The 72089-nt window shown below is 36.5% G+C and overlaps 1 pseudogene; it reads right to left on the minus strand.

Moving 5' to 3' along the window:
- Positions 1–19528: 19528 nt before the first annotated feature.
- LOC149221592 (phenylalanine aminomutase (L-beta-phenylalanine forming) pseudogene) lies at positions 19529–21685 on the minus strand (annotated as a pseudogene).
- Positions 21686–72089: the final 50404 nt, after the last annotated feature.

Here is a 72089-nt window from a genome sequence, read left to right on the forward strand (position 1 = left end):
TGTGAGGATAGTTCTTTTACTATGTCAACCTCATTAAAAAATTAAATAGGTGTTTGGAGCAACGTTCCTTGTCTTGTGTTAAGCTCCTTAAAAAAAATGAAACAAGGAATATGAGGATAGTTATTCTATTATGTCAACCTCATTAAAAAATGAAATAGATCCCTATGAGGATAGTTCTTTTACTATGTAAAACTCATTAAAAAATGAAATAGGTCTCCATGAGTAGAGTTCTTTTACTTCTGTCAAGCTCGTTAAAAAATGAAACAAGGTGTCATGATCATGGTTCTTTTCCTGTGTCAAGCTCGTTAAAAAGTGAAACAAATCCCTTTCCAATTCGAGTCTTTGATTAGATCTCATAAAATCCCAATCAAGTATTTCACTTGATCTCGTACATGAACCTTCATTCCATCCACATGTTAGTAACCAGTCATCTACTTAGGTGAATGAAATGAAGATTGGGGGACATTACCTCGAATTGAGTCATTATGCTAGGGGCATGCAAACTTATCTCAAGCATAGTTTGCTTCCGTTTCAAGCTTGTGTAAAAATGAAACCAAATCCAAGCATAGTTTGTTTCTATTTCAAGCTTGTGAAAAAATGAAACCGTCCTCAAGTATACTCAAGCATAGTTTCTCATGTTTCAAGCTTGCATAAAAATGAAACCATTCCCATTTTACATCTCGTGATTGTTGTTTTTATCAGCCAGTTTTTTCCAGATGAGCCTTGGTTCTTTCATTCCATCGTCACCATCTCTTTGGCCAATCATATGCTTTCACTTGGTTGTTTCACCCTTGCCTGAGGAAAATCTGCGATGGGTGGTCATATTAGCCAGCCTCTTTACCATTACATATTTTGACTAGTTCCATCATGACTAGAACTAGTTTTTATCCTTCATACCATTTGTTCCTCCAGGTCAAGTCCTCTTTTAGCTCTTTTCAGACTCCAAAAATATGAAAAGATTGCCGAGTACTTGTCCTTTTGAACTCGTTAAATTAAATGAATTGACATCGTCTCAGTATATGTTTACCCCTTTTTTGGGATGGGATTGACTATTTATGAAAAAGGTACACCTTGGTCGCCATGGTTAAGAGGTTCTCTCGAATATTTTTTCTACCTTTTTGGATTCAAGAGACAAATTACAAAAAGGGACCTGATGGAGTTTTATTTTTCGTCTCTTTTTCAAACTCTCTAAATATGAAAAAGGTACTGAGTTATTCTTCTGTCAGACTCGTTAATTTTTTTACAATGAAAGACTCGTCACCATGATGAGCCCGAGTTTCTCCTCCTTATGTCTCGTAAAACTTACTAGGATGGATTCATCCAAACGGTGAACTTATACGACAAGCATATGGTATCCTCTTCAAGCTTGTGTAAAAATAAAGAGGTACTCACTATAAATAGCGGGGCGAAAGAGAAAATGAAGCATCTCTTGTATAGGCAACATTTCGCTCTTGAACATGACACTCATCTGTATCTCGTGTCAGGTTTGGGATATCCTCTCTCAATCAATTGTCTTTCTAGATATGGGTGATCCATTTTTCCTCTCATTTGATTATTCCACTTCATCATTATGACCCTTAGTCCTATGTTGATTCAAATGCTAGCACACTCTAGAGTGATGTCGCTAGTATGTTCAAGATGAGTCCTACCTGTAGTTTACTACCTATACATTGTCTGACCTTTTGTCACAATCGTAGATCATACTCATTTATCCCACTTTATTCCTTGTTTCATGTCGATGATGAGGAATTCATTATGACCCTCCTTCGACGGGTCACTTCCTATCGTCTCCAGTTCATTATCTAGGAAGATGGCTTAGAAACTCTCTTTTAGTACCTGAGAGCTTGCATGCCTTAATGGCAAGTTATTCACATCTGACGACAGGTTTTCACCATTGGCCTTTGATTGGGTGATTCCATGAATGTTAGAATTCAGCTTCATTATCACATTCACGGATTTGTATTGCCTTAACTTGAGAGCCATTGTCAGTATTGGTGGTTTCTCTCGTGCCTGTTAATGGTCCACATCATTGATCAGTAATCAAGTGGTTTTCTAGCATGTTCGACTTCAACACATTCATTCGCATGTTAGAATTTTTACTTTGATCGGGTTGGGATGGACCATAAGACCTTGAGTTTCGTTTGATATGACTCAAGCTGCATGGAGTTATTTATTATTCATGATTGTACACATGTTTCTGCTAAACGGATGGTTGTGACCATACCGTGCGACTTTACATTTATGATGATCCTTCTATATAGGGTGGTTGCATCTATACCTTGGATCTTAGATTTATAGATGATCCTTCTCATTCAGATGTCTACGCCCATACCGTAGATATTTTTTATAGTCCTTTATCCAGGTGGTTGCATCTATGTCATGGATTCATGTTTTGCTATCAAATATGTATATGTATATGTGTCCTTGATTTGCAAGTCTCCTGATAGTGGTTGTTCTCGTCCTTGCAAAAGCTTGTAAAGCATCTCAACCATCACTCCCCATTTTGCCTTCATGTTTTAGGGGGCATCTGTTACACAGTATTTTGCCACACCTCCTGCACTTCCCTGTGACATACCCCAAAGTGCCCGAAACATCACCATCATGCAGTGTGTTAGTGTCAGTCTTATTTTCCTATCACCAGTGATCAAATGTGCTTTTACTAAGCTTGTCAGGAGTCTCAAAATCAAATTTTACCATGTCACTAGATTTACAGAGTAAAATTTGGTTATTGGTTAGTTGGTCTAGGAATGAGTTCATCCTTTTGGGAAAGTCACTTATGCTGGTCACCTATATCATTCACATGAAGCTATCATAATAAAAGCAAGTTCTCCTCATAACAATCATCATCATCATTCCATTCAGTTTCATTTTTTTCATTAGGTCACTAGGGTTTCCAAGGTCCATCATTACCATGTGTAAATCCAACAGTGAATAAAGCATGACAAGCAGCTCTTTGACATTAACTTGTTGAGTTTTTACAAGTTCTTCATGATTTCAGTTTGAAAGGCTCTAGAAGAAGAAGTTCTAGTGTTCAAAAATTGAAAATATAGCCCAGGTTTTAGCCTTCTAAGATGTCTCTGTTTTAAAAAGTGAAAAATCAGTTTTTCAAAGGTTTGTGGGTCCCATTTATTTTCAAAAAGAAAATTAATTTTCCTATATAAACCAAAAAGCCCCAAACTCATCTTATTTTCCTCTCATTCCTCATTGTGCATCGAGCTCCCCCTTCCATTAGTGAGAAAAACTTGATTTCCTAGGAAAAATCAGCAAAACATCTCTGGCGTTGCCCTCCAAGACACCACTATTCATGGATTACATGCTAAGTTTTTCCTCCACCAACAATGGTAATGAATGTGTGTTTGTGATAATAGATCAATTCTTTAAGATGGTTATTTTAGCACCATGCAAGAAGAGTAACACAATTGGAATAACTGCTAAGCGCTTCTTTGAGCATGTTTTGGTTCATTTTTGGATTCCTCATACCCTTATTTTAGATAGGGAAATAGGTTCCTTAGTACCTTCTAGTGTAGCTTGTATATTATGATGGATATAAAGTTGACTAGATCGACTGCATTTCATCCCCGAAAATATTGACAAACATAAGTGACCGTCAATATAATGATTGTGCTTACCTTGCACATAAGCAAACCCAAGGATCCATGTAGATGGTGAAAGATCCTTCCATATGTTCATCATAGATATAACAAATTCCTCCACAACTCTCTTGGACACAATTGTTTTTAGGTGTGCTTTGGGATCAAACCGTTGGCCCCAATTGCATCTTAACTAGCAAAGTCTTCCATGCTCAAGTCAAGGAATATGGAGTACCAAAATTTATTGAATAGTTCCAACACCTCTAACAACAAGCTCATGATATCTTACAAAATGACAATGCCAAGTACAAGTAACAACATGACTAGCACATGGTTCCACATAAGTTTTAGGTTGGTGATAAGTTGTAGTAGCATTTACAGAAAGAGTTCCTCATTGGTTCCAAAAATAAGCTCATGCCACTCTAATATGGGCTTTACACAAACAAAAATGTTTTGGGTGAAAATGCTTTGGAATTGACTATTTTACCTTTCCTTGACTTGCACCAAGCCTTTAATGTGGAGCTTCTTTGATTATATTTTCCACTTCTATTGGACGCTTCAAAGGTTACAACCAAGAAATTTCCCCCACAAAAATCAATTCTAATTTCATTAAATAGGATATAATATATTGTATCATGGAAACCAAGACAAAGGATACCCATGAGTAACACATACAACTCTACTAGGTTTTCAAAGCAAGGCAGTTATTTCACCGAGGCAAGTGGCTCATGAGGAGCCAAATTTAGTAGATTTGATGAGGGGACTTGATGTAATGGAGACCATTGATTCCTAAGGGGGTGAAAACTAATCCAGATGGACATCATTAGCCACCCACCTTTTCTACTGATGCAATAGTTCTTTATCTTCTTGGTAGTTTTTTTTAAGTTTTTTTGGGTCCCAAACTTCTAGGTCATTTTAATGCCCTAAATGATGATTTTTTGGAAATTTGTGAGGCCATGGGTTTCCATGGAATGCCCTATCCCTATTAAAGGTTGTAATCATCAGATATTTCTTTCAACTAGATACTTAGTATGTGCCCAAAAAGAATATTGTATGAAATAGTTGCACCACCAGGATGTTGATGCACCAACTAACCACATTAGGGCTTGCAAACATTTTAGTGTTTCATCTTCTAGGGTTGGAGTTTTGGAACTAAATATATATTTAATTATGTTAATAGATAATTCTCCAATTCTCTTGTAATAAATTTTACCAATGCATGTAGTCATGATCTCTCTTCAAAGATAGCTACAACCATTCTAGCTAGTTCTGTGTTCTACAATATTCTACTAGTTTGTTTATTAATAGTTGAGTTTTCACTATACTACTATGCTCTATGTTAAATTTCTCTATTTTTTTGTTTCCTTTCTTTCCCACATTTCATTTGATTCATTATACAACCCAATAGAATAGGTGAGAAACTTATGCATATAAAAGTAAGGATCTTGATGCTAATGTATGAATAGTGAATAATTATTATATAAGTTATTTTCATAAACTATGATGAAAGTAGCACAAATTAATCACTTAGATGAATTAGTAAAGGGTTATCATATGAAATGATTATCATGGCATAAAAGAGGAAGGCCTATGACATGACAAGTTACAAGGGGGGAATAAGAAAGAGAGAAATTCCATGTAACCAATCCCATTTCTCAGAAAATGGGTTAATAAATTAAATTTTGGTTTAGGATGGTGCATGTGTGTCCCTTCCCCACTCAAAATAAAGGTGATCTATTAGGATATATAATTTATTATAAGGATATTTGTATGAAAAAAAATTATTCTAAGATTATGTGAAGGGTTGAATGATTTACAAGTATTATAAAAACAAGATGTTAATGTAACTAGGTCTTCACTTGAAATTATTTTGGCCATATAGATAACTTATTCCTTTTCTCCATAACAAAGGAAAGGGAGGTGTAACAATTGTTTAGATAGTAATTTTTTTCTATGACAAATAGGAAGGAGATGTACCAAAGCTTTTCTCTTCTGTACATGTTACCTAGGACTTTAGTGCATTGACAAGGTTAATGAAATGGGAAATTTAACTCTCACATATTGTTATCACATTTGATGTAGTTTTCTAATCATATTGGCCTACTTTTATGGTCATTTTCTGAACACTAATAAAATTATCATATCTCATATAGACTATAAATAGGATGTAAAATAGTGTTGCATTAGACATGCTTTTTATTTACTTTCTAGAATTGGACTTATTGGACTTTACTTCCTAGACCAAACATGTTTTTCAATGTCATTGAGGATTCCACTTGATGAAGAAAAAGGCTACTTCAAAAAATGAAATGAAGTTAAATGTTGATGGAAAATAATAAATAAAACAATATGTTGTGTCATGACTCACCACTGTAATAAAATAAAATTGAAGTCACTTTATTTAATACATTCTATAAAGGGTTTTCAAAAAAATCATTCTATTTGAGGTAGAAGTAGCGGAGGTCAAACGTAATATATGCAATTTATGCAAATTAATGGAAATTTGATATGACTAGTTCAATACAAATGTCCACAAATTCCCAATAATTATGTCTAACTTAATGCCACACAAAGCTATATGTTTCACTTTTGGAATATCCCAACAATACTTTTGGGTATGTAGGTCTCGTATCAAAAATATTTACACACGCAAATATGCCAAAAACCACACAAAATCAACTAGGATTCTACTATGGGTTCTCTAGTCAACTAGGGCTCATTCTATCATACTATAATTTTTTTTTTTTGACAAATGCAAATGAAAATTTATAGGTATAGACTCACTAGTTTAGGTGACATTCATCACTATTCTAGTGATCTTCAACCTTTTCATCAATCTCTATATCCACTATGTGCTCATGCAAGGGCCTCTATCCCCTTGTTAGGACCCCATATTGTCTATTTTTGACCTTATATTTTGTCATAATATTACCCTCTTCAACCCATAGTTGAAAGCCTTTGCTAGTGTTTTGACTTAATCATTCCAAAGGTATACAATAACTCTTCTCATTTCTATATGTTTAATTATTCAACACATAATCATGCTATCTTTATAATTGATCCTTGAAGTTGACTAAGTTGCTAAACAATTGTTGAAACTGCCTAAAGCTGGCAGGACCATATTTTGCAGTTGTTGAAACAACGGAAACAGCACGAACCTCAAAGCTGAAAAAATAAGGACAACATGTGAACCTCAAGGAGACAGTTGAGATTTGCATATCAGATCTGCAATAGCAAAGGAATCCGATCGATTATTGAATAAACAGTTACATTGGTCGTAACATTCATGATCCACATTACTGTAACAACATTCTGTTAACGAGAACTGATTTCCCTATTTTTGTACAAAGGGTTGAACTAGAATGTATAATGAAAATATTTTGTAATAGATGTCTCCTCTATAAAGAGGAGACATCTACATTAGAGGGGGAGAGAGAGAGGATGAACAAGCTGTAACACAGGAATTGTAGTGGAAGGACGAGATTGAATCTTTCTTGTAATATGGTATATTGACAGATGAATAAAGTTCTGTTTTGAGTATTTCGTCTTAGTTTCCATGTCCTGGGGAATATTGTGAGAAGGACAGGGCCCACCTTCATCACAAGATTCACCCATCTTCTTTCTGTTGTGTGTTGTGTGTGATTTCTGTTCATACCTTATTCACGAGTATTGCTTCTGATGATATTTTACTTTTGCTAAGACTCTGTTTTTCTTTTAATCGATTGATGTTGTATATGAGTGCCTCACCGGTGACTAGGATTTACAAAGTGTATTGGCGAACTGGATAACAGAGGCAGGTGCTGAATGTTCCTACTCTGGGGATAGGGTCCTGATCCTTTGTTACAGGATAACCATCGCTTCCTTTTGCAGATTTATTCTCTTTAATTAATTATCTGTTCTTATTCCATTCCTACAATAGACTATAACTGCTGTAACACAGAGTAAGGGTTTAACAGAGTATGAATTGTTTATACTACAAATTTTAATGCTATTAAAATCGAGTACACACAGTACGTAGTCACCTTTGAAATAATCAGACTTTCCCGGGTTGACAATTTATGTGGCACTCGACTGTTTAATTAATAAATAATTAAAGTGACCAACATTTTGGCGTTGTTGCCAGGGAAGGCGACCGAAGATTTTAAAAGTATTAACGATTTTCTTTTAGAGATACATGATGCATGAAAGGACGCAGGAAGGCTAACCTTACAGGCGGCAGGGGCAAAGGCAGAGGAGGAAAAAAAACTTTCATTGGCGACATTATTTCAAAAGTTGAAACGTCTCAAAAGGTAAGCTTTCAGAGGCCACAAACTCAGCACTCTCTCAAGATGGACTACGAAACGGAGGAAGTATTGGGACCAGAAAGGGTCGAAGAAACAGTCGAGGAGTCAGTGGAAGATATTGAGGAACCAATAGAAGACATTGAAGTCGAGGAACCAGTTAAGGACATTGGAAGCCCTACAGAAAGCGTTGAAGACCGAGCAAGTGAGAGAGGGGAACAACCAATGGACGGAAACAACGAAGGACTCTTTGGTGGGGGGCGAAGAGAAGGAAGAGGGGAAAATTACCTCTCCACCTTGGAATTCCCTATTGAAGATCTTCCTAGAGGAGCAACTCCTATGAAGAACATTCCACTTTCAGCCCTACCTAATTTCCATGGTTTATCATCTGAAGACCCTGATGAACTTCTGTTCGAGTTTGATATATTGTGTAGGAGTTATGATTATGTTACTAATCCTCAAAAATTGAAGTTATTTCTAGAAACATTAAAAGGAAATGCATTGAGGTGGTTCATGAGCCTGGGAAGACATGTGATCACAACATGGGATCAAATGAAAGAAAAGTTCTTGGCCAAATACCAAGATTATTGTCGAACAAGAGAAAGGAAGGAGGAATTATTTAAGATGGTTCAGAAGGAGGACGAAAATCTGGAGGACTTCGTGGAAAGACTACAGTATAATTTGCAGCGATATGATCATCCGGATATGAGTAAGGATATTCTTAAGTCAATACTGCTAAAAGGGGTACGAGATGATTGTTTAGATATGTTGAATATGCTTGGAAAAGGGGATATATCTAAGGAATCATATGATGATATTGTCAACCTCTGTAAGAGATGTTCAAGGGGAGCAGCAAGCAGACCAAAAAGCAAGGATAGTACATACTCAAGAGTCCAGAAATCAGCAAGTGGAGGAGCAACACAGGCCGAAATAGGTAACTTACTTGAAGAATTTAAAACTGCTATGTTAAGCTCTTTTGCTTCACAAATTGATACCTTGCAGGTTAAAAAGAAGCAGGCAAAAGCAGAAGCTGCTCTGGCTATTTTCTGCTCTAAATGTAGAGAAAAACACCCACTAAGGGAATGCCCACTGGACAAGGTACCAATTTGCACTATTTGTGAAAAGGACCATGAGACTCAACAATGCCCTTCTTTGCCAGGAATAAAAGCAGCGCTGCAGCCAACTGAAGAGGAAGCTGAAGCAGTGTACCTACTGACACAGAGGAGGCAATGGCAACCACGAGGACAAGGTACGAATTCTAACATGCCATTTAATCATTGGAATAATCATCCTCCTTTTCAAGCAAATTACCCGCCCTTGAATCAAATGCAATACCCACCCTTTAATCAAATGAATTTCTCACCCATGCAGCAACCAAATCCTCCTTTTATTGATCCTACGATATGGAATCCCTGGGCTCTACAACAATCCTATTTTAATTAATGGAACCCAAATTGGACAGCTCAACAGATCCCATTTCCAAACCAATTTCCTCAGTATCAGCAATCTCTCTCCTTACCATCAAATGCTCCACCGAATAATCAGACAATGAGACCCCAGCTGCCTGTACAACCTAACCCCAACCTAAATAACAATAAACCTCTACAGGTAATTGATATTCAAAACCAACCTGTTTCCCCTATGCAATGTAATGATATTCATTTACGCTCTGGGAGAATAGTTGAACCCATTATTGATGACATTACTTCTTCTGACTCTGATAAAGAAGAAACTGGAAAAGAAAAGTCATCTAATAACAATGTTGAAATAGTTGAATCATCCTCTAATAAGACTGCTGAAGTAGTAGAGCCACCATTCCCTGAACGTCTGGCTCTTACCAAAACACTTGAGCCACCTGCTTTTAATCTTTTAGGAGAACTGTTGAATTTATATGTTAAAATTCCACTCTTACAAGCATTGAGAGATGTACCTATTTATGCTAGAACTATTAGAGATATTTGTATTAAGAAACCTGGAAGAAAAGCTAAATATCCCCTCACAGTTCATGTGATGGGTGATCTAGCTGCTCTAATGTCAGAAAAAAAACCCCCCTGTGAAATATGGTGACCCTGGTCATCCTACGGTCATAGTGCAGGTTGGAAAAAAAAAAATTGTAGAGTTCTAGTAGATCTGGGTACTGCAATAAACATCATGACACTTGAAACTGCACAGTTACTACAGTTAAAGAATGTAATTAGGGAAACCCCAACCATTCTAGAGCTAGCTGACCGCTCCACAATCAAACCTGAAGGAGTCATTGAAGACCTGATAATTTCAGTCGAATCTTGGAACTACCCAGCTGATTTTGTTGTATTATAGACTAAAACAAAGTTGGGGGGTCATCCATTGATTTTAGAGAGACCTTGGCTGGCTACAACAGATGCCTTCATCAGCTGTAGATCAGGTTCAATGACAATTTATAATGGATGTGAAACCAAGTAGCTTACTCTTTACCCTCATGCTACACCTATGATTAATAATGATAACTCTGTATGGTTAGATTATGAGGATGATGGGACCCAACCCATCTTGACTGTCGGACAAGCTTTAACTTTTAAAGATTCAACCGAAGATGAATTAATTAACAACTTTGTTTCTGAACCTTCTTCGGTTAACTCTGAAATACATGATCACTTGGCTACAATCTTGGAATCTAAATCTCAGCAAAACCTTAGAGCTGAAAATTTATCTCAGACATCAACTGGTATCTCCTCCAAAGGTATAACAGTAGAAATCGAGCCTGGCAAAACATTAAATATAAACCCTAACCTAACACATGCTGAAACACAACAGTTAATGAAGCTACTCCGTGAGAATAAAGAAGCATTTGCATGGGATTACACAGATATGAAGGGAATCTCTCCTGAATTATGTACTCATCGTATTTATATTAAAGAAGGATCTCGCCCAGTCTGTCAACCCCAACGACGAATGAATCCCAATTTAAGGGAAATTGTGAAGGAAGAACTTCAAAAATTGCTGAATGCAGGATTTATATATGCTATATCTAATAGTGAATGGGTTTCTCCATTAGTAATTGTACCTAAGAAAAATGGGAAATGGAGAGTGTGTGTAGATTATAGAGCTCTAAATAAGGCCACTCGGAAAGACCATTTCCCCTTACCATTTATTGATCAAGTACTAGACAATTTGGCAGGTAAGAGATTCTTTTCCTTTTTGTATGGATTTAGTGGATATAATCATATCAAGATTGCACCCCAAGATCAGGACAAGACCACTTTTACTAGTCCATGGGGGACTTTTGCCTATAGAGTTCTTCCATTTGGACTATGTAATGCCCCAACAAAATTTCAAAGAGCAGTGATAGGGATTTTTTCTAATATGCTTAATGATTCCTTAGAGATATTTATGGATGACTTTACTCCTTATGGTGTGACTTTTGAAGATGCATTACAAAACCTTGAAAAAGTACTTAAACGATGTATAGAAGCACATCTTGCCTTAAGTACTGAAAAATTCCATATGATGATGAATCAAGGTATTGTATTGGGACACTTCATCTCATTCCTAGGAATTCAAGTTGATCCGGCTAAAGTACAAGTAATTCAGACTCTTCCTATCCCTAAAACACAAACTGATGTAAGAAGTTTTTTAGGACATGTTGGATATTATAGAAGATTTATCAAGGATTTTTCTAAAATAGCTTCTCCTTTGTTTGTGTTACTTATGAAAAATGTTGAATTTAAGTGGACTGATGGTTGTCAAAAAGCATTTAATGAACTTAAACATCAATTGTCTACAACTCCCATTTTAAGAGGACCTGACTGGGAACTCCCCTTTCATATATTCTCTGATGCTTCAGATACTGCAATTGGAGTTGTCTTGGGTCAAGAAGAAAACAATCTTCCCTATGCTATCTATTTTATTAGTAAAAATATGACCCCTGCTGAACTTAATTATACAGTTACCGATAAAGAATTCTTAGCAGTCATTTATGCTATTAACAAGTTTCGACATTATATTACTGGTTACACTACTTTTGTTCATACTGATCACTCGGCCATTAAATATTTAATGAAAAATTCAGTTACAAATGCTCGAGTTACCACATGGTTATTATTATTACAAGAATTTGATATCACAATTGTAGATCGACCAGGTAAAGAAAATGTAGTTGTTGTTTTCCTTTCTCGGTTAAAAACTAATGAAAATATTCTAGTAGATGATTCTTTTCCTGACGAATATTTATTTGCAGTATCTACTCACTCACCTTGGTATGCAGACATTGCCAATTACTTAGTTGCAGGGAAACTACCATCACACCTATCGCACAGAGAGAAAAGAAAGATCGTTCAGCAAAGTGCTAGGTACAGCTGGATAAGCAGGTGTCTTTTTCACAGAGGACTCGATCGGGAAATTCAGAGATGCATGAGAGAAGATGAAGTTTATGATATATTGAAGGCTTGTCACGATGGCCCTTGTGGGGGTCATTTTGCGGATAAAAGAACAACACACAAAGTTCTTAGAATGGGTTATTATTGGCCCTCACTTTTCAAGGATGCAAAGAAATATGTTAGGGCATGTGATAACTGTCAGAGAATGGGCCAGCCTAATCACAGGGATGAAATGCCACTCAACCCCCAAGTAATACTTGAATCTTTTGAAAGATGGGCACTAGATTTTATAGGTCCCATCAATCCTCCATCCAATCAAAGAGTTTATATACTGGTTTGCACAGATTATATGACTAAATGGGTAGAAGATAAGGCACTCCTCAGAGCTAATGAAGAATCAGTGTTAACCTTTTTATTTGAAGAAATCTTTGTTAGGTTTGGTTTGCCTAGAGAGCTAGTCACAGATGGAGGACCTCCTTTTAACTCTCATGGCTTCAAAGATACACTCCAGAAATATCACATTAAGCATAAAATGACTACACCTTATCACCCCCAGGCAAATGGGCAGGTGGAAAGTACAAATAAAGTCATAGAAGCCATTTTAACAAAAACAGTAAAGGAAAATAGAAGGGAATGGTTTCAAAGGTTGCCTGAAGCATTATGGGCTTACAGAACTACTTGGAGGAACACTACGGGTTTTTCACCTTATGAATTAGTTTATGGTAAAAATGTTGTTTTTCCTGTGGAATTTGAAATCAAAACCTTAAGGACTGCTTTAGCTGTTAACCTTGACTTGACTGATGCACAGACAACTAGGTTGCAGCAGCTTCAGGAATTGGATGAAAAGAGGTTGGATGCCATCCATCAAACAACCATGATACAACAACAAAGAACCAGGTGGCATGACAAAACTATTAAGCATAAGCAGTTCCAAAAAGGTAATTGGGCTCTACTGTATGACTTCTGTTTTGAAAAATTTCAAGGTAAATTAAGAACAAGGTGGCTAGGACCTTATGAAGTAGATACTGCTTTTCCAAATGGAACAGTCAGACTCCTAACGATTATTGATTCTAGAACACCATTATTAGTGAATGGGTATCGACTCCATTTGTATCAACAGCCTATTTCTAAAGAAGATTTCAAAGCTACTTGCATGATAGACATACACTATGCCTTTTTGGGGGGACTTGCTATCCCTCAATGCACTTAATTTCCTGTTTATGTATTTATTTTTAGATTAGATTTCTTAACTAATAATCCTTTTCAAGGGTTGCCATGTTACAATTAATTATTTTGCAAATCTTAGCTTCGGAGGGTGGCTGAGAAGAAAAATTCCAATATAGGAAGAACTAATTTGGGGCTTGGGAAGCATTGCCATGTCACTTCAGATCATAATTCATTCCCTCTTACATTTTTCTCCACCATTTCCCGTTGCTGAAACACCATTTCCCGTTGCTGAAACACCAAATCCCAGTGCTTAAACACCAATCTTTTCCATTTTTACTAAGAAGCACCAATTTCCCCATTTTTGTTCCCGAGAGTCAACTATTACTTCGATAGAAACATATCATTCTTCATTAAAGGAATCAGCCATTCATCCTGATAATTATGTTCCTTCACTACTACTTCTTGTAAATAATGAAAACCTTGTGTATAAAAACCCTCATACTTTACAGACCCTTTTTATAATTATCATCGACCTATTAAGGATGAGATAATACTTTTTGGCGCAACAACCAAAGGTAAATATAAAGGTATGTGGGTTTAAGTGTGAATATTAAATTGTAGTTAATGAGGAGATATTGATATGACTGCCGAAATCGTCGTACCACCAACCATATCATTCAGCCGCAGTTGGGGGGGATTACTGAAATATTGTAATCATTACATGACACACCAATAACCGCCATCTCTATTTCTCGCGGTAGTATCTAAGTCACCTCGTCTGTACCTTATCATGCCATAACTTCATTTGTAATGTTATACTCTTTTTCGACCTCGGCAACTCGGCTCTGCACTTTGTATTTTGTCTGAACCAGTAACTATGGGAGGAAATGTTGTTAGACATGAACCTGGCTCGACAGCATTACTGGAACTCTACCGAGAGGCATACCAAATCTTTCTACAAGCACGATGGGTGGATTACTTCAGAAGACTTCCGGATTTCGATTCACAACAGGTTCTGGAATTTGCATGCAATTTGAGGGAAGGATACTCCACTGTCCAAGGGGTGCGAATTCCAGCAACAGAGGAGGACATAGCGCAAGTTTCGGGACTACCAACCAATGGTACTCGCTGGTTCAGTAGGAAACACCTCATTCTCAATGCACAACAAGATTTTCTGTTACCAGGGGAGCACGTTGAAACCAGAGGCAGGGTTGTTGCACTTCGATCACTACCACCACCATGGCCAAAGGTTGCAGAATTTGTTAAGCAGTATTTCACCTGCGAGGGTCGTTATCAGGTAGTCTACCAACATGACTTTGTTTTATTAAATCATTTGAGGCATGGTCATTTAATAAATATGCCCTATTATCTGCTTGGCTGTCTAAAAAATATGGCACACTATACCGTGAACGCAAGGCACCAACTCCTCTCCCTCACGCACCATCGTTTGGTCCAACTCTTAATAAATAGAGGCTTTTCCCTGCACAATCCACCTCCCCTAAATAACCCTCCTCAGCAAGCTGAGGAAAATCCTCAACAAGACGAAGAAAATTTCCAGCAATCCGAGGAAAACTCCCAGCAAGTTGCCAAAAATCAGCAACCAGCAACAGAAACACCCCAATTGAGCACTAAAAATCTACAGCGGACCCCACCCCTTAATAAAGCTGAACCATCCACTCCCATAGTCCATATCCCCACTGATGATTCGGATGACAGTACCCCCATCATTTTCCTTAAGGGGAAAAAGCAACAGAAAGTTGCAACCCCACTAAAAAGAAGAACCATGGCCTCAGTTAAGGAAGCCACCATTTTTTATAATCCCCCTACCCTGAGGAAAAGTGCTCGTAAGAGAAAAACTATTGTTTTTCCTGCTTCCTTACCATGGCAACAAACAAGGTTGTCTGCAGCAACTGAGGCCATTATCCCAAATTCCCCACCTATCATTCTAAATTCCTGTATTCCGCCTAGCCCTGAACCTTCACCTTCCTCACCCTCGGGTGCCGAAATGCAGAGCGTTCATGATTTTGTGACATCATTTTTTTCAAAAGAGGCAGCTGCTCCACAAGAACCAGCTTCCGATACATCTAAAGTAGACACCCAAGACGATATAGGGTATGTGGCTGTTACACAAGAACCAGCCACTGACCCAACAGGTGCCACACAAGAACCACCTGTTGGAGAACAAAAAGAAGATGACCTAGATGTGGCTGATGCACAAGAACCAGCCATTGACCCAACAGGTGATACACAAGAACCACCTGTTGTGGACGCAAATGATGAAGTTGATGCCGAACAACAATTCTCTCCTCCACTGGAACCTGCAACTACAGAAGCCCCGGTTACTTTAGCCTCCCTACAGGAAGAAAATGAGTTTTCGAAATTAGAAATTAAGGCTTATCCAAAAGAGTTAACAATGGCTTAGGAAACCATTAAAAAGGAACTCAATCTATACGTGTTAGCTCAGCTAGCATCTGCAGCTGAAAAGAGTGCAGAAAAGGATCAATACAGTGAATACATGTGTAGTGAATGTGGTGATCTCTATACTCGAGCAGGTTATAAGATAGTTGGAGTTCCGTTGTCTGGATCCAGTCCAGTACCTTCTCCTGTTATAGTAAAAAAGGAACACCATGCTGTTACATAAGAACCAGCAGGGTCTTCAAGAATTTTAGAGAAAGAAACAAAACCACCCCGGCCTACCCAAGTTGTTACAGAACAGAAACCAGTGCCAAAGTATTTTACAACTATGTATACACAGACTGAACCTTCCCGTGTCAGCAACGCTTACACACAGACTTCCAGTCTTCAAAAACTAAGTGACACATGGAAGACAGAGTATGAGCTCTCAAAAGGAAAGGCATTTCAGCAACAGAAGTCATTATGGCTCAACTATGCATACAGAAATTGGGAAGTGCTTGAATAGTCTCATGCACAACATAAGGAGAATAAGAAATTAAAAACCAGACTGTCCCTCATCGTTGACTTGGTCCAGTGGTTACTCGCTACAAGGAAACCCTCTTTTAACTATTCTGTATTTTTGAGAGAACGCTTAGCGTTCCTCCAAATAAAAGCAATCAAGGATGGAAGACCCCACCAGGTCTCTACACTGCAACAATTTATTGAGACTTTTGCAGAAGCACCAAATAGTGACCAGAACTTGTTGTGTGAACTCTATCTTCACAATGAGGCTATGCCTGAAGATAGAAAGATTAGTTTACTTCCTCTTGTTGGCGATATCCAAATAAGAGCCTTTATTGCCTTCTTGGCCAATCAACTTACTTGGCAGAATGCTTTTATGTCGGCAGCACACAATGAGGAGAATTGTCTTATCTGGATTCGTGCTAAACCACAGAATGCAGCTATCTTCATTGCAGAACATCAATGAATTCTACAAGAACCAGGGATGACTGATCATATCAGGAAACTACAAGCAACAGTCTTGGAAGACTGCCAATATTATGTGAAAACTAAAGGAGCTCTGGCTATAAAAGCAAATATCTATTCTGGGAACATTGTCCTAAAGAAAGACGGGAATATCATCCTTATAATCCTCTCAATCTTCAGGCGGAAATCTCACACATACTTAATTATGTTAAATGCATTAGACAATGTGCTGAACGATGGATTGGTTACCACTTTCATTTCTCTCTCCTATGGCTACCTGGACAGTAATATAAGGCTCAATTTAAATTGACCAAATAGGAGGAGTTGGCAGCATGGCAGAAACTTCAGAGTGTCCATGGGTTTAGAGACATGGTTGACAGCACCTTCTACAGTTACTGCATAAGCAATTTGCACTGTTCATCCCAGTATTCCGACTCAGATTCAGAGTAGACGTTGCATGCGGACATGCAACCTTTTCAGTTGGGGGGGATGTTAGGACCCCATATTGTCTATTTTTGACCTTATATTTTGTCATAATATTACCCTCTTCAACCCATAGTTGAAAGCCTTTGCTAGTGTTTTGACTTAATCATTCCAAAGGTATACAGTAACTCTTCTCATTACTAATTATTCAACACATAATCATGCTATCTTTACAATTGATCCTTGAAGTTGACTAAGTTGCTAAAAAATTGTTGAAACTGCCTAAAGCTGGCAGGACCATATTTTGCAGTTGCTGAAACAACGAAAATAGCACGAACCTCGAAGCTGAAACAGCAAGGACAGCATGTGAACCTCGAGGAGACAGTTGAGTTTTTGTATCAGATCTGCAACAGCAAAGGAATCCGATCGATTATTGAATAAACGGTTACATTGGTCGTAACGTTCATGATCCACATTACTGTAACAACATTTTGTTAACGGGAACCGATTTCCCTATTTTTGTACAAAGGGTTGAACTAGAATGTATAATGAAAATCTTTTGTAATAGAGGTCTCCTCTATAAAGAGGAGACATCTACATTAGAGGGGGAGAGAGAGAGGATGAACAAGCTGTAACACAGGAATTGTAGTGGAAGGACGAGATTGAATCTTTCTTGTAATATGGTATATTGACAGATGAATAAAGTTCTGTTCTGAGTATTTCGTCTTAGTTTATGTGTCCTGGGGAATCTTGCGAGAAGGACAGGGCCCACCTTCATCACAAGATTCACCCATCTTCTTTCTGTTGTGTGTTGTGTGTGATTTTTGTTCATACCTTATTCACGAGTATTGCTTCTGATGATATTTTACTTTTGCTAAGACTCTATTTTTCTTTTAATCGATTGATGTTGTATATGAGTGCCTCACAGGTAACTAGGATTTACAGAGTGTATTGGCGAACTGGATAACAGAGGCAGGTGCTGAATGTTCCTACTCTGGGGATAGGGTCCTGATCCTTTGTTACAGACAGCCATCGCTTCCTTTTGCAGATTTATTCTCTTTAATTAATTATCTGTTCTTATTCCATTCCTGCAATAGACTATAACTGTTGTAATACAGAGTAAGGGTTTAACAGAGTATGAATTGTTTATACTACAACTTTTAATGTTATTAAAATCGAGTACACACAGTACATAGTCACCTTTGAAATAATCTGACTTTCCCGGGTTGACAGTTTATGTGACACTCGACTGTTTAATTAATAAGCAATTAAAGTGACCAACACCCCTCTTTTGTTTAGTATTCAAGGGGTATATATCTCCTAGCTCCCTCCATCTTTATATGTGAAATCCTTCTTTCGTTCTAGGGCTTGTGAGGTATGTCAAATGTTGGAGGAAAGGGCTATTTGTTCTTAACATGAGTCAATGTATGTGTGTGTGTGTGTGTGTGCTTAATGATGATGATGATAATGGGCTTGACAACAATAGTTACAATGATTTCATCGAGGATGATAGTCAAAGATGAATTCAAGAAGTGGAACATTTAGACCAAATGCAATGTCAAGGTGGAGGAAACAATGTTTTTATAATAATATATTCCAAGTAAGGGTATCCTTTCCTAAGACATACTTTAGGAGAATAATATTGGGGTTTTGCGCCGAAAGGAACTACTACATATTGTATGATAATCCTACATATTGAAACTTTGGATTAGGAGTTTCTTACAAGTCAAATAAAAATATTTGGCAGACCAAGAAAAGGCATCCTCTCTAAAAACTTACTTTGAGACCAAAATCCTAAGGCCTAGACCTTAGATGCTTCTTCAAGTCAATAGGTCCTAAAGATGGCTTCAAACCAGGAGAGAACCCTTGATTTACAAGGGACTAGAGAAGGGTTTCTTCATCCAATACATTCCTTAGGGATGAAATTTGATGTCTTGGGCATTAGTCAACTAGCTAATTCTAGGTGACATGGTCATGACATATGTATAAACTAAAGTCACATTTTTAAGGAGGAAAATTTATCCACATAAAGTAATAATAAATATGAACAAGCATGGGACCACATCCTAAACATAATTACGCCGTAAGGCGTTCCCTCTGAGACGAACTCCCCTCCATGCCACCGTGTCTCAACGTGGGCCGTTAAATGGATTGTTAGACGATTAAATCATCTCCAGCCATTAGATCATCGGTGAAAAACGTTCTGGTCAGTGAAGAGTCACTCGCCCTGAGGTCTGAAGCGACACAGGTTAGTTTTGCATATCCTGCGTCAAGTGTACAAGTTTCGTGTTTCTCAGGTTCACATTTTTAAAGAGTCGTGGACGGAATTCATTCATACTTTTGGTGTTTTATAGCTCGTTGTTGAAAGCTCCGACTGCCTTTTACAGTTGAAATTGCGGCAATGATTGATCGTTCGACTGGTAGAAACCTCGGCATGCGCGAGGGACTGAGACGGTATTTCGTGCGATGCAGTGATTCGGCCATCAACAATTGCATCAAATACCTTCTGGGTGCCCTCTTGGGGCGTGTGGTCTGTCCTCGGAATCATCATTATCGCGTTGAGTTCCTCTCGGATAAATGCATACAGAGGAAAGAATTTAGAGCCATGGATTAACGTTCTGCAACAGGAGCCTTCCAGCATGTGACTGTTGGTGCGCTCCTCGGATGAAAGCACGATTGCTGTTATCTCCTCTTCAAGGCGCTGCTTGAGGTGGGATTCGAACTCTGTTATCTGCTCTACAATTTTAATATCGTGGAATGTAACAATGGTGTCAAGAATTGTTTGTTTGAGGGCAGAGACAAGTGGGAGGGAAGGGTTGCAGGGGGATTCTAAATGTGTACACTGGAATACCCCTGGCAACGCTAATAAGCTGTTCTTTAATGGATTCCGGGAGATGGAATTCGTCTGAAACGCTTGAGATGATTCCTAACACAATATTTAGAAGAATTTGTTCCAGTTGTCGCAGATCTATTGCCTGGCAGAGAGCGTATAAGTGCGATGCCAGCATAAGTTTTAAGATATCCAGAGCTTCTTCAGTCTTCCTGGCAGATATGAGGACCAGAGAATTGATGTCCTGGTTGTGCTGCTCGGCGCTGTGAACGTGGGTAGTGACTGGGTTAGCCAGGAATTGAAGCTCCGAACTGTAAGCAGCCATGGCTATGTTGATTCCCTTGAAGCCATAGTCCAAGCTCAAGTCGGGACCCAGGGAAAGGTTTCCCGAGAGCCCATTGCTGTAGAATTCGATCATGAGCTCTGTGAATTGTGCAAAGATGAGTTTCCCCAGTCCAGCCAGAGCTACACGAACATAATCCATGTAGAATCCCACTGCGCTGCCCTGGAAATTGGCGCTATGGAGGGCCTTTCCGTTGACAGGGTCGATGATGGGATTGTCGTTGGCAGAGTTGATCTCTGTCTCAATTGTGGCCGTGGCTTCTCTTATGGTCTGCACCAGAGGGGCCAGCCACTGGGGACTCGAACGCAGAGCATAGCGGTCCTGTCTGGGCTTTTTCAGAGAATTGATGCTGTAATACTCTCTTGAAAGCTCCTGGAAGGGGCTGTCTCTGAGAAGCCATTCAAGAAGTTCCGCAGATTCTCTCTGGCCGGGGTGCGGCTTCATCTCGTGGATTAGTGAATGCGCGAATTCTTCCCGCCCAAAGATGACTTCGCAGAACATTCCACAGAGCATTTCCACGAGCAAGAGCAGAACATTGGCATCATACATGACGGTGGCAGCGAGGGCAGTGGCAAACGAAGTGCCATTGACAAGAGACAAGCCCTCTTTGGCCTGGAGCTTGAAGGTCTGCAGACCTGCTTTCACCAGAGCCTCTGGTGCAGGCACTTCTTGTTCTTCACCATGAGCCCCAATTCGAGCCCTGACTTGGGGATTCCCAATTAGCAGACCTGCTATGTAGGCCAAGGGAATTAGGTCACCTAAAGCGCTTACAAAGCCTCGCAAGGGGCATTTGGGTGTGATATGAGAATTGATAAGTTGCTGTAGCGCTTCCATGATCGCCCATCGAATCCCAGAGCAGCCATAGATGAAGCTACTCATTCTCAGAAACATGGCGCATCGAGTGGTGATGGGGGAGAGCTCCCCCGCTGACGAAGAAGGGCCGGTGAATACTCCAGCTAGCAGACATCGAATTAGGGCTTCTTGCAACTCGCTCAGTTGGTTGGTCCTCTTGCTTGAACAGGCGCCGAATCGGAGGTCACGCCATAGATATCAGCTCCTCCTTTCGCTGTCTCTTGCACCCACAATGAACACCTCTCAGCCCATTCTCTGCAATTCCCGACATGATTATCCTGTGTCACTTTCACTTGGGGCCTCCGGCCCAGGGCTGTGACATGGGAAACGCTGATGCGGGAGCCATCGACATTGATGCAGTTGGTTTCGTTGAACGTCTTGATAAGAAGGATGTTGTCCTCCACGTGACAAGAATGAGAATGGGCAGTTATACAATTGTTACTATTTAATTGGAAGTACTCCATTGCAGACTAGCTCAAAGATTACAGACTAACGCAAAATTCAGAATCCTGAAAGCATACCATGGAATTCTCACAGACAGCACCATGGCTTTATAACCATCATGGTGTTGTTAATTGCACCAAGATACACAAAATTCAAATTGTATCCCATGGATTAGGGAACCCAACCATGGTTGGAAAATCGAATTAATTTTATTATTCAAAATATTATTATTATTTTTAATATTAGTATTACGTTTTCATTTTCGACTTATATCAACTATATTTACATTTATTAATATAATCATTTTAATAAATCAATATAAATTTATTTAAATTTAGAGTTACTCAGTTTTTTAAATCTACATTTTTTACTATGCAAATTTTTATTGAATGTGAAACTTGAAGAAATGTTTCTATCTCTAGGTATTTGATTTCTCTTAACAAATAGTAAATTAAAAATTAAAATGAATTTATGTTGGTTGATAATAATATTTACGCCGTAAGGCATTCCCTCTGAGAAAGACATCCCTAAAATGTGATGTGTGCAATCCTGAGCCATTGATTCTGTGTGTTAGATGATTGGGGTGTTTTCTGTCGTTCGTTTAATCTGTTTTTTCATAGAAAAATGGTTTTTTTCCCATGGTAATGGGCCATGAAAGGCCAGGCCTGGCCTGCTGGCGATGAGACTCTTCTGCTGGCCATGAGACTCTTCGCAGAGACTGCCTGCTGGCGATGAGACTCTTCGCAGAGACTGCCTGCTGGCGATGAGACTCTTCGCAGAGACTGCCTGCTGGCGATGAGACTCTTCGCAAAGACTGCCTGCTGGCGATGAGACTTTCTGCTGGCCATGAGACTATTCGCAGAGACTCTTCATGTCTTTCTTCCCTGCATGCGTAGCCTTGTGCTGTTATATCTTTGCAGAGACTCGTTTGCTTCACACATGGGATTTCTTCCCAGGAATACTTCAAGGCTGCCCACCTTGCATTTTCAACTACTTTCCCAGGGAAATCACTGTAAGTCAATTACTCTTTGTACCTATATTGTTAATGTTGTGGCTGCGTTATGTTTTGTATTTGAAGGGTTTGTGGAAAATCTGATGCATTGTTTTTTCTTATTCCCACCTGCCTCGCGAATCGCACGCTCCTTCGGCCTATCCATGTCCATAGCAACCCTGTGCGCATGGAAAGAAATGACATGACTTGAGTTTGACAGAAACTTGGCCCGCTGTTCGAATCTTTCAAATCACGTTGTCGATTTTTCACGCTGTAAAGCTCGTGGGCTATTTGTGTATTTTCCTGCGCTGTGCTTGTCAATAGAAAACATCTCTGTGTTTTTTGCTAGCCGTGACACTTTGATCTGCTTTCAACAATACCCACAGAGAGTGCATACACCATCGCTTATGCTAAAGACAAATGGATTGAAATGAAATACAAAACAAGGAAGCTTGATCGTCCTTCTCATAGCTTCATGGCAGATGAGAAGCTGATTGTTAATCAGACTCTGATAGAATCTTAGACAAGTAATGTCTAGCTTTACCACTATGACCGTTGTGAGTATTTAACCCCTATTTTAGGACTTTTATTAATAAGGTCAATATAATTCTTGGCTACAGTTTATATGCAGTTTTGCTTAGACAATTAGACAATTATTATTGACTAATTTTAGGCTTTTCTAAGCCATATGAGGTCAGAAGAGATCGCCTATTTCACTTCAAATGCCTAAGTACGCATAGTAAATTTGCACAAAATCTGGGACCTGTACAAATTTAAAACATACCTGGGGCTGATATTGGCACCTGGGAAACCGTGTCTGAAACCCTATGACAGACTATAAAACACTAACCCTTTACAAATCTGGTTCCTCTACAATGGCTAGGCTAGGGTTGCATTACAATTGAGAAACCCATATTTTTTGAGCTTTTGATTTTGATTTTGTGCTGCAAAGATCAGGGCTCAAAAATAACTTTGTGAATATTAGGCACTGGCGTTCTGAGCATGCCTTGTGAGGTTTGCAATGGCCACCCACTGTGGTTCATAATTACGAGGTTTTGTTGGACTTGGCTCAAGTCTGGCTGGACCTGAACCTTTGGACCAGCTCAACCGGTATGGACCAAATTCTTTCCTAAAAGTAACGCAAGAAAGGAAAAAACCTTAAAAAGGTCAAGAAAGAACTTTAGAGCCTTCTAGGGTCGTCACTTCATGGCATGAACTTTGAAGCAGGTTTAACCTTACAGATGTTTAAATTTTCATTTTAAGTGTGGGATCTAAGCTATGGATAGCGTAATTTGTTGTTGATACTTATCCATGTATCCTTTTTGAATTACCATTTTGTTTTTTTTTTTTTTTTTTTTTTTTTTCAGAAAGAAAAAGCTTCATGATTTATATTAAGAGCATATAAAAGTCCAGATACAAGCGAAGGCATAAGGCCTTTGATGCATAATATGCAGAGACCTGTTACTGTCATGGAATCAGCACCGCAAGAATCTCTGAGATAGAACAAAATATTGAGTGCATGGCACTACAGAATCTTCAGAAGGAAGGAACCATCAAGATCAAGATAATAAGAGTCTGAATTTAAACAAAAATGCCCCGAAGGATAAAGACATAAAATGCCAAGACGGAAATTAATCCATAGAAGGCATATATCCCGAGATTTTTATCAAAATGAAGTCAAGAGGCAGACAGGAATTCTGGAAAATATGATCGTTCCTCCACTTCCAAAGGAACCAACAGGTGATGATAAAAAGAGAACGCCAAGAGGGATGTTGCGCACTCCACCAGAGGAAGGCATCCTGAACAGAAGAAAAAGCTCTATGAGAAAATCCATAGTTTAAAGACAGCACGTACCAGATTGAGGAGGAAGCGCCACATTGGAAGAACATATGTAGATTGGATTCAGCATTGATGCGGCACATCTGACATTGGCTCGGCCCCTACCAGCCTTTCCTTTGCAAGACCTCCCAAGAGAGATTTTTGTTTGAGAAAAGGAGCCAGGAGAAAAGAATCATCTTAAGCGGGCAGGAGGCTTTCCAAAAAATGGGAGGAAAGAAGGGCGAGGGAGGCGGTCGATCAATAGAGAGGGCTTCATATAAGTCTTTAACAGAAGTTAGAAGGGCAGGCTTCTCTAGGGACTAGATGAGTTCATTAGCAGAGCCCGATTGCAATCTTCCTTTGCTAGAGAAACTGTTGACAGCCGAAACCCATAAGGGATGAAGAGAAGGGGGGATGGATAGTTCATCTGCGCTCTTCCAAACTGGGGCTTGAGAAATCCAAGACTGAATTAGCTTATTCCATGTAAAGAGACCTTTTGAAAGGAAGAAGAGGACCAAATCTGGAGAGATCAACGATTCCAAATTATGCAGCGTTGGGTCGAGGCCAATGAAGACACAAGAATCGGAAGAGAGAGTCCATTTTAGATTCCCTAAGAAGAAGGTTTGAAGCTTTCTGAAACTTTTCCAAATGATGGAGCCGGACCTGATTCCCAATGACTTCCTTCTGAACCAGAAGACCATATTCCGCCCCTTGAGATATTTTTGATTTATGATGCTGCTCCACTGGCTTTTACCATAGATACCTCTAATGAGCGATTTGTAGAGAAGAGCTTTCCCAAAAGAGGTCATATTCAGAAGGCCCCAGCCGCCCTTCTTCTTCGGCTTTGATATTAAATCCATCTTTGCTAAGTGAATCTTGGACTGGATAGAACGACCGCCCCATAAGAAGTTTGCTGCCAGAGAAGTCATCTTTTTTGAAATAGATGAAGGAAGAAGGAAAAGGTGCGCCCAATATACCGCCATTTGAGAGAGAACAGCTTGAACCAAAAGTAGCCTGCCAACTAAGGAAAGGAAGCGCATCTCCCATCTAGAGATTTTGTTGTAAAAACGATCAATCAACCACTGCCAATCCCTGATGCGATATCCATTCGATTTTAGATGGAAGCCCAGATATGAGAGCCTGTCTCCCATCAGTGCGATTTTTGTGCCAAACAGCTCAGCAACCCATTGAGCTAGGATTTATGTGTACGTATTTTCCAGGTTTTTTTATTAGGCAAAATGTTTGTTTTTTTAAAGTAGAAATATCATTTGTTTTTCATTTTTTTAAAGTAGAATTCAACTATATTGACTCTCCAAATTAGAATTTGGATTTTCTCCAAGAATAGGAGCTTGGTTGTCTATGTGAATCAACCTCGACTTTGCACCCCTTTTTCTTTTACAATTCCGTCTACGTGCAACCTTCATACTACTGTCCAGATTTCTTCTGAAGGCATCAGTTTGAAGGGCAAGGCTAATTGGTGGAAATATGATACTGTGTGCTTAGACCGGCTTAGAATTTACATTCTTTATATGATGTTGTCCTCATAGTATTCAATTACGGGTCCAAGAGAGCCACAGTGAAGGGTACCTATGAACATATTTACTACTTCCATCAAATCATATATCAAACCATATTGGTTCTTGGTCCCTCATGTCAAACTCATATATGGTGTTTTCAGCACCTCTTGTCACAATCACGTTTGAGATTCAATCCCTCTTATCATCACTAAAAACTGAGTTAGCGATGAATTTTTTTCTTCAAAATGGAATTCAATCATCATAAGCATAGTTGGGTAAGCCTTGGTAAATCGAAGTCATCAACTTCAGCTATGAATATCTCGCCCTATGATCCAAATTGGCTAGGAACCTAAATAGGCGCTGCTTAAGCCCCTGCATAGTCTAAACTTTATAGTAAAGATCAGGCCGTTTGAATGTGGACTGAACCAGGGATGATTTACCTAGCCAAATGTGTTGCAGTTAAGGAATGCCCCCTATTATCCCATTTGAATTAACTAGTAGAGAGAAAACTCATCAACTTCAGCTGTGAATATTTCACCGTAGGATCCAAATTGGCTAAGCACCAAAATAGGCCCTGCTTAAACCCTTGCACAGTCTAAAACTTCATACTAAAGATCAGACCTTTTGAATTTGGACTGAATCAGGGATGGTTTATCTTGCCAAATGTCCCTGTTATCCCATTTCAATGAACTAGCTAGAGAGAAAGGTTGCCTCTTCCGTGGTGATGTCCACAATGTTGCAAGTCTTACTACTACAGTGGTATCTCCCAATTGGGATTTGGTTCCCCATTAATATTCTCCTTAATTCTATCAGAGGAGAATGCATCCAGGTTCCATGAGGGGGATATGATGCCAATGCAAGATTCTTTTGTCCGCCTCTAGAGGCCTATTTTTTCACCTCAATCCAAATCCACATTTTTTTGTACCTTGACTGATCAGACCTATGAAGAAAAAACTTCCATATGAAGGAGAGGGAAAGGAATCCTTTCATTGATTTGCAAGTTTTTTGAATGAATATTTTGTATTTAAGGAAATGATATTAATCTGGGTAACTCACCTTTTAGATGGCAGATTTCAGAATATTTTGGACTCAACCCTAATTTCTATTTATCTTATTCCTAGAATATTTCAGGTTTATCTGATTTCCAGAATATTTTAGAATCTATAATCAAATTAAATTAAATTTGTGAATAATCTTGTCAGTCAACGAGGTAAAGTCAGAACAATGGCTTATGATGTCATAGTCACAAGATTCAGCTATGTTGACCCTTGCTGTTTTGAAATTCAGTGGCAATGCAAAATTCTGCAAAAATTCCCTATTATAATTCTGTACATAATCTCAAGATCAGTGTCTAGATTTCTTCTTAAAGCATCATTTTGAAGAAGAGGAAGACTAATTGGTGGAAAGGTGTTGCTTTCTGCTTGGACCTGCTTAGCTTTCACATTCTTTATATGATGTTGGTGTGCATTCATGAGCAAGACAACATTATTCTGGGCATATCCAACATGCTTTTTATTTTTGACTCCATTCTCCAATGTATTAGGCAGATTTTCTCCAAGAACAGTGAATTGTTTGTCTACGAGAGCCTGGCTAGCCTCTTTACTCGCTTTTCTTTGTATTAGTGGCATAAGATGAATTTTCATGAGGTGGAGGCTTTGGTTTTACTCTTTTCTGCAAGAAATTACTTTCTCCCATCATTTTTGAATAAAATGAGAAAAATGAAAGTCCTCATAGTATTCAATTACAAGTCCATGAGAGCCATAGTGAAGCGTACCTATGAACATATTTACTACTGCCATCAAATCATATATCAAACCGAATTGGTTCTCGGTCCCTCCTGTCAAAATCGTATATGGCTTTCTCAGCACCTCTTGTCACAGTCACGTTTGAGGTTCAATCCCTCTTATCACCCAACGATGAATTTTTTTCTTCAAAATGGAATTCAATCATCATAAGCATCGTTGGGTAAGCCTTGGCAAATCAAAGTCATCAACTTCAGTTGTGAATATCTTGCCCTATGATCCAAATTGGCCAGGCACTAAACCCCTGCATAGTCTAAACTTTATAGTAAAGGTCAGGCTGTTTGAATGTGGACTGAACCAAGGATGATTTACCTAGCCAAATGTGTTGTAGTTAAGGAATACCTCCTGTTATCCCATTTGAATTACGAGTAGAGAGCAAACCCATCAACTTCAGCTGTGAATATTTCACTGTAGGATCCAAATTGGCTAATCACCAAAATAGGCCCTGCTTAAACTCCTGCAAAGTCTAAAACTTCATACTAAAGATCAGACCTTTTGAATTTGGACTGAATTAAGGATGGTTTATCTTGCCAAATATGTTGCTGTTAAGGAATGTCCCTGTTATCCCATTTCAATGAACTAGGTAGAGAAAAAGGCTGCCTCTTCCGTGATGATGTCCATAATGTTGCAAGTATTATTACTACAGTGGTATCTCCCAATTGGGATTTGGTTCCCCAGTAATATTCTCCTTAATTCTATCAGAGGAGAATGCATCCAGGTTCCATGAGGGGGATATGATGGCAATGCAAGATTCTTTTGTCAGCCTCCAGAGGCCTATTTTTTCACCTCAATCCAAATCCACGTTTTTCTGTACCTTGATTGATCAGACCTGTGAAGAACAAATCTTCCATCTAAAGGAGAGGGAAAGGAATCGTTTCATTGATTTGCAAGTTTCTTGAACGAAGATTTTGTATTTAAGGAAATGATATTAATCTGGGTAACTCATTTTTTTAGAGGGTAGATTTCTGAATGTTTTGGACACAACCATAATTTCTATTTATCTTATTCCTAGAATATTTCAAGATTTATCTGATTTCCAGAATATTTTAGAATCTATAATCAAATTAAATTAAATTTGTGAATAATCTTGTTAGTCAACGAGGTAAAGTCAGAACAATGGCTTGTGATATCATAGTCACAAGATTCAGCTATATTGACCCTTGTTGTTCTGAAATTCGGTGGCAATGCAAATTTCCGCAAAAATTCCCTATTATAATTCTGTACATTTGCAATCTCCAAATCAGTGTCCAAATTTCTTCTTAAAGCATCATTTTGAAGAAGGGGAAGAATAATTGGTGGAAAGGTGTTGCTTTCTACTTGGACCTGCTTAGCTTTCACATTCTTTATATGATATTGGTGTGCATTCATGAGCAAGACAACATTATTCTGGGCATATCTGACGTTCTTTTAAATTTTAACTCCATTCTCTAATGTAGTAGGCAGATTTTCTCCAAGAACAGTGACTTGGCTATCTGCAAGAGCCTCGCTAACCTTTGTACCCGCTTTTCTTTTATGATTCTGTCCATCTGCGATCTCTAGACCAATGTTCAGATTTTGGCTCAAACCATCAGTTTCAATAAGAGTGTGAGTAATTGGCAGAAAGATGTTGTTGCCTTTCTGGACCTCCTTAGCTTCCATATTCTTCATCTGATGTTGAACTGTGTTTACTGGCAAGACATCATTATTCTGGTCATATTCAACTTGCTTTTCGTTTGTAACCCTACTTTCCAAAGTAGCATGCAAATTTTCACCAAGAACAGTAACTTGGTTGTTTGTGGGAGGCTGGCTAGCCTCTGTATCCTGTTTCCTTTTACAAATATGTCCATCTGCATACTCCAGACCAGTTTTCATATTTTGGCTCAAACCATCAGTTTGTTTAGCATTCATAAAAAAGATAGCATTATTTTGGCCATATCTGACTTGATTTTTGTTTCTAACACAGTTTTTAGAGTCCATAACATCAACTAGGTTCTGATGTGCTGACTAGGACTCTTTAATCTCAGAGTCTTTCACTGCCTCATTAGTTGAACTTTTAGAAGCTGGTTGGGATAATTAATTTTAATTCTTCTCTGAATGTATGACATAATGTAATAAGGATAACCACAAAAACCTGTGTTTTATTATTATATCTTATAAGCCTTGGAAAATCAAAGTCATCAACTTCAGTTGTGAATATCTTGCCCTATGATCCAAATTGGCCAGGCACCTAAATAGGCACTACTTAAACCCCTGCATAGTCTAAACTTTATAGTAAAGATTAGGTCGTTTGAATGTGGACTGAACTAGGGATGATTTACCTAGCCAAATGTGTCGCAGTTAAGGAATGCCCCCTGTTGTCCCATTTGAATTAACTAGTAGAGAGAAAACCCATCAACTTCAGCTATGAATATTTTGTCGTAGGATCCAAATTGGCTAAGAACCACAATAGGCCCTACTTAAACCCCTGCATAGTCTAAAACTTCATACTAAAGATCAAACCTTTTGAATTTGGACTGAATCAGGGATGGTTTATCTTGCCAAATATGTTGTTGTTAAGGAATTTCCATGTTATCCCATTTCAATGAACTAGGTAGAGAGAAAGGTTGCCTCTTCCGTGGTGATGTCCACAATGTTGCAAGTCTTACTAGTACAGTGGTATCTCCCAATTGGGATTTGGTTCCCCATTAATATTCTCCTTAATTCTATCAGAGGAGAATGCATCCAAGTTCCATGAGGGGGATATGATGGCAGTGCAAGATTCTTCTGTTAGCCTCTAGAGGCCTATTTTTTCACCTCAGTCCAAATCCACATTTTTTTGTACCTTCATTGATCATACCTATGAAGAACAAATCTTCCATCTGAAGGAGAGGAAAATGAATTGTTTCATTGATTTGAGATGATATTAATCTGTGTAACTCATTTTTTTAGATGGCAGATTTCAGAATATTTTGGACTCAACCATAATTTCTATTTATCTTATTCCGAGAATATTTCAGGATTTATCTGATTTCCAGAATATTTTAGAATCTATAATCAAATTAAATTTAATTTAATTTGTGAATAATCTTGTTAGTCAACGAGGTAAAGTGAGAACAATGGCTTGTGATATCATAGTCACAAGATTCAGCTATATTAACACTTGTTGTACTTAAATTCGGTGGCAATGCAAAATTCCGCAAAAATTCCCTATTATAATTTTGTACATCTGCGATCTCTAGATCAATGTCCAGATTTCTTCTTAAAGCATCATTTGGAAGAAGGGGAAGATTAATTGGTGGAAAGGTGTTTCTTTCTACTTGGACCTGCTTAGATTTCACATTCTTTATATGATGTTGGTGTGCATTCATGAGCAAGACAACATTATTCTGGGCATATCTGACATGCTGTTTATTTTTGACTCCGTTATCCAATGTAGTACGCAGATTTTCTCCAAGAATATTGACTTGGTTGTCTGAGAGAGCTTGGCTAGCCTCTGTACCTGCTTTTCTTTTATGATTCTGTCCATCTGCGATTTCCGACTTGATTTCCGTTTGTAACCCTACTTTCTAAAGTGGCATGCAAATTTTCACCAAGAATAGTAACTTGGTTGTCTGTGGGAGACTGGCTAGCCTTTGTACCTTGTTTTGTTTACAACTCTTACCATCTGCATACTCCAGACCAATGACACCCTAAATAGCTCAGATGCTTTATTATCAAAGCCCAATATATTCATCATGTCAAAAAAATTGCCATCATCATCAACAGTATGAGGAAACACAAAAAAACGTTAACCATCTCTGCATCTTATTTAGATTTTCCCATTTTTCCCATTCCCGTGTCATGATTGTTCCTCAATTTATGCCTTACGGCGTTTCCTTTGCAACATCTGGTGCAAATGCTAGTATACCATTTACTAGGAACTCAATACTCTTAATCTAACTACGTCATAGAAGCTTATGAGGCTCTAGTAATGGTGAAATACGTAAACAATTATTGTTTTAATTGTAATGGTTGGTGTTATAAACATATGATAAGCAAGAACAAACTACATCTTGAGAACACTAAGAACACACATGACTGTACAAAAATAATAATAGAATATTGGGAAAGAATTCCCTTTGTGTATCCATTAAACTTAGTGTATATTTATACATGAAAGAAATGGTTGGAGTGGTTGTACCCACACTCAACCAACTTTAATTTACTTTACCTTACACATTTACGAAGGATCACTGACATTTACATAGTACATTATGCATGATGACAACATAGGCCTAAGAGACCCCTACAACATTTCCCCCACCCTTAATGCCTTGCTCATCCCGAGCAAGGATGCAACATGTCTAGGATCACTACTTGTGGTAGAAGTACCGGACTGTACATCAACCATGTGTACCAATATAACTCAGCCTCAACAACCACCAACGAGATAGGAAGATGCACATATATGAGGCTTACTGTGACTTCTTCATATACAATGGCCACTTCTTGCAGATCTCAAATGTTCACATTCTTTGCAATCTTCTCAACCATATGGACTGCTCACTCAACCAGCGATTCCTCTTCAATCTAGGGTTTCCTTTACGCTCTCTATGAGTCGAGCTCGTGACTGTCATGGGAGTCCTTCACCAAAACATAAAATAAGCTAATCATCAACATAAAAATCATCCCGCTTTTTCTTTTGTCACAATCCAAGAACAATTCTGCAATCTTCAACTGTCTGCTAGTATGCAATACTGAAAGAGTTGAACTATAGAAAAGCGCATCAATTTATTCACGTGAACTCTCATCGGTGGCCTTTAATATGGACTAGTGTCGACTTATTTGACTGGTCGACTTCTCTGAATTGCTTTCAATATATTGTTGTCTATTTGACTTGAACTGTTTAGAAATAATTGTGCCTCCACAAAAAGTTAATGTGTAAGAGCGGATTTAGGGTTGATATGGTAGCTATGACTCGAATGCCAAGCCATCATAAATATGCACAAAAACTAAATAATAGATTTGCAAAAAATATCTCGACACCAATGTCCCAATGGGCCATGTGAGAATGTCCAATATGAAATAACAGACCTTGCAGCAACGTCCAATTTGGTAAACCGACCTTTCAACCACGCAGTTGGAAAATACATGTGATTGTAATTTGTACTTTGTTGGGCCACCAACTTTCATATTATTCGCATACATATTGCATTTAAGAAACGATAAACCCATCGTTTTCCAAGTCCACGTAATGAATATCCTCTACCAACTACTATCAAAAAATCTTCTCGCTTGCAGGTTTAAGGAGCTGTAACAATGGACAAGCAGATCTTCCAGCGTTTGAGAGCAGTCTTCCTTAGAAAATTTAGATCTTCAAGTGTTCGACTTGTAGATAAAATGACAAATTCTCATTCTCAATCTTCTTTCATAAGTATTTCTCGCAAAATTTAGACTTGCTGCTTCTTTATACTTGCACACTTCTCCATTGATCTTATCCTCTTCACCTTTTCCTTTGCACGTTCGAACTAACCTCCATTCGTTGTTGTTGCTACCCAGCCAAATGGAGAGGTAACGGAGTCAGGTGTTATAAACATATGATACGCAAGAATATGCTACATCTTGAGAACAACATGAACACACACGAACTTACACAAAGAAAAATAGAATATCGGGAAGGAACTCCACCCGTGTTTCAGTTAAACTTAGTGTATAATTATACATAGAAATATGTGGTGGGAGCCTAACCAATTTTCATTGGATTACTAACATTTACCTATTAGATTTAATTTTCATTGGATCTAACATTTACATAGTACATTATAAATGATGACAAGATAAGTCTAAGAGGCTCTTGCAAAGTTAGACATTTTTTTAAGACAAAAAATCTTTTGTCTTGAAAGGTCATTTTTTATTTTAGTTATTTTACATTAAAATTTAATATCAATTGAATTGTCTTAATTAAGACAAAAATATTTTAAGACAAAATTTTATACTTAAAAAAAAAAAACCAACTTGAGACAAAAATATTTTAAGACACAACTTTATGTTTAAGACAAAACTTTATATTTAAGACAAAAGACAAAAACAATTCGAGACAAAAATATTTTAAGACAAAAACAGTTTAAGACAAGATATTTTAAGACAACTTTATATTTTAGACAAAAACAATTTAAGATAAAAATATTTTAAGACAAAACTTTATATTTAAGACAATGGCCACTTAAGAGAATGACAATTAAGACGAAACTCATTTAATACAATTAACAATTAAGAAAAAATCATATCAGTTTAAGACAATATTATCTAACACCTACAAAATTGATTCTAATAGTGCACCCTAAGTCTGTCAGGTTGTAGGCTACTACTGTCTCATACCTATACCGACGTTGTTATTTCACTTACCATTCATGTTATCTTATATAAAGACAATGATTTGTTGGGCTCTTCGTTTTGGTGGGGTAGCCAACTCTGAAGAACGTGATAGTTTTTCTTGGCAATATTTGTCGGACATCAATTCTTCTTTTATCCCTTCGATCTTTACTGATATGATTAGAGTCAACTTGTATATCGTTACATTTGACACTACTACATGGAGGCGACTTTCAAGGCAATTTTTTAAGACAAAAAAAATCTTGTCTTAGAATTTCGATATGAGACGCTACTAAAAAGGGTAAAAGTAAAGGATTAGGGGTTTGTTTTTACATTGTTAATGGGTTCTTCAAGAAGTGGAGCGATGAAGATCGATGGCAACTAATGGGATTTAGGATGACAAAGGTCGTCAACAAAGGTGCTTTGTGATAGGAGCGATGGAGGCACTTTTGTTGAACGTGGATAGGCAGTATCATAGTTGGATTACTTTTCAAGGTCTCCATTGATTGTGTTTAATATGTGTTTTTCGACTGTCTCATTTATTTTGAACGCTACTTCTATTCGTTGGCTGTTGTTATCAACACATTGTTATGCCAAAACTCCTTATTGTCATCGAAAACATAGATTCACATGAAGGATGGTGCAAGAAAATTACATAATATTCGTTGGCAGACAATATGCCTACTTCAAAATCTCTACGACAAATTTTGCGAGAAGCAGACGCTAAGGATAAAAGATTGGATTGCGGAAGCATTAGTCGCAAAATTCACAAGGGTGATAGTTTTGGCTGCAAGTGTGGAGGTAGATAGATGAAATGTAGCCTTCACTGGTGCAGTTGTTGGTATTGTTAAGTGCAATACATCTAAGCATAGTTATTTGAGCTATATTCAGTTTTTATCCTGATTCTGGATGATATCAGGGATCTCTACTGGTTTTTTTGTTTCAAGGTACACTAATAACAACTTATTTTCCACTCTATTTCTTGGTCTACCCCGTGGTCTATCTGAGACGCACTAACCAGTTGTTTATGTGGTCTTTCTTTTGAACCTTTTTAATGTGGATCTTCTTGGTCCTTCTCTAGTTTGGGACTGTTCAATCGCGGGATTTTTGAGGATCTTAGCTACTACCTGTTGGTCTTCTTTGTGGTCTATTTGAGACACACTAGTTGTTTGTTTTACGTGGTCTTTCTTCTGAACCTTTGCTACTATGGATCTTCCTGTTCCTCTCTAGCTTGGGATTAGTTGATAAAGGGGTTCTTGAGGATATTTACTACTACGTAAGTTCTTTCATTTTAGTTGGCGGAGTTGGTAACATATTTGAATTTTGAATTTGATCATGAAGGAGTCTCTTGGGGTCATTAATTTGTCTAGGGTGATATTTATTTGCCAAGTTTTCCATTGATTATATCAGGGACAATCTATCAAAAGTTTGTGTTGTCATTGATGATTTTTGTTGATTGTATGTTTGATGAGATTTTCTGAAGGACATTGGTCGGCGGTGATTGGCTAGCCTATTGTATTTGAAGGGGTGTCTTAGTGGATTGATCTGGTGACGACCTACATCGAGTGGGGTCAATAATTGATAAGTGAAATTAATTTAGCTTGTCTACATATTTTATCGAGTTTTTCTTAGACAATACTACATAAGGTATTTTTTGGTAATGCTCTCTAATTTGGTGTACATATAGGCAGGATTGTAAAGTGTTGGTGGTGTTTGTTGTATGATTGGCCTTTACATCTATCAGTAGGATGTCACTTGATACTGAAGGAAACTGTGGCGATGGCGTGTCATTACTCGATGCATTGGTACATGCGACTATTGAGGTAGAGAGTCGTGGATACCCCAAGTCAGGAGTCTAGCCCTTTGGGACATCTCTTGTACATGAAACTATACACGTGGATTTGAATGTTTTAGTATCCATGCTGATTATTGTACTTGAATGTGGTAATCCACATAAAATGTTTTTCCATCGTGCATGAAAAGAAAATGTAGTTAACATTGATTCAGATTATCAGAAACTCATTTTTGGTTTTGATGTTTTTTGGTACCGGGTGGTAGGATTACACCAATGGGATTTGGGGGGTAAGTGGTTTTATCCTTGAATGGATGGCTCTCAGATGGCATCCTCAGTTAAAGAATAATGGTACCTTATTCTTAAGTACTCTCCTCTTTTCAACATTTTATAGAATCAATGGTTTTGCTTCCACTTTATTAGTGATGAGGACGCTGCAAAGATTTAGGGATCATATTGGGTTCATGGCTGTGGTCTCCTCTCTTTACATCACTGGCATGTGGGGTTTGATTCATACTTGGAATTTCCATGAAATAAATTGATTTCGAGTTAAAACCCTTGGTTCACCCCTCGTATTCTTGTCACGTGAATCACTAATGATGATTGAAAAATCCATTGGTAAATTTGCTTTCCTAGAGGAAACAAGACCATTACCAAGAGATAAACGTATCACATGGCCTTTGGTGGAGGTGGACTTCAGTGTTGGCCTCCGTGCATAGGTGGATCTCAATTGGGGTGGCTTCTCTACTAGGCATCAAATTGACTATTGGGCAATTCCTTTACGTTGCCTCGGTTGTCATAATGTTGGACATCTTATTGCTCAGTACCTGCATGGATTTGGAAATCGGTGACATGGAATATCAGAGGTTGTCTACAATGGGGATCATCCATTGACATATTTACACTCTCTGGTGGCTTAGGAGATTGGTCAACACTCTCTCTCAAGTAAGATTAAAATCATACCACCTATGACATGTCCTAAGCAACATATTCATAATTATTTGGTATCAGGTGTTGTTTCTCTTAGAAATTCTACTTTTATTCCTTTATGTATTGTTTCTCCACATATTCAACTACCACATTTTGATCATATTAAATATTCTTCATTGTTATTTGTACTGGAAATTTCTCCTTGTTAAGACAATTTGGAATCTACCCACACTCTATATTTTTCTGCGAATGGGACGACCTCCACTATTGATGACTCATTGATTGATAGCCTTGACCCTACTCACATTCAATTTGGGATTTTTTATGGAGACCTTATTCCTACTAATTCGATGGGGCGTGATATCGAGTTTCTCCGCCTTCACCCTGATATCCATCTAGAGACCCTACTGATTCTTTCATCCTCCTCTCCTAAGATCTATATCAATCCTAATTCTCATGGTAATGTGACCATTAGGAAGGAACGATGTTCGAAACCTTTGAATCATTCGAATGGGGCGGATAATGATCTTCACAATCTTTCTGCAACATTGGATCTTGGTCCATCATCTTTTGTTTCTTCTTTCTCTCATATTCAAAACCTTAGAGATTATTTGCCCGATTATGAGGGCTTACCATGATAATCATGTCCTTAAACATTAGGGGCTTGGGGAATGCCCAAAAAATCCTTGTACGCTGACACTTGATTGGGGTTAATCACCCCTCTATTATCATTTTACAAGAGACGATGATGATTGGAGACAAAATTTGGCCCATTCTCCTCTGCATTTGTCTCGGGTGGTGAGTATGTGTTGTCGATGCTTTGGGTTTATCTAGTGGTCTTGTGGCATTTTGGGATCCTAAGGTCATGAATTTTCTTTCCTATAAATCCTTTGCAGGTATCCTTCTATCTACTTTCATCAGGGGTTCGAAGCACAGAGCACCATATTCTTCCAAAAGATACTTCTAGGATAAATTTGAATCACGACTTGTTAAATATGGGATCCCTTATTTTGGTGGGGGATTTGAACCTCACTATTTAAGATAATGAGATCTGGGGGGATCATTGCAGATTACACCCATTTTTGGGGTACTTCAATAATATTTCTGGCAGGAACCACTTGGTGGATATTTTGTCGACTCCCTTTATTTTGACCTAGAGAAATGGTTGGGTTGGGTCTGTAGGCATCGCTAAGAGACTTTATTGTTTCATGCTTCACAAAAATTTGGTGGAGTGCTTAGGGTCTATGAAATCTTGGGTTATTCCATCCCAAATTTTGAAGCATTCCCTATCATACTCCAGTGGTAGGAAGATGGGGATTGGGGTGGTCTCTCATTCAAATTTAATCACCACTACTTAAAATTTCCTGAATTTCATTCATTAGTGCGTACTTTTTGGGCACTAGGATCAAACTCCTTGATCACATCTTCTTTGGAAATGATTAGGATTAATTTGAGTGCTCTTAAAAAGTCTTCTAGTAACTATATTCATACTAGACAAAGGAAACCTATTCATGAATTTTTTTCCATTGATAAAAAACTTGGTATATCAGATGATCCTTCACATGCAGATTATTTCTTGGAAGAATGAGATTTTGAAATTATCGGGGGAGGAGTGGAGACTGGAAATTTGTGCTCTCTAGGTATCAAAAGTGTTGGGTGTGTGTTATATTCTTTCCACGATTATCCCTAGGCGCGAGGCTGGGGGGTCATAGGGGGGTGCCCAGTGCCCCCTTCATTGCACGAGGCGTAGCAGGGGGGTCACAAGGGGGGTGGAAACCCCCCTTGTTAGAGGGTTTATAGAGTTTTCGGACCCTATATTAGGTGAGCGGACCTACTTATGGTTTTGTCAATGGATTTCGCACATGATTTTGGGCATGATGGTTTTCTGCCCATGGTGTTTTGTAGATCCGGTCAAGGGAACTACAGTTCTGTTCAAATTCATGGTTAATGGACTGAATTTTATGGATGCTTCGGTATGTATATATATGTATTGTAACATTGAAAGGAAAATAATGAAAAATCAATCTGGTAGTACCAGTTTTTGGATTCAGGGGAAAACATCTCTCTATATATGTTTTATGTTTTATGTTCTCGCCATTGTTTATTTTCTATTTTAAATAATTCATTTGCAGATAATTTATGTACACGATTAAAATATACATTTGGTATCAAAGTTGTTTCAGCTTCAGGGGGACACCTTTGTTGCTGAGGGGTTTTGCTCGGGCCTATGGTAGACCCTGTTCAATGGGAGATCTACAGGATCAATTCTTGTGGCGAAAGAAGATGACGAGTAGTGGAAAGACAGAGATCAATAAATTTAATGGTTAGAGTTTTGAGTTGTGGAAACTCAAGATGGAGGATCTGCTAGTCGATAAAGACTAGTGGATCATGGTAGATCTAGGTACTAAAACAACGGTAATGTTCAATGAAGACTGGAAGAAGTTGGATCAGAAAGAAAAGAGCATAATACAGTTGTGTATCTTAAATTTAATATTTTTGAATGTATTAGGGGAAGCTTCAATGAAGGATTTGTGGGACAAGTTAGGGAACCTGTACCAATATAAGTCTTTGGTGAATAAATTGTTCCTACAAAAAAGTTGTATAACCTTAGGATGAAGGATGGAGACTCGGTGACAGACCATCTAAATGTTTTTAATACTATGGTAAGCTAGTTGTTATCTATTGATATTAAAATTTCAGATGAAGATAAATGCATCAGTTTGATGTGTTCTCTACTAGATTCGTGGGATAGTCTGGTTGTTGCAATAGGTAGCAATACGACTACTTTGAAGTTTGATGAAATAGTCTCATCCTTACTGTCAGAGGAGATGAGACAGAAAAATATGGAGGGCAAAAACGGTGATGCTTTGTCTTTACGAGGATGGTCCCAGAACAAAAATAAAAATATGTCATTGAGTGGGAGATCTAAATCTAGAGGGAGATCTAAATCTCCAAGAAAACCTGTAAAGGTGTGCTGGAAATGCAGAAATGAAGGGCACTTAAAAAGGGACTGTATATATAAAGCTCCTAAGAAAGGAAAGGGATCTGATGATGCTCCTTCTGCAGAGGCGAAAACCATCTCAAATGAAGGTGGGGGTGTGTACTTGGCTTCTTCTTCAAGTACACAGGTTGAACATGAGGCGTGGTTGATTGACTCAGGTGCATCCTTTCACTTCACTCCCCATAGGGAGTGGTTCTGCGAGTATGAGAAATATGATGGTGGTGATGTCTTCTTAAGGCATGACAAGAAGGCTAGAATTTTTGGACGTGAAAAATTCAAGATGAAGTTGCAAAGTGGAAGGATTAGAACACTTACCGGTGTTCTGCATATTCCTACATTGGCCAAAAATATGATTTATGTAAGCAAGATGGATGATGCAGGTGTAAAAACAATGTTTGAGAAAGATACTTGCAAGATGGTTCGAGGAGCACTGGTATTGATGTAGGGAGTTCAGATTGGAAATTTGTACAAGCTTCTGGGTAGCACTATTATTGATGGGTGTAACAGTTATGTGGTTCCTGAAAGTGGAGCAGAAAATATAGTGATCTCTAGAGAAAAGACCATGCTATGGCATCAAAGGCTTGGACATATTGGAGAGAAGGGCCTTTGAATACTTCATGGTAATGGTATGCTAGAAGGTATGTCTAATTTCTCTTTGGATTTCTATTTCTATGAACATTATGTATATGGGAAGGAGAATCGGGTGAGCTTCTGCACTGGTGCCAAGAGGGTGAAAGGGATATTAGAGCTTGTGCACAGTGATGTGTTTAGACCTATGTTAGTTCCATCACAGGGTAATTCTGTGTACTATGTATCATTTATAGATGACTTCTCAAGGAATACATGGATATATTTCCTCAAGAAGAAATGTTAAATCTTTGACAGGTTTAAATAATTTAAGGCTTTGGTGGAAAACCAAACAGAGAATAAGATAAAGATGTTGAGGATAGATAATGGTGGAGAAATCTGCAAGAAGGAATTTGAAGAGTTCTATAAGAAGTGTGGTATATCACAACAGAAGACTACCCCATATAGACCTAAGAAAAATGGAGTTGCAAAAACAATGAATAGGACATTGATGGAAAAGGAAAGAAGCATGCTTAGTGGTGTCGGGTTAGGACAGGAATTCTAGGCAGAGGCATGGAGACTGCATTACATTGTCAACAAATCACCTTCATTAGCATTGGATGATAATAATCCATGAGAGGTATGGACTAGTAAGAAACCCTCTCTTTCACATCTGAAGGCATTTGGATGTGATGCGTCTGTACATGTTCCATAGGAGAAAAGAGCCAAGTTGGATAGTAAATATGAAAGGTGCATCTTTATTGGGTATAAGGATGGTTTAAAAGGTTATAAGCTTGCGAACCTAGAAACAAGGAAGGTTGTGTACAACCGCAATGTGGTGTTTAGAGAGGTGAAAGATATTATTAAACATGAAGTACTAACAAAGGAACCTGAGAAGATAGAGTTTGAGCTAAAGGAGAAAGAATCAGACTCTAAAGCAAAAGATGAAGAGCCATAAACTCCAGCTGTGAGAAGATCAATTCGAGAAAGAAGGCAACTAGAAAGGTATAGTCAATTTTCTTTCTATTCATATTTTTCTTTATCTATTACTGATGATGATCCCAGATCTGTCAGGGAAGCAGTAGATTTAGAGGATGGGCAACTCTAGAAAGAGGCTATGGTTGATGAAATGGCATATTTACACAAAAGTGAGGCTTGGGATTTGGTGGAGTTGTCAAATGGAAAGAAACCCATTGGCAGCAAATGGGTGTTTAAGAAGAAGATGAATGCAAAAGGCAAGGTGGATAAATACAAAGCTTGATTGGTAGCAAAAGGTTATTCCCAGGTGTCAGGAATTGGTTTTGGTGATATTTTTCCTTCTGTTGTGAAGGTAGCTTCTATTAGATTACTTTTATCTATTGCTGCTGCTTTTGATTTTGAGGTATAACGTATGGATGTGAAGACAATATTTCTTCACAAGGATCTGGAAGAAGAGATCTACATGAAGCAACCTAAAGGCTTTGCAGTGAAGGGTAAGAAAGAAATGGTATGTAGGTTAAAAAATTCTTTGTATGGGTTAAAACAATCACTAAGGATGTGGTATCAGAAAATTGATACATATAACGAGGAGTTAGCTTCACCAGAAGCAAAGAAGATCATTGTGTGTATTTTAAATTAATTGGTGACGGTGTTATTTATTTGGTCTTGAATGTGGATGATATGTTGGTGATTGGAATTAACAAAGAAATTATCTAGGAACTGAAGACCCAATTGTCCTCCAAATTTGACATGAAAGATCTTGGTGTTGCAAACTATATTTTTGGCATGGAAATTAAACGAGATAGGGAAAGAAGGAATCTCTGGTTAAACCAGAGGAAGTATGTAAAGATAATATTGCAAAGATTTAATATGTAGGATAGTAAAATGATGAAGGTTTATATTCTTGTCAATGTAAAGTTATCTGCTGAATAGTGTCCCAAGACACAAGAAGAGAAAGATGACATATCCCATGTTCGATATGCAAGTGCAGTCGGTAGCCTAATGTATGCAATGGTCTGTACTAGACTAGACATTACACATGTAGTGGGCAGATTGAGCAGGTTTATGTTAAAAACAAGGAAGGATCATTGGATAGAAGTGAAGTGGATTTTCATATATTTGTGTGGCATTAGTGGTTATGGTCTGTGCTACCAAGGAAGACCAGGATTGGACAGAGTTTTAGACATCCGTGGCTTTGTTGATACAGACTGGGCTAGAGATCTAGATCAGAGAAGATATACAAGTGGGTATTTGTTTAACCTATTTCGAGGTGCAATCAGTTGGATAAGCACGAGATAGTCTATAGTGGCACTTTCAACTATAGAGGCAAAATACATGGCAGCCACTCAAGCAAGGAAGGAAGTAGTTTGGTTGCAGAGATTGTGTTCAAGTAGGGGGTTGGTAAAATGAGCTGTAAGGATAGACAATGACAACCAAAGTGCAATTTTATTAGCAAAGAACCCTGCTTATCATTCAAATAAAAAGCACATTGATGTTTAGTATCACTTTGTGAGGGATATGATTGAGGACAAAAAGGTGTTGCTGGTAAAGGTGGACACTTTGAAGAATATTGCAGATGCATTGACAAAGTCTATGAGCACTTAGAAGTTCTCTTGTTGTATAGAAACAATGGGCGTTGCACGACTAGACCAATGACTGAGCTCTCCTATGGCCCCTTGTGGAAAGGAAACAATAAGTAGGAGAATGTTGGGTTTGTGTTATATTCTTTCCATGACTAGCCGCACGCATGGAGGGAGGGGGGGGTGTCACAGGCCGGTGAAAACCCCTATGTTCATTACACTGAGCGCAGCAAGGGGGACACGAGGGGGGCCAGAAGCCCCCCCTGCTGGGGGGTTTGAGGGGGCGCTAGCCCCCCTCTACGGGGTCCAGGGCAATGCCCTAGGGAAATATTTTTTGGACGCTATATTAGGTGGGCGAACCTACCTATGGTTTCGTGCATGGTTTTCGCATGTGGTTTTGGGCATGATGGTTTTTTGCCCATGGTATTTTGTAGATCTGATCAAGGGAACTATGGTTATGTTCTAATCCATGGTTAATGGATTGGCGTTTATGGATGATTCGACATGTATATATATGTATTGTAACATTGAAAGGAATATAATGAAAAATCAATCTGGTAGTCCCGGTTTTTGGGATCGAGGGGAAAATCTTTGTGTATATATGTTTTATGTTTTGTGCTCTCACCATTGTTTATTTTCTATTTTTAGAATTCGCATGCAAGTAATTTATGTATGGGGTTAAAACCTACATGTCATACCTCTTGATTTGATTTTTTTATTTAATAGAATGTGAAGTTTGTGACTAGAAAACTGAAGCATGCCAACTCGTTCAACATATATATTATTAATAAAACAAGGAACTTATGCCATGTTTTAAGGGTTCAACTGTAGTGTGCAGATGATTAGTTTCAATAGCTTCTCCAACTAGTTCAGGAGTACCTATTATATGTGGAACAAAGTTATTCCAAAACAAACTAGAGAGAAGAAAAATTGCATAAACCACATTGTTTCATTCATATACCTCACACATAATCAACTTCTACAGGGTATGCACAAAGACCCCTAACCCAGATATGTTAGTCATTTTGGCTATATTTTTTGCACTATAATTAACCTAACTTTGGTTAACTGGTATCAAAGGATCTACACGCCTAAAATATTGGCTATGAACACTCTTAATATACTGTAATATTTTGACCCCCATGAACCACTAGTTGCATATATTTATGTCCAACATAGAATAGGGATTACAAGAAGATTGAATATTGAAGGGTGCATACTTGGCCACATGACACGATACTCCAAATTCTAATAACATGCAAGGTATCAAGAGAATGAAGTAGTTTTCCCATACGCTATACATATATTCTTACTTAACCACCTGAATATATGATATACACTTGAAGGAATAGATTGCAATGATGTTACTAGAATGATGAAGGACAAAACTAGATTGCTACTATGAATAGTTCCATTGATTTGTATTGAGCTCATAATTCTACGTTTTGAGTGAGGCACAATATCATTAAGCTACTGTTTTGACTTGTGACAGGGCATGACAGTATCAATAGTTTCCAACCAGAAAAATAGGGGACACTCAAAAATGAATGAGAGACATCAGAGTCCAAGCCACAATTATCCAAGTCAAAATTATTAACAGTGCATAGAAGCATTCAGTGGGGACCTTAAGGTTCTTGAATTATGTTAAATGTGGAACAAGAAGCACAAGATTACACATAAATTGCAGAGAAACATTCATTTATGTTTTCACCATCTTAAGCACACTTTATGTATGGAAGAAAAACCCCTTAGGCTACAAAATAGTAAACATCTTGTCATCGAAACAACACAGATTCTGTGAACACCAATGATAATATATCAATCAATGGAGTGATTATTTTAGTTATGCTTAGCACTACAAACAATTTATCACCCCCCCACATGCACATATCATATTTAAGCACAAGCATAAGATGGAGGAGAATCACAGTTACTAAAAATTCTCTATTTATCTGGAGGTAGGAATGACTACAAAATTATGATTCAAAGCATGAACATAAATCTACCTAAGAAGCCCAAATTTTTGAAGATTTAAAAGTGATTGTGCATGTTTAGTCACATATGAAGCCAGAATTCACTTGAAGATTTTAAGAATGAAAGGGGAATTTTGAGGTCTAAAATGGGTCTCCTAAGAAAAATGTACAACCAAAATAAAAATTTTAAGAACTAATCAGATTCAAAATGATGATGTCAACCATGGGGGATGATTCACCATTTTTAGAGACAAAAAGTAAAAATATTAAAAAATAATAAAATAATAAAACTACTTTTTCAACTCGTATTTTCAACTTATCTCGCTAATGTTTTACTCAAATTTTGAGCGGGAGTACTCATGGGATGAAAAATTTAATTCCTCATCCAATGAGTACCCATGTTGCATACTTTCGATGGACCCTGCTACATGAAAAATGAGAAATACATGAAAAAACGTGATTGCAATCACATTTTCCATGTATTTCTCATTTTTCATGTAGTAGAGTCCATCAAAAGTATGAAACATGGGTACTCCTTGGATGAGGAATTAAATTCTACATCCAATGAGTGTTTTCACTCGAAATTTGACTAAACCCATAGGGATATAAGTTGAAAATAAAATAGTTTTTTTCCCCTCTAAAATTTGATTTGTAATCTAATCTTATTTTCTTATTTCCACTATTATTTTATAATTTCCTTGGGAGGTCCATTGTAGACCTCAAAACTCCGTTAATGCATGTGTTTAGTCTAGCAAGGGAACCTTATCGATAAATAAGACACATACCTTTTCAGTAGATATATATATTTCCTATCTCTCAAACTTTTGTTCCTAGATGGGATGGGAAACCGAGTGAGGTGAATGATATTATGTACAAATAAGTATATCCACCATTTGCATATCTTCCACAGTTTAATTTAATCATGCTAGAGTACTAGAGAAAAACAAAAAAATCCTAGGTAAGTACTTTAACATTCCCTTTCTAGAATCAGTAGCATAAGTGAACCTCCTACATATTGTCCATATGTTTTGATTTTCTTGCACCACTTGTAATTCTCTTATGCTTGGCCACATTAATATCATGCAGATTAATTGTTATTGCCTTGAGAAAGAAGCTATGATAGCAACCTCGTCTCCTTACTTGGCTAGGACCTAATAACCTAACTTAAAATTCCATTTTGGCTATCAATAACTCTTTTAATAGATTTTTCTTTGGAATAGTAGGGGAATTTTGAAGCTATAAAAAGAGTGCTTGATGCACAATGAAATCCTCCATATAGATATGTCCAAAAGAAATATAAATAAATGTACAAGAAAGAATTAAACCAAAAACAACGCAAAATATATGACTTAAATGACACCATAGGCTGATGTAGATAAAATTCAATAATAATAATGTTAAAAAATAAAAAGGTGTGCGTTACAAATTTTTCTTGAACAATATTCCTCATAAGCCATGGGAAAACCTTCATAAATCTCCTCCAAATATAGGATATGTCGCGTGGGATGTGTGCGCCAACCTTTATCCACAATATCATTGATTTATTTTGGAGGTATTTAGATTTAATGATGCTATGTCAGAGACCATCTCCATTTAGATCCCGCCAAAAACTTTTCATAAGTAATGCCCAACTCATGATATGCTCGAGATCAAGGATGCCCCATCCTCCTTCCTCTTTCCTCTGAGTCAGAATCACCATGCTGGCCAAATGATATTTGTGCTTATCAGAGTTACCATCCCAAATAAAGTTTGAGATGATGGAGCAGATCCTTTTAATGATATTCTTAGGTAGAGCGAAAAGATGAAGCTAGTATACATAGATGCTCTGAAGGACTGCTCGAACTAGAGTAAGCCTGCCTCCCAAGGAGAGCCACCTGTGTTCCCATGATAAAAGTTTACGGTGGAATTTATATATAAGCCAAATCCAGTTCTTAATTCCATAACAATTAGGTTTGAGCATAAATCCAAGATATTTAAAACTCGCATCCAATGCAGTGTAGATAACACCAAAAATATAAGAAATCTCCAGTACCAATGCATCATTTGGGTAAGAAAAAACCATATGAGATTTAGTATTAATCATAAGGAGTCCAAAGGTCATTCCAAAGAGGTCAATAATACCATAAATGTGTCTCCATTGTAGAACAAGATAATCTACCAAATAGTAACACATCATCGACAAAAATAAGATGAGTAACCATGACTTGTCTAGTGATAAAGATACATGTCAGTGACTCATCCATATATGTTTGTAAGATAAAAATGCTAAGCCACTCAATAACAAGAATGAAAAGAAGGGTTGATAAGGCACATCCTTTTTGGAGACCCCGAGAGGAAGAACATAATTTAGTAGGAATTCCATTAACCAATACGGAAAAGTTTGTAGTAGATACACAGGCCATGATACATTTTGAAACTTGAAATGAAATGCCAATTTTGTGTAGGACCAACCAAAGAAATGTCCAATCTACACAATCAAAAGCTTTTTGTAGGTCCAAATTCATAATAATCACCTCGAGATTCTTATATTTGATAATATGTATAGTCTCATGTGGAATAGAAAACACATCTTGAATTTGTCTTTGACAAAGAAACCCAAATTGTTCATGGGCGATACCATTCGACAATGTAGGTTTCAACCTATTAGAAATTATTTTGGAAATCATTTTGTATAAAGTGTTTCAAAGAGGGATATGCATGTAATCAACAAAAGTTGATGCATGTGAAACCTTATGAATCAATGTAATGAAAGTGGAATTAATATCACTAAGGATATAACCAATCTTTCGAGATTATTTTGCAACCGCCAATATATCAATGCCCATAATATCTTGGAAGTGTAAAAATAATTCAATGGGCCAGCCATCAAGCCCAAGGCTTTTATCACAAGAAAAGGATTTCATCGTAGCATGTATTTCTTCCATTGTAATGGGCTAAAATATCATAGTATTTGTTCCAGCATCAAACATAGTCATACATGAATCAATGACCCCCATCTGTTGCACAATATCCACCTCCGCTCTAACCCTATATTGATTAAAAAAATATTAGAATGCCTCATCCGGGATGTCAGGAAGAGTAGATAAGAGATCACTATTAATATCCTGAATTAATAGTATGGAGTTCTCCTTGGCACTTCGTTGCATAATTATGAAAGAGTTTTATATTCTTGTCTCATCCCTGTAGGTTTTAACCTTGTAAACAAATTACCCACAAATGAATTATTTAAAATAGAAAATAAACAATGGCGAGCGCATAAAACATAAAACAAATATACACAGAGATTTTCCCCTGGATCCCAAAACCAGGATTACCAGATTAATTTTTCATTATTTTCCTTTCAATGTTAATATATATATATATATACATGTCGAAGCATCCATAAACCCCAATCCATTAACCATGGATAAGAACATAATCGTAGTTTCCTTGACCATATCTACAAAACACCATGGGCAGAAAACCATCAGGCCCAAAACCATGTGCGAAATACATGGAAAAAACCATAGGTAGGTTCGCCCACCTAATATAGGGTCCAAAAATGCAGAGCAGAGTTTGTCACGACGAATTCATGATTTATCAAGGCATTCCATACCATGTTGGGTGTGTGTTATATTATTTCCATGACTAGCCCCACGCGTGGGGGGGTCACAAGGGGGATGGAACCATAGAGGTTTCTTCCCCTTGCACTGAATTTTTTATTTTAGAATATTAAAATTTGTCATCTATTGAATGAATTGGGCAAAATGGTGTAGGGATCATAAGATTGATATTTCTGTGTTTCTCTGTAAAGTTCCAATCCCAGAAATTTTGGAATATTAATCTATTTATTAAGGGTTTGTGTTCGTGCAATAATTTCAACTTGAACTCTCAAATGATCCTTGGGACTTATGATTCATGCTTATATATTCTATTATTGATAAATTTACACTGTTTAGTGCCTCAACCAAGCTAAATTCCATTATGCACATTATCCTCATTGTATTTGTAAGAAAATCCCTTTGTTATGAAGGATTTTCCATTTTGTTTTTAGCTGCTTTCGAAAAATCCAAGGAGCTCATTGTGAACTTGCGCTTCAACTGAGTTATATGTCATTACATAAGCTAGATTTTATGTATTTTAAGAATAATCACTTTGTTTCAAAGAGTTTTCCATTGCTTAGACCAATACCATAGCTCATTTCCTGAGGAAGATACCTTTCTTTGTTAGGCTCCAAGCCTATAACCATTTTGGTGTGTGCACAGTATCCCCGAGTTGTCCAAATTTGCTAGCTTTCACTGATAGAAACTTCCAGTTTATGAATGAAACGTGGTATCTATTGAGAGGGTTCACCTCTATTATTGGGTTGGTAACTTGGAATGGGTGTAGTAAGGATAAATGGGAAGGGGTAAACCTCAGGCTGAGGGCTACATTTCCTTTCTAGGCCTAGTTTCTCAAGGTCTTGAAGGTGACCCAGGTATGTGATAGGTTGTTTCCAAAGCTCCTAGGGTCACATTGTGTTGTTTCAAAGAGTTTTACATTGCTTGGTTGTTTCTAAAGAGCATTTAGTTCCTTGTTAATCTAAAGAAAGTTGGAGACTCCCCTGAGGAGATAGCTACTTTTCCAAGAAATCCATCTGGTTTGGACAAAACCTTCATTGTTGACTATTTAGGGCTATGTTGCACAAAAATTCTTGGAACCCGACGTTTCGGGCCGTACCCGTACCCGAAACTCTGAAACTCGGCCGAAACTTGACCATCATGTAATCATCTATGAGAGCTAATATAGACTTGGTTTTCCTTCTAAATTTTCATATATGGGTCTTATTCCCTTTTTACTTGCAAGATAATGTGTTATTCACTATATATATATATATATATATATATATATATATATTGTTTCAGTCAACATTTCATTCAACTTAGAAAATAACTATCATGGATGGAAACGATTAATGATATGCTACCCTAATCTAATTTTTCCAACAAATCTGATCTAGGCATGCCTTTCATTCATAGAAAAAGAAGAAAATAATAGCATATGTCAAAGATCAATGTATTAATTGGAGTAGGGATAACAACAATTGATGAGTTTCTAGTAATTGTTATGTTTATTATTGAAAAATAATTTAGGAGAACTGTTATAGGGCTATTTCTAGCATATTTTAGAGTTCACAGCTTGTAAGCATCAACCTATTACAGGAAGAATTGCCTAATTGAGCATGTTTGACCTTCAAACATATGCATGTGTGTTATACCAAACAAAAAGTAGTAAATTGGTTTAGGATTTATGCATTGATGATGTTGTTTCATGGGTTTTTCCATGGTTTTAATGTGACATTGGATATATTTTTGAAGGAGAAGTGATCTTGAGAAGGTTTGGGACTTATGATTGTTGAACAAAAATGTTATTGTGGAAGAGAAAAGTTAGGGTGACAACTTTTATATGATAGTTGTGCAACGGTAATCCCATCATTTGCATGCTATAGTGTTGCAGAGGTATGTCTTAGTGTCTTTTGGGATATTTTGAGGATTTGGAATAGCAGAGAACACTTTATTCCCAGGTTTATTTTTAACATATTAGATAACAAGATCAATGGGCATGGGTGTTTTGAGAAGAATTTGTTTACATCGTGTTGGTGATTTATTTTTAGAAAACAACAAGTCACTCAGAGTTAGCACTACATGTAGAGTTATTAGTCCATTTTGATCATGTTTCCCTCATGCACAACTAAGGTGTGGTTCCTTTCTTCTAGCTTCTTTAAAGAAAGAGTTGAGATATCTATGCAAGGGATAAACATTTTTCTATTACAACATAAGGTTGTTTTCATTATTCTTCCATCCAGATCAAACAAATTGCTTCCACCACAACACGCCATGGAACTTACATAACCTGTAATGTGTTGATCATTATGGTCTGATTTAGTCTCTTGATTAACACATTGAATAGATTCAACTATGCTATGTCATTAGCTATTTGAATCCCATTGTTGATTATATGTTCAATTGAGTTGCCAAGGTTTTGGTTTTCATTTCCCTGCACTTATTTTAAACTCTTGTTTTGTCTTAAGGAACACATTCATTTCATTTCATTTTTTTGAAAACTGTTGGATTTAGTTTAACAAATTTGATCTCAACTATAACAACTCAAATCATGAATTGGATCTAGTGAAGTCCTGAAGTAAATACTTTGAATTTTAATAGAATTTTATTTTCCCTTTAACATTTTCTTTCATGTTGATATTATCTGAAAGATGGGTCTTGTCATCAATTAATATTATCCCATATAAACTGGTTCATGGAAAACTCTACTACTCAATAGCACATTTGATGATGCAACACAATAAGTGGGCTTGTACTCAAGATCATTATAACCTGACCTAAGGCTCATCTAACCTGAGTAAGCTTGACCTCCATACCTCTGAACCATATAAAATTATAGGTGTCAAATTGGAGTCCATAAGGTCCAATTTGGATGAGATGCCCTAAAAATGGTGTTGGAAACATTTGTTTGTTTATAAGAGAAAGGCACCCATACCCCTTATTCACTCAAGGTTGGAGATCCTCCCTCAAACCAAACTTAAAACCTAAAAATTGAGCTCCCAAATATGTATATGTGCCGGTAATATCAACCTCAACCCCTCTAAAGTAAGAATGGAAACTAGTTCTAGAAATGGTTTATTTTAAACTATGTATGGATGATGAACTAGGGGATCATCCTCTTGCATTTGATGATGCAACACAGTAAGTGAGCTTGTACTCTTAGTAATAAGTATAATTTTGAATTTTGGATCATTTAATCATCTACGAGAATTAACATAGATAGGGTTTTCCTTCTAAAATGTCATTTATGTGTCTCATTCTCTTTTTCTTACAAGATGCATTATGAACTTATTTAATAAAAAATTGTGTACATAAACTATCAAAATTAAACTTGTGATTGAGTCAACAAAAAATTGTTTTCATTTATAACAAAGAGGCTCGTGGCCTAATGGTTGCATGGTCATAGATTGGGGGTTCGATTCTTGGCGGCCACGTTTGGCATTAATTGTCTTGTATATAATCATTTTTGCCACGTTTAAGAAGTAACCTCATAGTCAATGGTTAGAACTCAAGAGGAATAGACTCAAAAATAGAGATTAGAACTAATTCTCATGAGCTTCAAAGTGAGACCAGGCGGTAGTCTACTCCCAAGACTCCGTGGGACAATAAAATTTGTCAGATTTGCGATACTAAGAGGGTGGATGATGAAAAACACTTTCTTTTAGACAGTCCAACTCTTACTCACATCAACTCTCATTTCCCTAACATCTGTCACACTTCCAATCTTCTTGACTTGTTAAGTGAGCCCAACTATAGTGATCTTTTGATGCGCTTATTTCCCTTCTTTTTTAATATAGAAATAAGATTCTAGAGAATTACAACTAGATTCTTCTTCTTAAAATCCAGTAAACCACATTGGTCTTACTCCACGTTAATCATCATCATCATTAAAATTATTATTTTTCACATCACAAACAATTTATTTTTTTATTTTTATATTCAAATATTTTAAAAATTATTATAATTTTATTGTTAAATAATATTATTTATCAATATATAATCATAATAATTAGAAGGAATCCTAAAATTTATTTATTATTAAGTAGCATCACCTATTTATTATTAAGTAGCATTACCTATTAATGCATATTAATAGTAACAATAATTAACGTCAACTAAAACTTAATAAATTGAATCTTAAAAAAATTATTATTTTTTAATAATAAAATTATATATAAGTTAATTTCATGATGTGCCATTCTTTTTAATATTTAAGTGAAAAACATTATAATTTAATAATAAAATTATGTTTTTAAAAGTTTAGCCATTTTAATTTTGTGTGTATCATTGTTACATAAAAGTCATGCTAAGTTCTAATTTTATGAAATGTCAATTAGGAAACATAAAATTAATAATAAAATTATATTTATAAGTTTGCGATATATATTGTAATTCACTTTTTGTTCAGCCTATGTCCGTCCAGCCAGAGTGAGTAAGGTGGGCTGCATATTCATATACATATAAGAATAGACATCGGAGAATAATTGACCGATAAGAAAAAAAAGGGTGTTCAACTGAAATTGAAATATATAGTTATTGAAATTGCAAACAAATATCTATACAAAATTAGTTTAGAAGCTTCAGAACTTGAATCTTGTTTGAAACTTCTTTTATTCTGTGTAGAATTTTCAATGGGTTCAAACCGTTCCATGTTTACAGATGTTACCTCTTTAGAACTCTTTCAGATTCTCCCTCTCCGTGGACTGAGGAAATATCCCTGATATCAAATTCTGCAACATGCATTCTTTAATGAGATATGAGCTATATAGTTATTGAAATTACAAAAGGATATGTGTTATGCATGCTCACTGATTCAAATTGATAACTATTCTATAACTATAGAAATAAATATATCGAGAAACCTGGTTTCTTCTCTTAAGATTTTTCTAGTTTGATCGAGGACGGTGCGTTTGACTCCACCTCTGTACTTATTCAAGAACATTTCCTGTGATCGAGGAAGGTGCGCTTGACTCCACCTCTGTACTTATTCAAGAACATTTCCCGTTTTTGCATGGAGTGTTGCTCCGTTCTGCGTTGCAGTTATAAAACAAGCTGCTCTGTTTTGCGTTGTTCACCCTGAAACTCAAGTTCTGATGCCTGTATTCACATAAATCAACAACCCACAAACTAGCCTGATTGACATAAATCAGCACCCCACGAACTGTTGACACATACTCTTACAAATTCTGGACAAGCTTCCTGCAAACTCTGGGCAAGCTCCTTCGTTCAGAGATGCAGTCACCTGCCTATTTCAAAGCTTCCCGATGGATTTTAACATAATATCTCACCAAAATGAGCATCAAAACATGCTACGGAACTGCATTTTGCTCTAACTTCAATGAATTCAACAGAAAAATGGCTTGTATGGGTCAAAATTTCAACAAGCAACTACATTCTGGGATAATGCAGAGACAATCAATCAAACATTACCTGCTCCATGTGACCATACACCACATAACTTCCCTTCGCAGACAGCGAGGTGACAGGACCCGCCGAGGCATGCCAGAGCTCAGAGCATATAGGCACTGCCATTTCTCCTTTGCCACTATTCTCTGCTACAAGAGGCTTGAATCCATCACCACCTTCCAAATCAATAATCTCCATGAACCAGCTTAATTCCACCCTGAGCAAGCCCACTAGCTTGAATCTAGCAAGCCCACTAGCTAAGAATATCACAAAATTACTATATTGAAAGCAATACTAGCATGTTCTTGAATATATGTAGATAAAAAAGTCTGACACTTAACGTAAATAAACATGGGATATTACAGAAGAGAGGATTGAGGATGGAAGATAACTAAAAGATCACAGTTTGCGCATTTATAGCTGGATATTTCCTGACTTATGCGGTGATAGCTGCCAGCACGCCTGGAAATCGGGAGGATAAGCAATGAGGAAACATGATGCTCATTCTGGGTTGGCTAATCACCTCAGACCTAATCTCAAAAAGGGTGCCTTCACTGATGAGGAACAGCAGATCATCATTGAACTTGTAATAAGTCAATTGACTTCATTGGACCGAGGATGAAAATTGAACACGTAAGAGCCCTTCAAAGGCTTTCTGGTACGTTAGAGAAGTAGGGTGAAAATTTTACCAGTCAAAATAAAATTAAAAATTGATTTTTGTCATTAAAAAAAATGAAATAATATCTTAAATTTTTTTACGAAGTGCTGTCAAATTGTTAATTTTTTATTTAAATTTCATTTTTTATAAAATTAGAATTTTAGGAATGTTGAATTTATAAATTTCTTTTCATGTTAAAACTTAAATCCCATTTCAAAAACAACAGTTTCCTTTTGAGTTGTTTTTTCTAATTGTGCATATGGTGCAAGTTCTTATTAATTATTATGTCACAATTACTTTTTGATACCATTATATTTGGCAGTTTCTGAGTTGCTCCCATTTCAAAAACAACAGTTTCTTTTTGAGATGTTTTTTTTTTTTCCTAATTGTGCATATGATGGAAGTTCTTATTAATTATTATGTCACAATTACCCTTTGATACCATTACATTTGGTAGTTTCAATTGAGAGCGACTAGATGTCAATATGGGCCATGTATTAGGTTTGTAATTTCACTGGGTTGTGCCTGAAGCAAGATTTGACGACGATTTAAGCTGGAGAGGAGCATAGATTCATCATTCAGCTGTCAATCAAGGTTTAAGCACGATTTATGCTTGGAGAGGAGCACATTCAACAGGCTTCCTAACATACTGGATTTGATTTGTTTGCGGAATCCCAATTCCTTGTATGTTTTCATATTAAAAAAGGAGATACCAAAAACATATACCCCTTTGTACACTCTTTTGTTGAATCCTAAATCTGTTTAGAATTTTACTGAATTTTTCATTCATGCAATAAACTTAAATTTGATTGAGCTACTTGTATATTGGCTTGAACTGAAGCAGGAATATAGGTCTCATGTTTATTCATTAATGATAAATGCAACCAATATATTAGTTGCGGCTCATATTAAACCTGCCTTATACACAACATCTATGGGGTTGTTGTTTCACCATTGTCCTATTAAAAAATAAAAAGAAATTTGAAAATAATTTACTGTTGTCAATTGAATTGCTCTTTTTTATGCTTTTCATTATAGAAATGCGACTTGAATATGTGTCCTTCTAAATGAAATTAAGACCTGCCCTTCAAATTTAATCACTGATCAAATACATGTACCATGAGGGGAATTAATAACTCACTTTCATGCATAAAACTAAAAAAGAACCTAGACACAAAAAAAAATTGCATTTAAAGTTATATGGTCAAAGTGCACTTTTTAAGCGAGTGATAATACTTACTTTCGAGTCCCTATAGTTTAAGAGGTCTTATGCACTTTTTAAGCCAGTGATAATACTATCTTTAGAGTCCATATAGTTTAAGAGGTCTTACGACATGAGAATATCCCCGCCAATGGTTTGGCAAGCAATAGACGGGTTCGGTTGCCAACTTTTCTAGAGAAACCCAATTTTCAAGTCATATATTACACTCATTAAATGCCTGACCACAAATTTCTGCTTTTTGGTCCCGCTGTGTATCGAAGATCTATGTTTAAATTATTCCTTGGATGTGGGCTCCAAGATCTATGTTTAAATTATTCTTTAGATGTGGGGTCCGGTGATCAAATTTGAACAGCAGGTCTTAATTTCTTTTAGAAAGATACATATTCAGGTCGCACTTTTATAATGAAAAGCATAAAAAAAAGAGAAATTCAATTGACAACAATAAATTATTTTCAAATTTCTTTTTATTTTTCATAGGACAATGGTGGAACAACAACCCCATGGATACCATTAATGGATAAACAGGAGACCTATATTCCTGCTCCAGTTCAGATAAAGATTAATTCTATAGGAAATTTTTGTGACCAGAACGTTAAAGCCAATATACAAGTAGCTCAATCAAATTTAAGTTTATTGCATGAATGAAAAAATTCAGTAAAATTCGAAACATGTTTAGGATTCAACAAAAAAATATACAAAGGTGTATATGTTTTTGATATCTCCTTTTTTAATATGAAAACATACTAGGAATTGGGAATCCGCAAACAAATCAAATCCAGTATGTTAGGAATCCTGTTGAATGTGCTCCTCTCCAAGTATAAATCATGGTTAAACCTTGCTTGACAGGCATTTGCTGAATGATGAATCTATGCTCCTCTCCAGCTTAAATCATCGTCAAACCTTGCACAACCCAGTGAAATTACAGACCTAATACATGGCCCATATTGACATCTAGTCGCTCTCAATTGAAACTACTAAATGTAATGGTATCAAAGGGTAATTGTGACATAATAATTAATAAGAACTTCCATCATATGCACAATTAAAAAAAACAACTCAAAAAGAAACTGTTGTTTTTGAAATGGGAGCAACTCAGAAACTGCCAAATGTAATGGTATCAAAAGGTAATTGTGACATAATAATTAATAAGAACTTGCACAATTAGAAAAAACAACTCAAAAGTAAACTGTTGTTTTTGAAATGGGAGTTTCTGAAATAGAATTTAAGTTTTAACATGAAAAGAAATAGAATTTAAGTTTTAACATGAAAAGAAATTTACAAATTCAACATTCCTAAAATTCTAATTTCATAAAAAAATGAAATTTAAATAAAAAGTTGACAATTTGACAACACTTCGTAAAAAATTTTAAGATATTATTTTAATTTTTTTTAAATGACAAAAATCAATTTTAAAATTTCTTTGATTGGTAAAATTTTCTCCCTACTTCTCTGACCTGCCAGAAACCCTTTGAAGGGCTCTGACGTGTTCAATTTTGATTCCAATAACATCATTTCTATATTTGAATTTAGCAGAAGATTGATTTGAATTTTTTGTAATTTCTTTTTAAAATTGATGAATACCCGTTGAGATTGTAACATTTAATTTACAATTTGCAGGGCAGGCAGGGAAAGAATTCTCTTGCAACAGACCTCCGAACAATTTCAGAAACCTCAGGTCAGTCCATTGCAACAGACCCATTATTCAAAACGCCCAACTTGGTCTCCTTATCCTTCGGACACGTGAAACGTGAAATGCATGATGCATGCAAACACGTGAAATGCATGCAAGGTTTGGGTGACCAGCTTTTTTCTTTTCCTTTTATTTTTTATTTAATTTAATTTATTATTTATCTTACTTTTCATTAAAAATTATTTTTTTGGTAAGAAATAAATTAAACCTTAACATTCAATGCATGCAACCATGTCTCTAATGTGCACTACAGGTTGCCATGTGTTTTTAAACAAAACGGTTTCACTACAGAAACTGCTAAATTCTGCTAAATTCTCTAACTGAGACAAATTTAAAGCAAAAAAGATAGAACTTGACCGGAAAAAACACGTATTGGATTGGGTCTCGAACCCATTGTGTTGCTCTTTTGTTGTTTTTCCTTAAATTATAGGCTTAGGTTCTGAATGGTCGTGGATTGTTTACCTTCATGTTCTTTGAAGAATTATATAATACTTTTACAGACCCAATACAATTCGGTTTTTAAGTTCCTGTTCTGCGATAACAGAGTATTTTGAGACTTTAAACGTTTCTTCGATTATCTTGTAATTTTTGGAAAATTTCCCCACTTTGTTTCAGTATATAAATTGAAGATTATTGTTAATATTGAACCCTTTGTTCAAGAGATTATCTTTCTTCTTTAAAGGCTAGTTTCCAGTATGTATTTGAGTACTCATGCAACGATAATTTCGTCTAGTCCTTAATCTATTTTTTGTTTAGATAAATGTTGACGTTACTGTGAAGTTTTGTGTAATAGACGTATAATTTTAATACTCCTTTTTTATTCGAAGCTGTCATTGTCGATTTGTTTTGCGCACTGTAAACTTATTATTCTTGCCCTGAAGGCTGGGTTGTAGTCTAACGTAGTTTAGCAAGGCGGAGGAGTTGCCCAGAAAGTTATAGAAATTCTGGTTATATTTAAAGAAAATTTGGCAAGGATTTTTGTAAATCCAAATTATAGTGGTTAAACTTCAAAATTTTAGGTGTTTTAGACGTTTTTGATGGTGTTAAATCCGTTTCCACCATCAAAACCACGATTCAAACACTGCCTCTACAAGATTTTTTAAAATATTTTTACCCAAATTCCGACCACTTTTAACGGTTTGGACAATTCCTCTGCCTCCTTCGACTCTTTTCTTCTTTCTTTATTTTTGTTTAGCAATGTTGACCAATCCGACCCCGCAAAAGTTGTTGACCTTCCTAGCATTGTCATTCTCTTTAAAAAAGAGGGACTATTTTCCTAGTGAGCCTCTAGCTTACAATCAAATATAACTAAACAAGTCCTTTGGTTCCTATAAATCATTTTACCCTAACGAATCTAAAGGTACAATCAAGTTAAGGTTATTAGGTCTTCATTCAGAGATTCATTCTTTCATTTTATAAGTGATGTATGAGTTCATTCTTTCGTTATGTTTCTTTCTTTTAATATTCGTTTGTTTCCCTCTTCACTCTTTAAAGAAACATAGGGAGAATTTTCTGAATTTCTTTCTCCATCATACGGAAGTTTACGTCACTCATAATCTAGATAATATGTTTCGTATTACGTTACTCATAATCTAGATAATATGTATCATGCATGGTCTAGGGGTTATTACTAAACATCATCCTTGACGATAGCCTATCCTCATTGTCACTTTTCAATTTATTTTCTAATTTCGCTTAGCAAGAATTAAGTAAAAAGAGAAACAAGAAACAAACTTTCTTCATTGTTTTAGAGAATAATAAATCTTCTTTCCCAATAATCATAAATACAAAACATTCCAAAACTATATCAAATTCAGTTCTAGTAAACAACACTTATATGTCTTAGTTAGCCGAAATCACCCAACCTATGAGATTGGAATTTACATCCAAGTCTCACCCCTCCTCACTCTTCCCCGAACCTCTTCAGTTTCTAGAGAAGTTTAAGACAACAACCATTCTAGGGCCTCAAGATCTCCAGTCCAGTCCATTTTTTTTTTAAGGGTTTCCACTAGTTATGACTAGCTCAAGAAGACCCTGCAGCAATGCAACTACTTTCTTTGAAAATGTCCCGTCATAAGTTTTCTTTTTTGTTCCTTTTACTTCCTCACTTTAGCCACTCGTGGCCTCTCCCAACTGAGATATTTTATTTTAATCTCTCCAGGGAAGGAGTCTAATTACATGGAAACCCAATATTTTCTTTTGTGTATTGCATAATACTCTTGAGTAGGAATGTTCAACTCTATTTCCGTTGAAATCATTTAGAGACTTTATTTGTTGTATATTATGACTTTTTATCATCTTTATAGTGGAACTCATGAACACCCAAAATTCCATCATCCCAAACTTTTATCCATAAATAATTGGTAGAATATCACTTCCTTTGTCAAGGATACAAGTGCACAAAGGGATCCTTCCAACAAGTCAAAGTCAAAGTATCCATAAGTCAATAATGGTCAAATCCCTCCAAAAGTGGTCAAACTTCATATTTTGGCCCCTACAACAGAATGTTGGCCTCTTGCAATAAACCTTCAATTTTTGGCCCTCTTGCAACTCTGCAATTTCACACATGTGGGAGTTTTTAGGGAAAATTCCTTCTCCTTTGACCTTGCTTTCTCTCTCCTTGACTTAGACTTCTTTTCTTGTCTTTTTTCACTTATTTTCCTCCTCTTTTCTCAAGATATCAAACTTGCTTGATGTATATTCCAATTGAGGTCGAGTTGCTCTTATATATACACATCTTAGGAGGTTGAATTACCCCAAAAAGGGCCGACTTGATGAGGGAGGGCCGACTTGGTCTTGTAGGGACTAAAATTAACATTTTGGCTCAAAAAAAAATTTCTTTTCCACTTTCTTATCAAAGAACAAAATGGAACTTGACTTCTAAACTTATGACCTAGTTTACCAGGATAAAGATATGGATCTAGATCCGGATACAGATTCGTTGAATTTTTGAAAAGTCAGGATCCGTAGATGGTGAAGATACGATGAAATATATATAATAATATTTTTAAAATTTTAGAAAACATATTTGTTGTTCAAAATCAAAATCATTCATGAATCACAACATTAGAACTAAAATTATTAAATAATTTATGAATCTAAACATTGAAATGATGCATCCTACCTCATATAAAAACGATAGTAGTAAATACAAAATGAGTGTTTCATCAATGATCACTTTATTAATATGATAATATAAAGTAGGTTTGTCTACAAATCTTGAAATGGGTTAACATCATCAGCATCTGCATATTGAAACTCTACATTATGAATAGATGATGGTGGGTTAGGAATGTCAAAAGTTGTCATACAAGTAGGAATTGATTGTGTATCATCCTCAAGTAGATTAAGGTGAGTCGTGGCATTCAATGTCATGTTTAAGTCAGATATCTTAGGTTCCACATCCCACATCCTACTTGGACCTTTCTTATACTCTAGATTAGAATGTGATAGAAGGCGAATTTTGGAATGAACATATACAAGATCCTCAACCTTCATTGCTTCTAGTCTATTTCACTTCACTGAATGAATGAAGCCATGCGTACTCCATTTCCTCTCAGGTGACGAGGAATTGGAAACCTGTGATACTATTCTCATGGCTAGAGATGAGAGACAAGTGTTGTCCCCACCATGGAATCCCCACCAAGTAATAGGATCCATATGCCCTCGATCATCCATGGCTAGTGGATCTGGAAATATCCCAATGGATTGCACAAATGCTCCAAATTCCTCACATACTTCCTTTGTATTCCAACTTTCCTATATATTTTCCTCAAAGTTGTCTTATATCCTTGTACCACTTCAGAATCTCTATTTGGATCTGCTCTACTAGGTAAAGGTAATATTTTGGAATGATAATATTTTGGGTGCAGTGCATATGCCAATTTCGCCTTTTTGTAACAATGCCTTTCAATTCATTGTAAAATACTTCAAAGAGGTCACTTTCACTTGCCTTTATAATTTCATGTATTCTCTCCAACATACTATCTATGTTTTCATAGACTTCCCCTAGGAAAAGCATATCTAGGTCAAATGCCCTGATCATGGTTAGAATTGGTTTTGTGAACTGCAAAAGGTATTAGACCTTGTCCCGCCATGCATCATCAAGAATCATAGACTTTATTCTTTGTCCTCTATCAGAATTTGAAGTCTTCCATAATTCCAAAGAGGGTCAATGACCATTTCCTATAACGCTTGTCTGACCTCCACAAGCCTCTTTATGACTAAATCGCCACCAAACGCCTCCAATCAAATGAAGTCACCATTTGAATCATCGCCCTAGCGGATCCAAGTGGATCAATATCTATATCTATTTCAAATATGGAGATCTGTCGTTTCGTCACTTGACCCCTATAGATCTGGTAACGTTGCTTATGATAAATATTCTTTTGACTTGACAGACCCTAGAAGCATGAAGAACATGATTGACCTAAACGAAAAATCAACTTGAGCATGAAACCCATGTTTAAAATAATAATTTTTTTTATTCTTTTTACAAAAATATATAGTCATAAGTACAAAGGTAATTATGAAGACCAAATCTAGTTACATTCTCCAACACTCTCCCATTCTCTCTCTCTGTTGCTTGGCATAGGAATACCTTGAAGGAGGAACAAAATTCTAAGATAATCTTTTTGTTTTTTGGGACAAAGGTTTTCTGGTTGGGCAACAAAGTTCCAGAGTTTTGGTTTTGAACAAGTTCCCATCTGGAGTAGCGAGGCCTTTTTTGTGGTATGTGAGGTGTCCTTGTGGGACGAAGTCTGGAAAGAAGCATCGAGATTATTTGTGCTCCTGTACTATAAGGAAGAGCGAGGTTTTTTCTAGGTGTAGGCATCTCTTGAAGGTCTGCAAAAATCATTTAGGTCTTTTCTCGCACAGGAAGGACATTTGAAAAGCCAACGGAACTTGCCAATATTCTCTTGTTATGGAACAAGGAAGATCTCTAGAAGGCAGTGAATTTACTTGACTAGTTCCTGTCTTGGCAAGCGGGGTCCTTGCCTGTCCCTTTAGTGTTCCCTGTCATAGAATGAGCCTTGATATTATCTCTGCAAGTTGGACCCAAAGTGGATGGTTAGTTAGAGGTTTAAAAGGAAGTGGAATAGTGACTCAATACTCATTGGAGATTTCTAAAGCCTAAATACAGTCTAAATCAAATTTTCCTGAAGCAGGACCTATTCAAGTTGAGCATCAAGGAGGGTTTCCAAGTTGCAAGGATTTGATTCTTGTCTCTGGATCCAAAGGAAACCACTAAGTTTGTCTTCCATTCAATCTATGGAGAATAATTCTTGTATAGGCCAACAAAGACACTTCCTGCAATTTGTGACTGCCAACAACTCAGATCCTCCAATAGAATGATGTAGTCTAGTAGAAGGAGGCATATTGTGGTGAAGCCAACTTTGTAACAGGTTCAGAATTGACTTCTTAGACAGTGTAAAGCCTAGGAAGTGTAGGAAACATAACTCATTTAAGTTGTGACTCCTGGTTAGAGTAACTAATATTGTGGAATTTGGATTTAACTTGTGGTTCATAGTTCTCATCAATGAGGAACTGAAGTTGTTTGAATTGAATTTCATGTTGTGACTCTAGGTTTATATGATATTGAGTAGTGTATTGCCAAAAACTATTGTATTGTTATTTATTATTTCAGATACCTTTGTTCATTGTAATCACTGAAGACAAAGTAGAAATTCTGAATTAAAATTTAACCACTGTAACAGAAAAAGAAAGGTTAATTATCAAAAAATTCTAGGGTGAATTATCATAACATTGTACAGTGGTATCAATGGTAGGGGTGCACTATTAGATTTATTATGTTAAACTATTGTACGAGAAGGATAAATTTTGTTTAAAACTAGGAAAAATTATGCTATCACATTATGTAGAGGTAAAACATTCAAATTAAAAGTATGCAACCTAGAGGCTTGCAACAAAAACTAGCTTAGATTGTTTTGTGCTAGTATTAATATAGATGGGGTTTCTTTGTATTAGATTAATGTAAATATATAGATTTGTCCCCTTAAAATGAGGATTGTGGATGAATTTCTATTTAGTTGTTTCTTTCTTGATGATCTATAAGTTGCCTAAAGTCATGATAGTTATTTAGTTTTCCTTTTAACACTTATTAAGTTCTTTTATGCAATGGAATTCAATTGTTCCAAACATATATACTAATATGAAGATCTTGTAGTTTATTCAGGATATGAGAATATGGCCTCTTCTTTAGGAAACATTACAACAATTGCCATGTCTACCTCATTGGGCAACATTTGAAAGGAGAGGAAGTTGGGTGCAGTGTTTAATAATTATGGTAGGCAATTGCCTTCTCTTTCAGTTTTTTCGCCCATTTCTTTTAATAACATTGTTATCACCCCAAGAAACTCTCCTAGGTTGTATCTCAGAGATGTTTGGGAACATTACAAACTCAACAAAATGTTGGAAAATTGGTGGATGAATGAAAGAAATGCTGCATGTTCAAGCTAGATAACCACTTCTACTATGCTTAACCCTAGACATGGGTGAACACCCTCAGACTACAAGGCTTTAAACCACCAATTACTCACACCAATTACTCACAGTTTTAAGAAAATGTGATAATGGAGAATATTGATCACACCAGTAGATGCACAGGACCCTGTGATGGCCAGTTGTAACCAGTTAAGAGGTCTGTAAATCTATTTCCTAATGCACAGACAGGTTGACAACTCTCTGGCATTAAACAACAGAAACCTGCATACAAATTCAATGATACAGCTAGATTTTAATGACAGTCCCTCTAATGCTAAGCATCAACAACACATGAATAAATACATAACAGGAACAACCTGGAACAAAGAAGAAGTGGAAAGTGAGCAATCAATAGCAAAATAAGCTTGTATTAGCTGGAAATGAAGACCAGAAGCTGCAGGTGTCACAATAGTTGTAGTCTTCAGAAGTTGAAGTTTACACCAAAATAACATTCATCAACTCCATTACATCTTTCTTTTTGGTATATATAGAGGTTGAATACAGAAATATCTGCTAACCTATGCGTGGAGGGGTCATAACTAACCACCAACCACATTTACAATTAGATAAGGGTTTCTGCTACAAGCTGAGTGTTTAAATGAACAAAATCGGCCTTTTTGGTACTTTGATGTCCTTCTTGAACAGGTGAAGTATTATCTGAATGAATTTCAATAACTATCACAGTCATTGAACTGCTCGAGGATCATCCTTCTCGTCCTTGGCCGTGCTGTTCTTTGAATGTGGCAGCTGAGGATTTAATGCACAGAGTATTGAATCATGGGCTCCTTTCTTCTTCGGGTGCACAGGACTGCCACAAACACGAAAATTGCATTGAAAATTGGTGGGAGGCGATGGAAGACACAGAGGCGTAACAGGGATCAATAGCAGCTGTTGGATCTAAAAATTGGACGGCGGAGATCGGAGTATACGGGCTATCGGAAGACATATGCGGATGGAAGAGTGGACCGTTGGATCTCGTAAATGAACGGTGGAGATTCGATTACAGAGGCCATCAGGAGGGAATGCGAATGGAGGGACATGGGCCGTCCGATCGCAGGATGGACGATTGGACGGCTGACGAGCGGCAGAGATGATCAATGGTTAATAAGCAGGGAGTCATACTAGATGAGCGGTAAGTGGTTTCCCCGCATCGCTCACGGGCGGTGGTTGGTTTACGTACCGCGGGGCGCGATCCAATAAATTTGTGACACGTTGCAGACACTACAGCGGGGAAACCACTTTCCTCGCTGACTAACGGACGTGTGGTTTACAAAGGCTGGGACTGCGGACACCGTCAGATCCGCAGGACATGATCGGACGATGGATGTAAAAAGCACGTGCTCCTTTAAAACTGATGTGACGGGGACAGAGTGCGGGTTTATGAATATGGTCGTGTGGGTTATATAATGTTTAATTTTAAAGAACCCGGGTGCTAAGGAAACACAACCTTTACACTGAATTCGGGTGTAAAACAAGGGTAATGAGGTTTAAATGAGTTTTGTGAAGAAATTAAGCGGGAAACGGAGCTATTGGGAGAAAAACAGGGATAAAGGGGGCTTAAAAGAGAATAAGGATGATTAAGAGGAGGGAGGAAATAGAGGTAGTGGGGTTATAGGAGAAAAGGGAAAATGAAGGAGAAAGCATGAACAAACTGTTGCCGGCCTTATACAACCAAACCAACACTTCTTGTCCTGATTTTATCCACCAAATGTTGCAAACTATAGCAGAGCTAACAAGCATAAGCAAAAGATGGACTTTGAGATTACACACAAGAGAGCAGGTAGTTAATATAAGAGCCATGGAAAAGGATTTGTACTTCAACTGAGATGGCTCGGTGAAAACAAAACTACAGGTCAGAGAAAAATGCTTGTTTAAAGGAAGGTCACCTACACGTAAAACTTCACTATGGATGATCTTTCCTTGTCCACTTATATTTGATGTTAATGTGTGGTTTTAATTTTTCGTGGAGGGTTGTTTTCACATATAATCTTACATTCAATTTCATTCTTATTGATATCCAATTCTAATTGTCTTGTAGGCAGGTGTGAACAAACTTGTTGATCTTGCTGCAGTCACCTTTCGATCAAAGGGCATAAATGTTGTTTTGGAGAGAAAGTATGGTTCTTCGAAAATAGTAAACAATGGCATGAAAATAGCTAAGTAGGTAATTTGTAGATGTGTGTTCTGGTTTTCTTTTTAATGTTGTATTAGTTTCCCCTTCCTAAATGTCTTAGATCTGGTAGGAAAAAATTGCAAACTGAAAGGTCAAAGACAATATATTTGTTACTCAATGATCTACTTGGCCTGTGGACTAGTCACATGAGAGTAATGAAGAAAGATTTTCACAACTGAAAACAAAGAGTTATGGCTGAGTCAAGTTCTATTGTAATGGATAGTCTAATGAAATGTATTTCAATGCCCTGGTTTCATCTTTTTGACACGTTGAGTTAGAGGACCCATTTGAAAATATTACAGCCAAGTTGGTAAGACAAGCTACAACAAAGACACATAATTTAGCTGGGGATGAAACTACATCTGTTGTGCTTGCACAGGGTTTAATAAGTGAGGGTGTGAAGGTAATGTTTTGCCACTATTATTGGTTTAAGATCTATACATTTTTGTAGGGTTTTATGGTGTTTTGTTTTTAGTTTTTGGTTTGGGATTTAATGAGTTTAAGATGGTATTTGAATGAAAAAAAATTCATTGGGTATTTGAAAATTTTGATCCTTTTGTCAATTGTTATGATCTTGTTAGGAAGGACCCAACAGACAAAGATTGTATCCTAAATTTCTTAATCAAAATTTGAAATGAAACCTTTTTGTTTAAGTTGTTGCAGCAAGTGCAAATCCCATTCAAATTACTAGGGGTATTGGCATGACAAGAAAGGCCTTTCTTTCAGAACTCAAAAGTTTGTCAAAGGAGGTAAATCCTCATATTTTGAGTAGGATGGTTTTCTATTTTTCTGATGGTTTGGTGTTGCATCTAATTGAATGAATTAGTTGCCTAAGGTATTTTTGGTTGCAAAATCGTTTTCATTTTTCATACAATATTTGTCTTGAGGAATACATTTGGTTGTGTGGTCTTCTTAGATATTTAATAGTTGTAGACTTGTAGTTTTTTAGTATTATGGTTGAGGTGCACTTTTATAATGGAAATATTTGATGCAACATTATCATTTAATCCTTACTCCAGGGTAGAATTTTGAGCAATTTATTGTGAAACATTTGTATTTTTGGAAATTTTGTTGTGTGTGAATGGTTAGACATGCTAACACTTTGTAATCTGTATTATTTTCCAGGTTGAAGACAATGAATTAGTAGATGTTGCTTCAGTGAGTGTTGTGAATAACTATGAAATAGGAAAAATGATAGCAGAGGCTATGAGAAAAGTTGGAAGGAAAGGTGTTGTGACACTTGAAGAGGGAAAAAGTGCATAAAATAATATGTATGTTGTGGAGGGAATGCAATTTGATCGTGGTTATATTCTCGACACTTTGTGACAGATAGTGAGAAGATGTTCGGGGAGTATGAGAATTGTAAGGTAATTGATGCAAAAGAAGTTTCTTCTTTTTTCTTTGTTGTGTTGTTATTCATTTGTTTTCCTTGTAATGTGAGAGAGAATAATTGAAAATCACTCTTTTTAAAATAAAACCCTCAATCTTTCATCACCATACACACTTGGCATAAATGTAGGTGGAACTTTGATGTTTTGCTGGAATGTGGCATAAATGTAGGTGGAACTTTGGTGTTTTACAAGGTTATAGCTAGGTAGAAACCCTGTTATACCAAGGTTCAAAGAAATTTTGTTTGCTTCTTAACCCTTGCTCTCATGAAATTGTTAAATGATTTCCTAGTCACTTCCATCTTACCAATATGTGTACCATACACCCTCAAGGTTGATTTTGGGTTATGTTGGTTTGTATGAAATTGTATATTTTGTGCCTTGAGTTTTTTTTTGGTTTATTTATTAATTTAAGAGTGTTGATTTAATGATTAAAAAGAAATATGAACATTGCTAAGCATAGGTTATGTTAAATATCTATTTGTTCATGTTTGCTTTTTCATTCTACTTATCAAGGACTGGAATTGAATCATTATTTATTGTAAATTGCAACTTCTATTGGTTGATAAGAATATCACAAATGCAAGAGACATGATCACAATATTAGAAGATTCCATCCGTGGGAGGTATCCCATTTTGATCATTGTGGAGGACATTGAACAAGAAGCTTTAGCTACTATTGTTTTCAACAAACTCTAGGGTGCATTGAAGGTTGGTGCTTTGAAAGCTCATGGATTTGGAGAGAGGAAAATCCAATACTTGGATGGCATTTCCATATTGACGGGAGGTACTTTTTTATTTGAGCTACATTACTGAGATAACACATTATGAAATTCCTTTTGTTTGATTTTTATCTTTTCTTATCGAGATAACACATTTCTTTAAAGGGTGCTAGCTGAATGGAAGAGCACCTGCCCTGCAAGCAGGAGGTTGGTGGTTTGATTCCATCATGCCCTAACATGATTTAGTCATTGAAGAAACAAAAGGATTCACATTTTATATATATATATATATATATATATATATATATATATATATATATATATATATATATATATATATATATATATATATATCCTAAAGATAAATTTTTATTGTCTCTATAAAGATAATAACTGGGATTACAGACATATTGTCTCTTAAGAGACATTAATACATGTATTCTATATTGTCTTTATAAAGACAATTTTTTAAGATGATAATTTGAGACACTCGCTTAAAGACAATTTTCAAGTTTTTTTTGGTCTCAAGTTAAGACAATTTACTCATAATTTGTCTTAAAACCCGTTGTTTTGTAATAGTGTTAGCTAATTGATTTGAGTGCACTTCTTGAAGGTACCCATCAAAGGATTTGGGTGAAATGGTTCATCTCCTTGTTCCTTTGTTTCTCAAGGGATTTTATATGCAATATCTTGATATGATCTCCCACTCCACTATCTCCCTTTACATATTTTATTGTGAGAGGATGCTTGTGACTTAGGTATTTTCATTACCTATCATCCCATCATTACCATTAATATTTTGTTTCTACTAACTTAGTTGATCACTTGATATTCATCTCATTTTTTACACATTACTAGAATATATATTACAACTCCTTTTTTTGCTAGGTTATGTGAGTCCTCATATGGTTGGCACACTTAACTTATGTCTTGAGTAGTTGTGACCTAGGAAAATATAAGACATCAAAATCCCTCAAGGATTGCACCTAACCTGCGCCACAATAGGACTTAGCACAACTTGATTTTTTACCACAATGTTTTGAACCAATGACCTCCACATCATAAAGTTCCTTAACAGAATACCTTGTCACCTCCTGCTCTACACCTTATGGGTTATATATTACAACTCTTAATATACTATCATAGATCCCTCCTAACTCCATATCTATCAAGTGCCGAGAAGGATCAAATCACTTAAGCTACAAACCTCTTTTTTAGTGCAAAACTTGAGGAAAGGTTTGCTTCTTAGATATTTGATCCCTCTTAGAGCTTGATAGATCTAGAGTTAAAATGGATCTTAGGCTATTTTATTAATTATTATTATTATTATTATCATCATCGAATTTTAAGGTCACGGCCAAGCCAGACACTAAATTGGTGTATGAGAGCCCCTTGTTTGTGGAATGTGGGACCCACCTTAGTGCAACTATTTGATTTCTAAGCCTACGAAGGCATACATACTCTATCCCCCTCTGGTTTTTGAACCTGTGACCTCTTAGGAGGAAACATATGCTCTTAACCATTAGGCCCAATCAAGCTGTGTTTAGGCCCACTTAATCATTAATTATAATAATTAATGATTATAACTATTGATTTTATATTTTATTTTATTTTATTTCTTTAATTTATTTTTATTTTAATGTAATTTCACTGAGTTAAATGTTTTAATCACTAGTTATAATCAATATTTATTTATTTATTTATTTTTTTATGTAATTGACGAGTCAAAACGTTTAGATACATAACATAATATATATATATATATATATATATATATATATATATATATATATATATATATATATATATATATATATATTTGAGATTGTGAAATGAGAGATAGGTTTTTGGCATGTAGTATTGATGAACCACGATATTGGCCCACGGTATTATAACAAATCCTATTTACAAGTTAATAATATCCATGGTAAAGTTAAGGTGAATATCCATGGTTAAAAATCATGTTATATTGTAAGTGATAATTTTTTATGTGTTTATTAATGAAATTTAAATATGCTTACAAAATTATTATTTTAATTCATATGGTAAAATGGATCTTAATTTATAGCTACTATTTATATCTTATGTATTTTAATGTGATAAAATTTAATATGATAGAGGGTTTAGAGATATCTTAAAAGTAGTTATAAAATATTTTGTTTGTAAAATGAAAGATGGTTTTTAGGCCTCTGGTATTGATATGCATTGCATTGGCCTATGCTATTGTAACAAAGGATCTTTACAAGTTAATAATATCTATGGTAAAGTGGGTGTGAATATCCATGGCTAAAAATATTGTCATATTGTAAGTATTAAAGTTTTTATGTGCTTATTAATTAAATTTAAATATGATTAAAAAATCATTATTTTAATTTATAACCTAAAATGGATATTAACTTATAGCTACTACTTAGATGTTATATATTTTAATGTGATATGTATATTATATTATCTAAAAGTTATTAGTAATTTTATTTATAAAAACAAAAATTACAATTTAACAAATGAATTTTATTATTTTTAAGCTGTAAGGCGTTCCTTTTGGGAATAACTCCCCTTGTTGTAATTATACACTTCTTTGTACCATTAGATCCAATGTTAGATGATTGAATATTCTTCCACCGTTAGATCCTACTTTAATTGTCAACTAAATCTTCATTTGTGTGATTGTTCAACTTGTTGATCTCTATTATAACCCATGAACATATTGCAGTTAACCTCTGGTTGTGTCCATAATTACCAACATATCCTAGGCATAAGTGCCCAAGGAGAATTTGATTGAATAACCTCTGAATCTGTGAGCGTACAGAGACTCCCCAGTAATTTCCTTTCCCTTGCTTATCATGTTATGGCCATGATGCATCTTGTGCTTCAACACCCGAGCTCAATTCATGATTCTTGTTGGTCCCAGATGCACAACAAACAAATAAAAATAACACAGCAGAACAATCAATCACATAAGAGACAATTTTTTAACGTGGTTCACCCAACCAATCTGGGCTACGTCCACCAAACATAGGCATCAGGAATTTATTAGTCAAATTGGAGATTACATAATGGAAACCTCATAAAACTCTCACCCTCTCTACAAACCATCCGAATGGTTGCCTGTTATATAGCATAGAGAATCTAACAGCCTCATTAACTCCCTCACATCAAATATAGGAGGCATTAACTCCCTCCCAACAACCTGGAGTTAATCTAGGACCTGAATTCTATTGTTGTCATCAGCTGAGATTTTTCCTATTTTGCTACAAACAGAAAATCTCAATAATCTCCACCTTGACAACAATTCGCTTGATGCCCTGTTATTATTATTTAATCTTTTCTGCAACCCAAGAGAAGCCAAACACCAGCGTAGCTTCTCCAACAAAACTGGTTTCCTGAACATGTCTGCACAGTTCTCCTTTGTATGCACCTTTTCAAGAGAGACTCCCCTTTCAGTGATAACCTGTCTTACAAAATGGTACTTAATTGGAATATGCTTTGATTTACTATGATAGGCCGGATTCTTAGCCAAATGTATTGCACTTTGACTATCACAAAGTAACCTGATGTTGTCCTGTAACCTACCAAACTCACCAAGCAAACCTTTCAACCAAACCGCCTCTTTGCAAGCATGAGAAGCAGCAATGTATTCTGCTTCAGTAGTGGATAAAGAAATAATATTCTGTAGCTTTGACATCTAGCTTATAGCTCCACCTACAAGAGTAAAGACGTACCCTGAAGTTGATCTTCTCTTATCCAAATCACCTGCAAAATCGGAATCAACATATCCGCAAACAAATTCAATACTCTTATTGTAAGAAATACAATAACTAC

The sequence above is a fragment of the Pinus tabuliformis genome, chromosome Q (genome assembly GCF_031772625.1).
Source record: "Pinus tabuliformis cultivar Carrire ecotype Pingquan chromosome Q, CPIR1, whole genome shotgun sequence".
Taxonomy (NCBI): Eukaryota; Viridiplantae; Streptophyta; class Pinopsida; order Pinales; family Pinaceae; genus Pinus; species Pinus tabuliformis.